Below are 54212 nucleotides of genomic sequence, written 5' to 3' on the forward strand. Positions count from 1 at the left end.
AAAAACAACATCATCTATGAGTCTTCAGAGCCGTTCACACTTACAGCTAAAATGTCATGAAATACCACTACTGTTCAATTTTTTATTTTATTTTTTTTGGAAGAAATTAATATATTTAAACACTAAGAACACATGAAATCGATTAAATTGACAGTGAAGACATGTGGTATAATGTTACAAAAGATTTCGATTTCTAATAACATGCTGTTCTTTTGAACTTTCTATTCATCAATGTAGCCCTAAAAATGACGGCTTCTGCAAAAACTGTGTTCAACATTGATAATAATCAGAAATGTTTCTTGAGCAGCAATCAGCCTATTTGAATGATTTCTGAAGATCATGGTGACACAGAAGACTGGAGTAATGATGCTGAAAAATACAGCTTTGACTATATATTCACATAGAAAACTAAATTAAAAATGATATTTCACAATTTGACTGTTTTTACTGTTTTACCGAAATTTTTGAGCAAACAAATGCAGGCCTGGTGAGCAGACGAGACTTATTTCCAAAAAATTTTAACTTTAAAAACTGTGAGATTATATATTACGTGCAAACAAAAAAAAAAAAAAAAAAAAAAAAAAAAACAAAAAAAAAAAAAGATTTAGAATGCAAAGATATTTCTGAATAGCTGTAAACAGAAAAAAACAATGGTTATGAAAACCAAAAGCTTGGTTTGTTGCTGTAAAACGCTGTCAGTGTGAACGGCCCTTCAGAGCCGCGGTTACGATGGTGTCACGATCTTTGGCTTCCAGATGACACACAAACATGTATCAGGAGTCACCGCAGAAATACAACCACCGTTCACAGGACCCAGGAGGAAAACGTCTCTGAACGTCACAAAACCGGCAGGAATGTCTGGAAACGTAGTTTGAGTCGTGATTTTATCTGCTACTGAAACGCTCTCTTCAACAAACATGAGGGCTGTGTTCAGAACAGAGGCAGAACATACTACTAGTTCTACAGTATCTAGTACTTTTTACATGTCAATTTTCTGTGCATGATCCAATGCATTTGACTTATCTATCTGCAACTGGAGCACACTGTGTGAAATAGACTGTAAGGGCATTATGACAGTGTTTCTTCAACCTTTTTTTGCCTCCAAGGGCCCTCATTGTCCAACTAACCATATTTAAATAACATAAAGCCCTATGTTTTGTTTTACAAAATGCATTTTTACTGTGAAACTCCTGGTTTCTGAAATAAAAAGCAGCTAAATACTCATAATTAAAGTTTTAAATAATTACATTTCAGGATTGTAGATGTTTTAGGAGCAGAAGGTTTCTTGCTCCTTTTAACCCATGAATTTGCATGACTTTTCCAGTCTTTCCTGATTTACTGTGATAAACAATTAAGCATAAGCTTAATTTTTACTTCTACAATTTCTACCCGATAAAATATTTTATAGCTTGGCATAGCTAGTAAAATGTATATTGATTATAAAAGTGCCCAAGGAGGTTTAATTTTTATTAATTTATATGATTTTTTCAAGATACAGATATCACAATTTCTTATCCAGGTTTTTTTAAAAAAACCTTTGTTCAGTGTTAATCTACTGTCATTATATTTATTTAATTGATCATTTATGTTACCATTTTATGGTTATTTAATCAGTGATTTATTTATTTATTTTCTATTTTTCATTTTAGTTTTAAAGGATTACGATGTGTGTCGCTTGCACTAGTTACTGCTTCTTTTTTATGTCTATATAGTTTTGTTTCTTATTTTGCTTCAGTTTTAGTTTTAGTTATTTTAGTACTAGTACTTCAGGTTAAACTAAATGAAAATGAGAAATTCTGTTTTGGCAATAGCTGAAATAAAGATATCTCTCTCTTTTAAAATGTAATTTTATTTTAGTATATTTGATGTTGTTTTTATTATTCCAATTAACAATTTTAGTTACTTTTGGTTTGAGTTTTTACTCAAAATGTTTTTTTTTTTTTTTTTTTTTTTGCTTTGACTTTAGCTTATTTAAATGCTTGTTTTGTCTTTTTTTAATTATATTTTAAATCATTTAAGTAATTTTGAGGCCCGACCCCCTGGTTGAGAACCACTGCACAAAATGCTCAACTTTATTTCCAGTGACAAATGAACTAGAAATGTCAGCCACAATTTTTACTATTATTTTGATTCATTATTTGATCATTTGACTGCCTTAAATTCTCACTTTAGTGCACAAAAATTTTAATAAAAAATTGGCAACAATTGCATTTATTCAACATCATAACTGGACGCCACTCGCCACATGCAATTTTAAAAAGGACAATTATTTAAAAACATTCATCAATGAAATAACGCCTTGCATTTTAAAAAAATAGTACTGTATACTGTGTGCAGTATTCTAGTAAAGTAGTATGCCAGTATTTCAGCAATCCAAACACAGCACAAGATTCAAACCCGCCTATGCTACAGAAAAACCACGCTCTCAGATCAATGACATAAAAGAGAAACAAAGCAAGAAAGATATGAATCATTGCATATTTCAATAGAAGACATCCCATTGTATCTTATTCATTCTAAAAAGCTAAAAGCGCCACACAGAAGGATCCTCAAATCTCAGCGTTCTTCCGTTTGAGCTCCGCTAATTGCTCTGAAGTTCAAAGGAGCACACCAGCCGAGAGCTGAATGTTTTCAAGCGCAGATATTTTATGCATCGCTTGCACAAACATCAAAAAAAACAGCCCAGAAAATCTGCTATATGGATCCATCTACACCGATTTCCCCCTACAAACGCAATAACTACAGGCTTCCTCCTTTAATCGTGTTACATATATTTGAGGCTAAACTGATGCTGTTTTCAAGCAGAAAACATCAGGAAAAACTGGTCTGAAAGTGATGCAGTTTAAAAAAATCAACATGTGAAACAAAAAACTTCCATGTTATTCCAATGGAATGCGGTTAGACATTGGATGCAGTAGACCCATATATCAAGAAACGGAATGAATTTTCATCTGATATTTGGTGATTCTTGAGATCATCTTCATCAGCTAACAACTGGCAGATTAACAGAGGTGTTCATTTAGCTTACAAACCCGGCCAACATTTTTTAGTAAATAATGGGTAAAAAATAGGTAAGCTTTATTTTAATTTTATAAAGACTCTGCTGCATTAAGCAGCAGCAACACTGTGTTTTGTTACTGAATGAATCCATGTTTTTGAACAAAACCGAGTGCGAGCCAATATTCCAGTGACTGATTCATAAAGACAGTCACTTTCTTCTGAGCTTTGAAAAGAATCAGCTGTTTCAATGAATCAAGTGAGCCAATGATTCAGTGGCTCATTCGTGAAAGAAAAGTCACTTTCTTAATTTCTAAAAGAATCAGCCGCTTGAATGAATCCAGTGAGCCAATGATTCAGTGACTCTCGCTCATAAAGATGTCACTTTCGCTTTCTGAAAGAATCTGCTGTTTGAATTAACCAAATGAGCTATCGATTCAGTGATCAATATAAAGACAGTCACTTTCTCATAATTTCTGAAAGAATCAGCCAGCTTGAAATGAATCCAGTGAGCTATCGATTCAGTGACTGCTTCATAAAGACAGTCACTTTCTTCATTTCCCTGAAAGAATCAGCTGTTTCCCATTTAAAGTGAGCCAATGATTCAGTGACTCATTCATAAAGACAGTCACTAGCTTCATACTGAACGAATCAGGTATTTGATTGAATTGAGTGAGCCAATGATTCAGTGACTCATTCAAAAGACAGTCACTAGCTTCATACTGAACGAATCAGGATTTGATTGAATCAAGTGAGCCAATGATTCAGTGACTCATTCATAAAGACAGTCACTAGCTTCATTACTGAACGAATCAGGTATTTGATTGAATTGAGTGAGCCATTTATTCATTGACTCATTCCTTAAAACAGTCACTTGCTTCATTACTGACTGAATCAGACATTTGAACAAATCGAGTGAACCAATGATTTATTAAGACAGTCGCTAGCTATATTTTTCAGTGAATCAGCCATTTGAATGAATCAGTGACTCGTTCATAAAGAGAGTCACCTGCTTCGTTTCTGACTGAATCATCGGCTTGAATAAATCGGTTGGATGAATAATTCAACGACTCACTTATTAAGACTTGCCTTTGCCTACTACAGGTTTTACTTTCAAATTCATTTCATTTTTTAAAAACCATATTCCCAAAAAAAGAATCTTAAAAAAAAACTTTTTTCATAAAACAAAATAAATATCATTTGGGGGGGATTTCTCTGATTAATCTGCGACATGTAATTAAAAATTTAAACATTTGAATACTGACACCCCTAGATAAATATTATCTTTAGAGGCCGCCACTGGAAAACCCTTCGGAAACCACAAATGTGTTGTAACAACTCCACATCCCGGTCAAACCCAATGCATTCTGGGTACCTTTAAAAAAAAGAGCATCGCGGAGTAGAGAGAAGAAAAAAGCTGTGACAGTGAATGAGAAACGTTTAAGTAATTTTACTGATTCATCACTACCATCCACATCTCCTCGTCTCTCCCGGGGTCAGCAAAACCGTCGTTCCCAAGAGGTCAAAGGTCTCTCCCGCGGTCGGGAACTCCTATTTTGAGTGTTTGTTTGGTGCGGACCGCCTCAGTCCTTCTTTGTCCTCTCCTACCCCTGAGGGGCCATTTTCCTCTCACTTGTCCAAATTGGGGTCGGGGAACCCGGGCCCGGATTTTTGGAGCCGAACTCGGTCTTGTTAAACCGTTCCCACCATTTTGGTCCGCTCTCCCTGGTGCTGACGCCCCGTGTGGATAAAAAACGGGGTCCCACCTGATTAGAAACTTAACACCTAAAATAGAAAACAATTAAACCTGCATTCCAGCGCGCTCGATAAGCCTTTTTCCCACCAGGAACTTCCCCAATGGGGACTTTGGGTTGTGTTTGAAAACCCGCGGAACCGGGACTAACAAAATTTCCGGTAAAAAAATGCGAAAGCCCCCTGCTGGAGGTATTTTTTTTCAAAGATCCGAACTTTCGTGGGCGGGTTGGGCACTGAGCGCTGATTTTTTTGAGTTCCGCGTTGGTTTCAACCACCTTTTTTTATTGGAAAATTTTCAAAATTTTACTTTTATCGTGTCGGGAAATGTTTTTAAAAAGTATTTTCGGGCAGAAGTATTTTTTAAACTATTTCTGGGGTTTATTTAAAAAGACAGCGCCTTTTTAAAATCTGTTTCGCCGTTTGGGAGAGGGGAAAAAACTTGAAAACATGTCTTACCCCGAGCACCCAACTCAGCCACTGTTTGATTTCTTTTATGGTTACCATAAATGAAATTTCTTTTGGGAAAATCAACGGTAATTTTTCGTCTTTATTCAATTTATCTATATTTAAAATGAAATAAAAGAAAAATTGATAAAATTTCATTTCATTTTTGGGCTGTATAGGAACACTTTCCCCCGAACAACACTTTTTCTCGCATATTTTCAAATGAAAACGAAGGAGGGAGTGGTTTTCATATCCTATTTCTTTTTTTGTAAATATACTGGGAAAATTGCAGTGCCAAGCGACTGACTGATGTTATCAATTCCTGCTGTTTGCAGAATTCCGGACTGCTCGTCCCGTTCACGGGGGATCAAACCCCCCATCGCCCCCCGAAAAACCAAAAAACCCGGGATGTCCAAATTTTGCGTACTTTTTTGGAGAAAAAGCGGCGACCTACCACCAACCCATTTGCCCCAATCTTTTTGGATTTTTAATATAAATTATATTTTATACAAAAATGTTAAAATAAAGTATTAATATTTGTCAATATCACACACTCTACACCCTTGACTATTAATATTTTTTCAAATAAATTTATTTGCATTAGGTTCTATATAATTTATTAAAAAATTTGTACATTTATGTACTGTTTTATTTTTTTTTTAAAATATATTTTATATTTAAAATTTTTCTTTTATATTTGATTAAAAACTTTTAAAAATTTTTTTTATTTTTTTGTTTTTTGGGGGGGATTTTTAATTTCACTTTTTGTTTCCTTTTTTTAAGTTTTTAAAATCATTTTAACTGTTTTAGAATTTCTTAATTTATTATTTAAATTTTTTATATAAATTGAATTTATTTTTATTTTCCTTTTTATTCATTTTTTATTTGGGATTTTAAATTTTAAAATATTATATAATTTTTAATTTTATTATTTTAATTTTTTAAAAATTTTTTATAAAATATTTAAAATTTTTTTTTGTTTTTTTTTTGATTAAGTTTTTAATTATTATTTGGTTTTTATTTATATATTATATTTGATTTTTTATCTTTATTTTTTTATTTGTTATTCTAAATTGAATTTCAGTTTTTTTTGTAGTTTTATTTTTTTTTTTACTTTTTTTTATTTTTTTTTTTTTTTTTTTTAGTTATATTTTTATTTATTTTTTTTTTATTTTTTATTTTTTTTTTTTATTGTTCTATTTAATTCTTTTCAATTTTTCCGGGATTTTTTGTTACTTTATAAACTTTATAAATTTTTTTTTTTTTTTTGTGGATTTATTTTTTTATGTTTTGATATTTTTCTATTAATTTTTTATTTTTTTTTTTCTTTTTTGTTTTTTTTTTCATTTGTTTCTTTTTTTTTATTTGTCTTTTTAATTTTTGTATTCTTTTTTTTCCCCCACACCCGTCCCACCCCCCCCCCACCCCTCACCCCCCCCCCCCCCCCCCCAAAAACCCCACCGCGTTACGCCCCCCCCCACTTTACCCCCCCACCACCCCGCCCCCACAACCATTACACCCCCCCCCCGGTTTTCACACCGCACCCCAACACCCCCCCCCCCACCCACCCACCCACCCCCCCACCACCCACGAAACCCCCCCCCGCCACAGCTTTTTTCCACCCCCCCCCCCCACCCCCCCAACTTTACGACCCCCCCAGCCACACACCGCACCCCGCCAACCCGAACCCCCCCCCGTTTTTTTTTTTTACCCGCCCCCCCCCCCCACCCCCCCCCACCATTTACTGATTTTTTTAAAGTTTAAGATTTTTTTTTATTTATTTGTTTTTTTTTGCCCACCCCCCCCCCCCACCCCAATTTTTACCCGCCCCCCCCCCCCCCCCCCCACCCCCCAAGTTTATTTTTTTTATGATAAATTTTTATTTTTGTATTTTTTTTTTTGTGTTATTTTTTCTTTTATTGTGTATTTTATTTTTTTTTTTTTGTTATTTTTTTAATTTTTTTTTGCTTTATTATAGTTTTTTATATTTTTTATGGTTTTTTTTTTTTGTTTTTACTTTTATATTTATTATTATTTTTTTTTATTTTTTTTTAGACAACCCCCACACACACCACACACCCACACACACACACACACACACACACCTCTCTCTCTCTCCCCACAACTCACTCAACACACACTCACACACACACACACACAACAAAACAAAAACACACACTCACACACACCTCTCTCTCTCTCTCACACACCCCACACACAAAACCACCACACACACACACACACCACACACACTCACACTCACAGGCTGCGCGGGGAAATATTAAGGGCAGATATCAGGGGAAAAGGATTTCTTACTCCTTTGATATAGTTTGCTGCACTGAGTTACATATTTTAACATTCACAACCTCATATTATTTATTAGCATCATTATAGCTATCAGCAATCATTCACATGTATAAATCTAAAAGTAAAAATAACAAAAACAGGCCTTTTAATTGTCACGTAAGAAGATGTTTTGTGCAGAATCCTTTCCTAATATGGTTTATTGTTAACTAAAACTAAAACATAAAAATTTTTTGTTTCTTTTCAATAACTGACTAAAATAAATGGAAAAAAAACTTTATTTTAGCTAGTTGCATGCAACATTTCTCAATTTCATTTAGTTTAACTTTATGTATAAAAATAAAAAAAAATAAAATAAAAAAATAAAAACTATATAAAACTATTTTGTCAACCAAAATGAAAAGGAAAAAATCTTTTTTATTTACAAAAAAATATTACAAAAAAAATAATAAATAATTTATGATCAAAAATAACATTTTTTAAAAATAATATATTTCAATTCAATAAATCAAACTGACCTAAAATTAAAAAATAATATTCAAACTTATTAAATATTACAATTAAATTTTAAAATATTTATTTAAATATCATATAAAATATTTAGATTTTAAATAATCACTATTAAATATAAAATATTTTTTGTTTTTTTATTGCCCAACTACCCAAAAATTTAAATTTTCCCCTTACAAAAAACTGTAAAAAAATTTAAAACAATATACAAAAAAAAACTATAATCAAAATTTCAAAAACTTTTAAAAAAAATCTCTTATCTACAATAACATTGAACTGTATTTCAAATCAAAAAAATACAAAAAGCTACTCTAAAAGGTGGAAAAAAAATAACTAATTTTAAAAAATACATACAAATGAAAGCTTATAAAATTTGCTATATAAATTAAACAATTGTTCTAAAGTTTAAATTTTTAAAAATGTTTCGATTTTATTTTCCCAATATAAAAAAATATTTGGTTTTTTTTTACTCCCTAACTACTCTCAAATTTAAACTACAATTACTTTTAAAACCCAACCTAACTAGAACTGCAAAAACTCCCTTTCTTGGCATTTTTGAGGGTGTTAGTGATGTTTGGGATATTTTTTATCTTTATTCTTATGATGTTGGAGTGAGTGGTGTTGATTGTGCAAAACTAGGGGCAAGTACATGAGAAAAAATTTACCCAAAAAAGGCCACCGCCCCCTTTCGGGAAATCCCCACGCAGCCGCTTCCTGTCTCATGTATGGTGAAACGGTAAAAAACAGGTGACCAAAAGCCAAACCAGGTCATTCTGCAGCACACCCTGACATATTAAATATAGTGCAGAGCCTTTTCTCTAAAAAACTTTGGGGAACGGACACAAATCTCCAGTTACATGCCTCTTCCTCAAAACCTTTTGAGTCCTCTTTAAACATCTGTGAAAAAAGGATATAATATTCTTTTTAAAAAAAAAATAAAATCCATAACATTCTTTTTTTTTTTTTAGCCTTTTTTGGTTTTGTGTTTCCAACCCCCCAAACTGATTTGCAAAAACTATTTAAAAAAAAAAAAAAAAAAAAAATTATATATATAAAATATAATTATATATACCACATAAAACAAATAACCTTTTTTACCCCTTTTGTCAGTTAAAGTATATTTACTTGGTTAAAAAAACTTTTAAATTTCTGTACAGAAAGCCGTTTACTTTAAATAAAAAAAAATTAAAAAATAAAAATATTTAAAAAAAATGAAAAAAATTTTCTTCAAATTTTAAAAACCATTCTTATATTTAAAAATTTTTGGGGGAAAAAAATTTAAACATTTATTGCAAACACCAATGAAAATAAAAAAAAAAATAATAAAAAATATTTATTTAAAATTTTTATATATTATTAAAATTTTAAAAATATAAAATAACACACCAAAAAAACAAATAAAAATCAAAACCTTTTTACCCCTTTTGACATTTACAAGTATATTTACTGGTTGTAAAAACTATTCATTTCTGTCCAGAATAAGCCTTTATTTTAAAAAAAAATACAAGAAATATAAAATAAAAAAAATAAAAATTTTTTAAATAAAATGAAAAAAAAACATTTGTACAGATTAAACTTTTTAAAATTTAATGTAAATAAAAACAAAATATTAATTCTCTCACAGCTACTACTGCGAAATACAGCTTTAAAATTTATTTTTAAAAAGAAAAAACTTCAAAATTGTCATTTTTCATTGCTTATATATTAAAATTTGTTTTTTAAAAAAAATATTAAAATTTCAGACTTTTGTTTTCTAACAAAGTTTAATTTACTTTTTTTTAGAAAGTATTCTAAATGTTAAAAAGTATTTTTTATTAAGTATTAATAATAACCTTATCCCAGCGGAAAAGATGATGACCGGTAGTCTTGGTCGGACATCCGGGAAGAATGAGGAATCACGTGGGACCCATCTTCCCAGGGCTGTGTGCCGGGTTTTTTCTCCTAAATGGCACGGTGGGACACTGCGACGCCGCCTGAGAACAACATCGACCATTAAACAAAAACAACCCCGGGAAAACCGGGGAGCTCGTGATAGGGCGCTGGACTTCACAGGCATCGGGGGGACACCAAAACTATCCACCAAAATGTGTTATTTTCATGCTTAGATGCATTCACTAAAGTGAGCAAAATAATGAGTACTGACACGCTCTTGGGTGCGCGGGACAAAAAGCAAGGACCCAGCACAAAAGCAGTCTTAAATCTCTGGGTAATTTTAGCAAAACCAAAAAAACTTGTATTTAAAATTATCCATTTTTTCTTTTATGCCAAAAACTTTTGTATATTAAGTAAAAATCTTCCTAAAAAAAAAGTTTGTAAATGCCTACCCTAAATTAAACAAAAAATTAATTTTTATTAGTAAAATGCATTGCAGAACTTCATTTAACAACTTTAAAAATGATTTTCAATATTTTAAAAATTTTTTTCTCCCCCAATTCCAGATTTTCAATAGGGACTCAGACAAATATTGTCCTCCTAACAAACCCCATCAAGGAGATTATTTACGGTTCAGATATTTTAACCCAATTTTGAAAATTGACACTTTAAAACACAATATTTTGTTTAAACACCTTTTTTAATCAAAGAGGGCTTAGAGTAACGGCTTTGTTCTAGAACGTGTTTTTAAAAAGCCAAATTTTAAACGTTCAAAACGCCAAAAATCTTTTTTATAAAAAATAAAATCTTTTTATTAAAACCTATCATATATAACAAATATTCAAATATCCTTTTTTAAACCCAAAATTTAATACCCCAATTTTTTTTTAAAAACCCACCCGTCAGAAAGCTTTTGGGTTCTTCAAAACTCTTTAATTTTTGTCTAAAGATGATCAAAAGGGCGTACAGGTTGGGGAAAGATTAAAGGGGGAGTAAAAAGACAGAATTGTTATTTTTTGGGGAGCTTCCCAAGGAACCGATAATCGGTTTTCTGAACCCCTTGAAATTGAACGATTTGCATCATTATTTCTATGTGGTGTAATGCCCTTTAAATTTTTTTGTTGAGGCATTATTAGAAATCATCAAAAATTAGTAGCGACAAGCCGTTTTTGTTACCCAGTAGAAAAAGAACAAGAGACAAACACAGCAAAAACAACATTCGCTCACACTGACCACGCTTTCATGAGAGGGGTTTTAAAATCACAGCGCTTTTGCTTTAAAAGACATTTTACCATCTAAATCGGAGAAAACACAGAATGCGGACAAAGGAAGCTTTCCCAAGTGTCCTTAGGGCTTGAACCTATTTATCCCCCCCTCATCTTACTGACCTGATGCCAATTAACCTAATCATCTGCAAATTTTCCATCCATTTTTTCTTTTTCGTAACTTACTTTTTCCGCTTTTGTTGCATCATCACAATTTTTTTAAGAAATGTTGCGCCATCAAATTAAACATTTTCTCCTTAAAAAGCACATGTCCTCAGTCTATATATTTGATATTTTTTTTAAGTTCTGCTGTTAATATAATATGGTTTTATGTGTTTTGAAAATCATTGCATTGTGTTTTTATTTACATTTTACGAAAATATTCTGCCGTAGTATTTTATCTTTTTTAGGTTTAGTTAACTATAAAAACCCCCTATAATAGTTGTTTTGTTTTTGCATAAATCTTCAGTGTTTTCCGCAGCGTGATTTCTGACAAACTGCATGGAAACCAATGGGGGTTAATTTGGACTCGCAACACAAAAGTTCTATTATGTCTTCACAGGATGCACATTCGTTAAAAATGCACCAGATTTTTTTGTACTTTCTGGCTGCAAACAAAATGTCATAAAATTGTGATAGATCCTGAAACGGGTTGGTCTGGATAAATACTATGAAGAAATGAGTAAAATCCCCCTAATGTACAACAAAACAGTGAAGGGACCCCTTCGGGGTGACTGGGGTTCTGACCTTATTGCCGTTGTTGACATGGCCACCAGACACAGAAGATGGTCCCGGGGCCGCATTTTCCAGTTTGCCGACCAGCTCGGCTTGAAGCCTTGTAGCTCAGCACTCCGTCGTACCCGGGACGCGGTGGCCAGTCGCTCCATGCAGATGGTGCAGTCCTGACGGATATCAACAGGAGTAACCCTGACACACATCTGCTGCCTCACTCATTAGCTCTGCTAGTAACAACACAACGCTGGGCTGGTCACATGACACTCACAATCACCTCATCGGGACCGTCTTGATCTTCTCTGTGTAGCGCCGACCACGTCCTCTGTTTTACCTGAAAAACAAAACAAACAGATTAGAATCAGACAGTGGAGTTTTTATCTTGTGTTGTGCAGTTTTTAATTTTGATATGTGAACTCTTCCTTAAGTCATTCTCGTTTATGCTTTTAGTTAAAATCAATCATACTAAGCCCATATGCATGCTAAAAATAAATAAAAAAATAAAATAAAACCATTTCTTTTCACATTTGTATAGAGTTATGTACAGAAAAAAATAAAATATACAAAATAAATTTAAATATAAATACAAAAAAATCAAAAAAACCTTCCTATACACTTCTGTACAGAATTAAGCTGTTTACTTCAAGGTTAAAATAAAAAATATATAAAGTAAAATATACAAAAATAAAATAAAATACAAAATAAAAAATACCAAAATATACAAAGAATAAATATATATAAAATATAAAAAAAACCATTACCCTTTGAACAGATTAAGCGGTTTATTTAAATTAAATAAAATCAAATATACAAATTATAAATATAAATAAAATAAAATGAAAAATTTTCTATTCTGCTCTTAAGAATTAGCTGTTACTCAAATTGTAAATAAATAATATACAAAAATAAAAAAAAAATCTATCACATTTATACAGTTAAGTTGCTCAGTCAATAAAACTAAATAAAATAAAATATACAAATTAAAAATACAATAAAAATACAAAAATAAGTAATATATAAAAAATAAAAATAAAACCGTTTCACCTTTGTACAGATAAGTTGTTTATTTGAATCAGAAAAAAAAAATATACAAAAAAATAAAAAAATTTATACAGCCTAATAGAATTAAACTGTTTACTCCAAATGTAAATAAAAAAATACAAAATAAAAAAAAATATAAATTAAAATTAAATAAAATCGAATTAAGCTATTTACTCAAATTGTAAATAAAAAAAATATACAAAAAAAAATAAATCTAAATTAAAAATAATAAATAATTATAAACGTTTTATAGAATTTAAAATTTCTATACAAAAAATAAATTGAAATTTAAAAAAACTAAAATAATAAAATAATTTCTATACACCTTTATAATAAAGCCATTTACTCAAATGTAAGTAAAATAAATAAATAAAAAGGGGCAAGATATAGATGTGTGTCCCTGCTTCACTAAAACTAATAAAAATAAGATTGCAGACAGAATGGATGTTATCACTTCATATGACTAGAAACCATAAAACACAACCCAGATTTTAAAGCTCTTAAATTTACACACCACCATGTTAAAGCTTTATTTAAACTTTATTTTTTCACCAAAAACGCTAAAGAGAGGATCTGTCAAATTCAGCTGACAAAAGTACTCTTCAAAACACAGAGTTCAGTGTTTATTTCTCAAAGCGCTTTTTACTCTGGGACCTTTAGCGCATGAACACACACCTGCTGTCTGGACTTCCAAACACTATTGATTCCTGACAAAAACAAATCTATCAGTACGACTAAGCAATCTATGGTAACACGGTTGAGGTGCTGTAATGTAGAGGAACCATGTCACTTTCCGTTGTTGCCCGATTCACACAAAGTCTGCTCAGATCAGCAAAAAAAGTCAGACAGAGAATCAGTCGCTAGACAAACACACACACACACACACACACACACACACACACACACACCTTGCGGAGGTGCTTTTTCTTGGTCTTCGCCTATGCTGTTGATCCCTGGCACAGGTTTCAGGTCGGTCTTGCTGATGCGGTGAGCAGGATGGGTTTAGGAGCCCGAGTCAAACCACGGGGAGCCCAGCGGCACACATGAGGATACCATCATTCCTGACACAAAGACAGACACTAATATAAGCTTAAGATGCAGATCATGGCACTGTAAGGCCAAGCTCTTGGGTTCGATTCCTGGGAAATGCATGAAGTGATAAACTGTATACCTTGAATGCAAACAAGTCGCTTTGATAAAAGGATTCTACCAAATGTATTAATGAAAATAACATAACTGTTTCTTAATTTATTTCTTTTTGTTCAAATCTTTTGTCGGCACTTGCTTTATACGTAGCGTTAAAAAAATAATTGCTATATCTTTATACACAGTTAAGCTGTTTACTTGCCGTTAAAGTAAAACTAAATAAAACCATTTCTGTACTCCTACTTACAGAGCTACTTGCATGCAAAAATACAACAAAAAATCTATACACTTTTGTGCAGAGTTAAGCTGTTTACCTGCTAAATAAAATACATAAATTTTTCATCCTAAATTCTTAATTTAAGTCTTTTGTTAAAATCATTCATTGGTACATAGTTTACTGGTCTTTTCATGAAAGTAAAAATAAAATAAATAAATAAATCACTGATAGACATCTTTAGACACAGTTAAGCTGCTTACTTGCAAAATAAAAACATTAATTCTTAATTCTAAATTCTTATTTTATGTCTTTTTATTAAAATTATTTGTTGTATTTAGTTTACTTGCATATAAAAATAAAATATAATCATTATAAATAAACAAACAAACAAATAAATAATCACCGACATACATCTTTGGACACAGTTAAGCTGTTTACTTGCAAAATAAAATATATGTTAATTTTTCATCCTAAATTCTTAATTTAAGTCTTTTTGTTAAAATTATTCATTCGTACATAGTTTACTGGTCTTTCATGAAAATAAAAAAATAAAAAAAATAAAATAAAAAAATAAAAAAATAAAATAAAATCACTGATATACATCTTTGGACACAGTTAAGCTGTTTACTTGCATGTTAAAATAAAACAATTAAAAATGATTTCTATACAATTTTGTACAAACTTAAGCTATTAACTTGCAAAATAAAACTTACTTTAATTCTTAATCCTAAATTCTTATTTTATGTCTTTTATTAAAATTATTTGTTGGTATTTAGTTTACTTGCGCATAAAAATAAAATACAAACATTATAAATAAACAAACAAACAAACAAATAATCATAAATAAACAAACAAACAAACAAATAGCTGTTTACTTGCAAAATAAAATTTATGGTAATTCTTAATCCTAAATTCTTAATTGATGTCTTTTTGTAAAAATCATTCATTGGTACATAGTTTACTTGTTTTTTTTGAAAGTAAAATTTATTTTTTTTCTTTATTGTATGTCTTTTTATTAAAATTATTTGTTGGTATTTAGTTTATTTGCATATTAAAATAAAATATAAGCATAATAAATAAACACATAAATAATCACTGACATACATCTTTGTACAGAGTTAAGCTGTTTACTTGCAAAATAAAATATATGTTAATTCTTAATTCTTAATTAACTTGTCTTTTTGTTGAAAAGTTTCATTATTACCTGTAGTTTACTTGTATATTAAAAAAAAAACATTTCTATAAACTTTTGTACAGAATTAAGCTGTAAACACAAAATAAATGTAGTTTCTGTATTGCCAATAAAGTTCTTTACACTGAAGAGAATTTGATTTTGTGGTGTAGTACCTGCTAATGCAGGATGAACCTGTCCAGACCCAGTGAGATTCTTCACAGGAAGTGCAGGAACCCTAAAGATGACAGGAAACAGACCATGATCCATAGTGAACTGAATCATTACAGCTTATAAACTGTAAGAGACCACCCAAACCTCTGATGAGGAGAAACAATCATCCCAAAAACAGTTAATCAAGACTCTAACACACCCTACAACTCACAACCTTCCTCATCTGCTGAAGCCAGCGGAACCGTCCAATCAAAATGAAGCTCTTTATCGGACCACATCAGCATCCAGTGACACAGTACTCAAAGCCCAATCACAGCGTCATTAAAGCTCACAAGATCACATGAGGAACAACTAATTAACAAGACAGAAATGAGGTCCTCCCAGCATGTGAACATGCATTAATCTCACGTCTGGAGAATCACCTTGTTCACTTAAAAGTCCCGCTTAACTCAGACCTGAAAGCTTAGCTCACAGATCCTACAGTATGAACAAGAGAAATGAAAACCAGATGTGGTGATAATAGATGCTTCACTGTAGTACATGAATAGAAAGTGAAACTCTTTTACTATTATTATTATTATTGCCTAAAGAAAATTAGATTCTAGGATGTGGGTTATTTATTAAATACTGTATTATAATTAATGAAAAGAAAACACCTTTTGTTTCTTGAAATATCTTAAATCTTAATTGAAATAAAACATAAAATATAAAAACTAGTTGCCAAGGCAACATTTGTCATTTCATTATTTAACTTGTATAAAATAACTTAAATGAAATAAAAAATAATTAAAATCTGTATAAAAAGACTAAAATATTACATAATTAAAATAAAAACAAAAAATCTAAAAAAAACAAAATATTAATAAAAACTATAATGGTATGTCAAATGATACTAAAATAGCACCACTAAGAGTATGTTGTTGGTTGCCTAGTGTCGTTATGTGGTTGCTAGGGCATTAGTATGCTAATTATTTATGATAAAACTAAAAAAATAAAAAAAAAATAATTAAAAATAATATAAATAATAAAACAAATAATAAAATTAAATAAAATAGAAAAAAACAGGAAAATAAAAATAAAATCATACAAAATAATAAACAAAATTCAAATAAAATAAACAAATAATAAAAAATGAATATAATAATACAATATATTTATATAAAATAAATTTATAATAATGCATAAATGAGACAGAATGCTACAATAAAATGAAAAAAAAATTAATAATAAGAATCAATAATAAAAAAAATAAAAATAATTATTTTAAATTAAAAATAATGTATGAAATAATTTCTATACAACTTTACACAGGTAATCTGTCTAAAATGAAAAAAATAAATAAAGCATTTCCATCCACCTTCACACAGAGTTAAGCAGTTTTTGCATGAAGTGAAACAGAGCGTCTCGCATCGATACGGATCAGGAAACGATTGCACTTGGCTGTATTATGTTTTATCTCATATTTCTTATGCAGCGAGTCAAAGTCCGCTGCTGATGGAGCCACGAAAGCAAGATGAGAGCGAGATCGTACCGATGTCGTCGTCTGAGTCTCCATCCGAATCCATCATCTCTCCTGATCTCAATAACTCCAGACACACATAACACAAACTTCCTCCTTGACTCTCACACACACCACACACACACTCACACCAGCTGCTACAGGAAGTCAAACAGGAAGTCAGAGTCAGTTTTAGAGATGATTTGAACTCTGTTAGGTTCAGTGACTCCAGACTCATGTTTACATGCGTTTACTGAAGGAAACGAGCCAAAACAAGATAATATTGAATCTGCCTCATATACCGTTATAAAAGTGGTAATATACCATGATTCTGGCCAGCATGTTTCTAAAAGATTATCACAGAGATATATCTGAATTACACCATATAACTCATAAACTCATTTGGGGAAGTTGTGGCCTAGTGGTTAGAGAGTTTGACTCCTAACCCTAAGGTTGTGGGTTTGAGTCTCGGGCCGGCAATACCACGACTGAGGTGCCCTTGAGCAAGGCACCGAACCCCCAACTGCTCCCCGGGCGCCGCAGCATAAATGATGCCCACTGCTCCGGTGTGTGTTCACTGCTGTGTGTCACTTTGGATGGGTTAAATGCAAGACACGAATTCTGTGTATGATCACCATACTAGCTGTATGTCACTTTCACTTTTTAAAACATCAAATAAATGCACGATCAGTGACAAAAAATAATTGTAAACAAACCTCAAAATTGTTCAGATGTATAATGTAAGTATGTTCGGATGAAAAGTCAAGATTAATAAGAGCATAACTCTGAATAAATGAGTTGAAGTGAGATTTAACTATGGAGTGAGATTAAAGTATGGGATTACTGCAGATATTGTAGCACAGTAAGTGTGTGTAAGGTCTGTCTTGCTTTTTTGGGGATCAGGATCTGTCAGACTCTGCCCTTATTTTTGGTGCTAAAATCACATGTAATGGGGGTAAGCAAACAAGCCTGTCTTTTTGCACAGAAATGTGTTAAAATATATAAATCCATTGTTAACCAAAATTATCCTTGGATGAAGATATAAATTGTTTTTTTCCCGCTGTAGAAAGCATTGCAATAAAGATTGCTTTTCAATGCATGAGTGAACACCCAAAGGAAAAAAACGAACCCAAAACAAAAAAATAAATAATAATAAAAAAAAAAAAAAAAAAAAAAATAAAAAATTCGAAATTAAAATACCAAATAAAATCAATCTAAAACAAAAAAATTTAAAAATATAAAAAAATTAAAAATTAAATTTAAATTAATTAAAATTTAAATTAGTTAGTAAGAGTTAGTAAAATAGTTTAAAATAAATTTAAAAAAGTAAAAAAATACCCGGGCCCAGTAAAAGGGGTAAAAACTGTTTTATAAGAATTTCGTAAACTTGTTTTTTAGCAAAGCATATATTTAAACATCAATTAAAAATTAAAAACAAAAGTTTTTATATTTTTATGAATATCTTCATGGAACATGATCTTTACTTAATATCCTAATGATTTTTGGCATAAAAGAAAAATTGGTAATTTTGACTCATGCAGTGTTTTTTTGGCTATTGCTACAAATATACCCCAGCGACTTAAGACTGCTTTTGTGCTGCAGGGTCTCAATTGTTACCTGAAACTCACTATATACTGTAAGTGGTAGGAAATAAAAAATGTCATTGCATTAATATAAAAACCACAGATCTTCACTGAAGCTGTTCTCGCTTTCTAGTTTGTTCATGTCATAATTCATGTCATAACTGCTGTTTTGTGCATGTGTGATGCTTGTTTACAGCACGCTATCTGCTGGAGTGTGTTTGTGTTTATGCAATGCACAAGTAGTGTGATACAGTGTATGTGTGTGGTGTTAACCACACTCATCCTGTGTGTGTGAACCGCGCGCCTGGGAACAAAGCAAAGTCATTCTGTCTTCACATTTTCTCTCTTTCTGTGTCTGTTCGTCTCTGCTCTGCTCTCTGTGTTTCTGCTGAAGTGTGTTTGTGGTTTCAGAAAACATCTCCACTTCACATCTACTAGGATTTACACCCCTTCATTTAGTGGTTTACTCTGTGTGTTGTGGTGTTGTGTGTGTTGTGTGGTGTGTGTGTGTGTGTGTGTGTGTGTGTGTGTGTGTGTGTCTGCTGAGGCTCCGTTTTGCCTTGATTCATTATTCATCTTTTCCCCTGTGTATCACAGGCTGGACGGCAAACAATTCACACACACACAGACACACAAACACACACACTCGCATGCGGTTTATCTCGACCAGAGACGCTCTCAATCAATGATTTTCACACGCTCAGAGGAAATGACAAGATTTAGATGCATTACAGCATCACACCAGAACTCGCGTTAGTTTGTGGTGTTTGTGTGGTGTGTGTTTGACTAATTCAGTGCACAGGTCGCAAAAGGACACTATTGACCTATTTCCCTGTTCAAGCTGATTAATCTCTACAAACACTGAAAGCCAAATACCAAAGATGAGAATGATGCAATGAAGTGCAAAGGGGTCAAAATACGAGCAATCCGATTACATTGCATATATAACAATAGACGTACGATAGATAGATAGTATAATTAGATAGACAACGACCAGACAGACGACAGACAGACAACAGATAGATAGATAGATCTATAGATAGTAGAGTAGATAGATAGATAGCAGAGATAGATAGATGTGGCTTTGATATTTGTAACTGGAAAAAAATATTGATGAAGGAACTACAGTATTTTATTTTTATTTTTTTTTGCTGAAATAGAATAATCACAATAATTAAGATTGCCTAACAATTTATTTAACTAATAATACCATTTTAATAAAATTGTATACAAAGGATTTATTTATTGAGTTTAAGAAATTTTCCAGTTTCGTGATACTTTCACTGAAATGACCATTCTAACAAGAACCGATACACTCAAAGGAACTGGTGTCTCAAGAAATGAATCAGAGTTTTCTCAACACTAACGTAAAGGGACCGTTCACCCAGAAATGACTATTCCTGGTCCATCTAATTGACTCTAAAGTTGTTTTACAAAACCTGTAAGTGTTTCTTTAGGCCCTTGCTGGAAATTTTACGGAAGAATGTGGGAAACACAACAGTTTGGTTATGAAAAAAAAAAAAACAGATTGAAGTCAATGGCTACCGGCCAACTGTTTGGATACCCATATCTGGCCAAAAGAGCTCCTTTTGTGTTGAACAGAGAGAGAGAAAATAAAACACACTGATGATATCTACCAAGATACTTAAAGAGTGCTAAAGCAACCATATCTATTTTCTTCCAATCCGTCATCCTTCAGCTGTGGTGTAGCAAAACCACTCAACCTGAATGGCACACACACACACCTGGATCTGGCATGAGGGAACACAGGACTTCACATCAGCTTCTGAGTTGCCATGGGGTTGACATATCCCTCAGCAAGCACTGCGCTCATGGACAACATCCTGGCTGAGTCCTGCCTCCACAGAGCCTCATCACAGACAGACTGTGACGTATCAGAACAGCCCCAAGACTCACACCCCCAAGGATCGACTTTCTGAAAAAAACAGCCAGGGAAGCCCGGACAACATATCACAGTCACCAGAAGCCAGGGAGCCACAGCCCCGTTCACTCAGACACATTATCCATCTCTCCAGCATCTGCACTTCTAGCTTCTCACGAAAATGGATGACTGGTGTATTTATGAGACCAAACTCTCCCTAAGTCGCTGCAAAGCCGCCCAGATATCAACTAAACAAAAAGCGGGCCCCCACACCAACCAAGCCTGTGGGCCAGCTCGTCCCTCCAGCCGCCAGCGTGATATTTGTCCGGGTCCCTGCTATGATAGCAGCAACAGCACAAATATTTACAGAGCAAGTGGGACCCAGTGATGCCCAAAACAGCAGGTGTCCTGGAGCTTTCTCTATTATCCGTTTTATCCGTGATAGCAGTCGAATGCCTTCTCAAGCGCTGTACGGCTAACCTCATCTAATCTGATCACCTCTGTATTTTCTTTGATGTATTATCATCTGCTAACCAACTGAATCTAGATCTGTCTCTGTCAGAAAGAGATGCAGTAAACAAGAACCCTATGTGCTATTTATGGAGGCTAACACCAAGCATTTCTGCAGACACTGTTGATCTTCTCCTTGATGCCTTTAACTCAAAAGTTAAAAATATTTATTGAGGACATTGCTCCTGTGAGAAAGTCAGTCAAGAAGACTGGCAGACAGAAATCAGCTTAGAGAAAATCGTAGCAGTTCGTGTAGAAAAAAGACAATGAGGGAATTAAGCATCTATAAAGACAGCCTTTATGCTTTTCAATGTAAGGCTTAGCCACAGCTAGACAGACTTTTTTTCTCAAACCTTATAAACAGTAACTTAAACAACACTTGCACTTCTTTTTGCTTTACTGTTAAGAGACTGACAGCAAACCTACAGTCAGACTCCCCAGTGAAATGCTCTCCCGACAAACAAATGCAAAGAGTTTGCTTCCTTTCTTATTCTGAGAGAGAATCAATAATATCAGAAAGGCGATAGCGCATAATCCTCAGGTTACACGGGGTCGAAGACAGGAGTCCGACCGCAGTTTCAAGAAGTTACTATGTCGGTTTTGAAGCAGCTTTGACAGCAAAATTTTGGCAAGAAATAGTACTTAGCTTTTGCTTAAATCGTCAACCCTGCTATCCTTGACACACTTCCCATATTTTTTCCAAAAAGTGTGCTGAATTGTTGATAAGCATATCTGCTTAGCAGTGGTTAATGCCTCACTTCTTGTCTGGGACTTTTCAAGGAAATCCCTAAAAAAATACGGTTGTTAATACACTTCTGCAAAAGAGCAATCATGATAACAGCATACTAAGCAATTATAGACCAATATCAAATCTTTTTCTTTTTATAAGCAAGTTTATTAAAGGTAGTTTTAATCGGCTGAACGGCTGATTAGACTCAAATGGATGCTTGGACACTTTTCAGTCTGGTTTCCGCCCGCATCGCAGCACAGAGACGCAGCACATAGACAGAAAATAAATTATGACTTCTCTTTAAATTCTGATTCTGGCAAAAATATAAGTGCTGGTACTAATCAGATCTCAGTGCTGTGTTTGAACACTGTACAATCATAACATACTTCCTAGAGACGGGAAAACTGGGTCGGCCTTGTCTGTGGTGGTTCTCAAATGGTTCAGGTCATACGTTAAAGGGAGAGGTTATTAATGTGGTCTAGGAGAGCATAAGTCAAAGTGGACATCCTATGAAATGTGGAAGTCCCGAAGGCCCAGTTCTTGCAACCGCTCTTGTTTAGCCTGTATATGCTCCCATGAAGTCAAATAATGAGAAAAACCAATTTCCTATCAACTATATGCTGATGATACCCAGATTATAGCCTTATATATCGCCAAATGAACTAACAGCCCCATTGACTCCCTCTCAATGTATTGATGAAATAACAGTTGTATATATCAAGGAACTTTCTTTCTCATTTTTAAACAGGAGAAAACGAAGTCATTGCATTTTGGAAACAAAGATGAAGTTTTCTCGCGAGGTGACTGCATACCTTGACTCTAGGGGACAAACAACTAAAATTCAGTCGGATCTGGTGGATTTGGTAGACGAAACTTAGTTTCCTAGTCCATGTCAAAGCAGTCCAACTAAATCATATACTATCATCCTAACAGACTTGCTAGAATTCGAGTTTTGTTTCCGTAGACTTGCTTGTTTATGGCATTTATTCACTAGCAGGGTGGACCTGTTGCACTGGTCTCCTATCGGCCTTTCACGAGAAGACCATTAGACATCTGCGCTCATCAACACTGCTCCCAGGATTCTGACTAGATCCAGATCTGCATATCACACCATCCTCAGGTTCCTTACACTGGCTTCCATTTATATTTTGGATTGATTTTAAAAGTACTTTTACTTATTTTGCATAAATCACTCAAATGCCTAATACCTAACTACATTGCAGATATGCTCACTACAACCACTGCGTTTCCAAATTATAATACTAGTGATATCTCAATAGTATAAAAATAATTTTGGTACAATAAAGAGTCATGATTTTTGCCAGGTCTTCTGAGGTAAATGGAAACCCTACTTAAAGAGGTTGTTCCAAATTAGTAGCAAGTCACAGTTCTCATGAAATATGGTGGATGAATAAAGATCTTTCTTGAAGATGAAAAAGTGATGAAAAAATGCAACAAGTCTTGCAAAAGCAGCATCAAAACACAATTATTTTTTCACGAAAAGCTAATAGAAATTATTGAACTGGCTGTCAAAAATATGTTGTGAGTATTATTAGAGCACCAGACAAAGATCTTGGTCAGATTAAGATTTATTAAGGAAAATTTTCTCTCAAACTAAGTGAACTGTATTGTAATGCCAGCTGTAAAAAAGCCACTGCTGAGCAGCAGACAGGTGTTTGAGGCTACTGGAGTCTCAAGATCCTCTCCCTGCAGACTGACAGTTGGGTGTAAAGCTGCGTTATCCGTCACTGCCAACCAAACCGTCACACAAAGAAAAAACCTGCACAGTGGCAATAGAAAGACATTTTCAAATTGTTTAGCACAATGGTATTTATGCAGCCATCGAAAACCCCAAAACTGCTTCTTGGTGCCCACTGACTGCCATAGTTTTTTAAAAATTATTACTTTAAAACCCTTAAATGCACCGTGGTCTCATAAAAATATGTACTTCCGGGTATTTTTTCTGCAACACTGTGTTTATTGATAGTCTGTGGATTATTTACATCAACATCATCCTGCAACATCTGGACAAAACAGGGGACTTATGTGAGGATCCTGTTTTGTGGACTTGTAGTCTCGGCTTTCACCACCATCATCCCAACAGCCCTCCAGACCAAATTGAAAACCCACTCATCTGTTCCTAGCTCTATCTGTCAGTGGATCACCACCATCTTTCCGACAGATAGGCAACAGCTAGTGAGACTGGGGAAATTCATGTCCACAGCTGCTCCCCAACATGGTGCCCTCAGGGATGTGTTCCTCTCACCCCGTGCTCTCTCGCCTCTAACACCAACGACGTGCTGCTCTTATAGATCTTTACTAATGTCTCATCTGTAAGGTGGTTTCGTGATTTGTGGTAAGTATAGGTGGTTTCGTGATTAGCGGTAAATATCCGTCACCTGTTTTCAAATGCACACTGACAAGCTACGCAATATCGTGTTCATAATCGAATCGATTAATCTCAATTATGAACAGAATATTGCGTAGCTTGTCAGTGAACTACGGCTCTGTGTATTAACTGCCGCTCCCGTTTGAAAACAGGTGACAGACATTTACCGCTAATCACCGAACCGGCTTTACTGATGAGACACGCATGACAATCTGCGATTAATCGTGCAGCCCTAATTGACTCCACTGTGAAAAAGGCCCAACAAGGTTGTACTTCCTTCGCCAGCTGAGGAAGTTTAACCTGCCACAGGAGCTGCTGAAACAGTTCTACACAGCGTCATTGAGTCTGTCCTGTGCACTTCAATAACTGTCTGGTTTGGTTCAGCTACAAAATCAGACATCAGAAGGACTACAGAGAACAGTTCGGACTGCTGAAAGGATTATTGGTGCTCCCCTGCCCACACTTCCAAGAACTGTATACATCCAGATTGAGGAAAAGGACTCAGAAAATCACTCTGGATCCCTCACATCCAAGTTACCCCATCTTTGAACTTTTGCCATCTGGCCGGCGCTTCAGAGCTGCGAATACCAGGACAGTCAGGCACAAGAACAGTTTCTTCCCCCAGGCAATCTACCTCATGAACAGTTAAATGTTCCCCACTTATGCAATAAAAATGTGCAATTCCTTATATTTATTTGTTACTCCTCCATCCTAGTACATCCCTGCATCTTACTCAATCCTATTCCATTATCATTTATAGCACAATTGTTTATACACTTTATACATTTATTTGCAAGGTTTTTTTTTTTGACTGTGTGTTGTTGTTCTCTGTGTACTGGAAGCTTATGTCACTAAAACAAATTCCTTGTATGCGCAAGCATACTTGGCAATAAAGCTCTTTTATGATTCTGATTCTGATTCTGACATACTTTACTGCACGTTTCACCGCATAATCCAAGGATTGCAAGTTCGAGTCTCGGGCCGGCAGGAATTGTAGTTGGGGAGTGAATGTACACGCTTCTCCCCTTCATACCATCTAGGTGCCTTGGCAAGGCACCGAAACCCCCAACTGCCTCGCCCGCAGCGTAAATGATGCCCACTGCGGCCCGCCCGGGAACAGTTGGGGTTCGTGCTTGCTCAAGGGCCCTCATCGTGGTATTGAAGGTGGAGAGAGCGCTGTACATTCACTCCCCCCACCTACAATTCCTGCCGGCCCGAGACTTCAGGAAGAGACAGCAGCAGCCCTATACTCCTCTTATGATCAGCGGGACCCCTGTGGAGAGGGTGAGCAGCTTCAAGTACCTGGGTATAAACATCTACAGAGGCCCTGACTTGGACTACACACATTCAAAACTCAGTGTAATAATCCAGCAAAGACTGTAACCATCTGAAGCAGCTGAAAAATTCAGGTTTCAGCTGCAATCCTGAAAACTTTCTATTCAGACATGCCATAGAAATCGTATTGCTCATTGTATCTCAGTGTGGTAGGGACAGCTCCAGTCAAAGACCTGCAAACCCTCGCACAGATTTGTGCGCTTAGCTAGCTGCACTCCAGGGTCTGCTCTCCCCTCTCTGCAGGACTCTACCTCAACGCTGCAAAAGCAGAGCTGTTCAATAATCCAATGACTCCATTCACGCCCAGTACCATCTTTTCACTTTGCTGCATCTGTTAAGCGTTTCCGTAGCCTATGTCAAAACTGAGAGACTTAGGAGGAGTTTCTTCCCCCAGGCCATCAGGCTCCTAAACTCAAAACCAGCCTCCGTAACATCTTTCATGTCTCCACTTAATATTCACTTTATCTGTAAGATATTCATCATTCACTACCTCACATTGACATACTGAAAGTGTCAACCTGTTTGCACATTTGCCTTCTTGTACATTCCTGTGTATCTTAACATTTAAGACTACAGCTTCTACTTTCTCATGCACATTATTTTCCACTATATATTTAATTTCTACAGTATACCATCTCTTAAAATATTTTATATATTTATTCTTTATATTTTTTATTGTTTACTTTTATTTCATTCTTTTCATAGCTATATTTTTATGTATTTCTATCTGTGTTGTTGCTTTAATAATTTTTTGCACTGTCCATGGAGGCGGAACCTGACTCACAGTTCAACTGCTGGTTATACTATGCTCTATATAATTTGTGTATGTGACAAATTAAAAAATCATTGATCTTGAAATCTTGAATCTGAAGCTTGAATCTATGAATCTTGCTCTGGGTGTGTGTTCACGGGGTGTTTGGTTCACTGCTGGTTGTGTAACACACTTTGGAAATGGGTTCAAAGGAATCCCGAATTTCCGAGTATGGTCACCCTACTTGGCTGTCAGGGTCACGTCCACTTTTTCACTTTCACTTTTTCACTTTTGTATTTGGCATCTGGCGAAAAGTGCCCCCAAGGTACGTTTGGCCAGAGCCCGTGAGCTTTAAAAAATATTTACCATTATTACATATTTAAGGGCTTTTGGGGCCCAACCTCTATAAACCTGCACGGGGGTCTCTAACTGCTGCAAGGAAAAAAAAATTAAAAGAAAATAAAATTAAAACATTTCTTTCCTTTTCCCCCCCTTAGAAAAGTTCAATTTGATCGAAATTTTCCCATCGCTGTCCCCTTTTTCAGAGCCGGGACTTCCACAATTTCATTCGCATCTTGCTTTAAATTTTTGGGGAAAAAATTTTTTTTCCCCTATTCCAAAAAATATTTTTTTCAAAAAACTTTTAAAAAAATATTTTATCACCCGGGAGCTTATCCCCTCAAATGGCAGTGACTTTATATTCATTGCATACAGTATTGCTCTGGCAGTAAATTCAAATCCTTCAACCAGTTAATTTTGCTGATGATATTCTTTTGATTTATGTCTGTGGTACTGCATGCGTGAAACATCTAACCTCAAGGAATAAGAGTCATTGCACGTTACTGAAAGTCATTAGTCTGTAATATAGTTGCGCAGGAAAAATTACTTTCCACATTATATACCTTGGGTCTTTAGTGACGCTACACAAAGTTTTTACAACAAAGTAATCAGAAACTTCTTCTTCATATTTTATATATTTTTTTTTCTTGTTAGATGTTTATAATGAATACTTGTAGGATACTAAGAAGCTGATGCCTAACTTTAAAATGAAAGAGGGCAGAGAGTAGGGTTAGTGAAAAAAAAATGGTAGCCTGAATGCACTGTAAGTCGCACCTGATAAAAAGCACGTCTTGCTAAATGCATAAATGTTAAATGTTGAGTGAATGATACTCCGCAGGTAAGCACAGAAGACCAGAGGTATGCTGCATTTAAGAGTTAAGAGAAAAGAAAAAAAGATGTCACATGGAACACATGTGGAAAACAGCAGAAGTAGTGTCACATGATCTCAAATCATCTCTTACCACAGGAGGGACAGTTCCACCGGCTGCTTGCGTCACCGTGATCCTCTGTGTTCCCGGCCGGTTCCGAAAGATTATGCTGTCCGTTAATAGTAAGCGAGTATTTGGACGGCAGCGTCACGATCGCAGGACCGCATGGAAATTCACCCATTCATCTCCACCTTCCCCGCCTCCTCCCCGCCTCCCACTGATATGTTGTTATGGTGTCCCCTGGCAACAGATGTCGCGGGGGACCAGAGGGAGACCCAGTAGAAGTGTTCTACTGCTTGTGACGACGCGGTGGCTCCGCCCTCCTTCCCGTACAGCTTCCTCTCTTGCTGCAGCAGCGCCCGAATGCGTTGGGACGCGGCCCGCGTAGCTGTTACCAGCAGGCACTGCTGCAGGTGCACGGCATTCCCTAGACTGGTTGCCCAACGGCCAGGACTGGATTTGGGGGATGTGATCCCGCGATTAGAGGGTACGCCAGGTCGCCATCCGTCGGCGGGATGCGCCGCATACCTCCTCCTGGCTTTGCGGTTTGGTTTGGACATCCCGTCGAAGTCCACCACCTAGCAAGCCCAGCCCGAGTCTCAGTCCAGCCATGGGTGCTGCTTCTCGTAGGCGTTCTGGATGCTGACGCACAGCTCCATATCGTAGGGCGTCCAGGAGCCCAGTCATTCTCCCATTCCCACCCCATGGCCCTTGCCTGGAGCCGGGGACGGTCGTAGAAGTTCGCTGAACGGACGCATTGTGCCTGTAGCAAAGAGAGAGGGGAGGGTTTTTTTTTTTTTGTTCCTTTTCATTTCTTAAATTGTGCATGGGGGCAAAACTAAGTAACTTCATTTACATTTTTTTTGCATTTGGTGCATCGTGCTTTTATCCAAAGTGACTTACGTCGCATTAAATTTATCTTCTGACCCCGTTTTTTCTGTCTTGTTTCCAAAACAAATACAAAAACATTCTCAAATCAAAATGCATTTTCTTGATATGCAAAAAGATTTAAGATATTAAATCTCGCTTTTTGAAAAAATCATAAAAGCAACCAAAGCAATATTTCACATTTTCATTTAGTTTAACTTGCACTAAAATAACTAAAACTGTAATAATAATAAAACACTAATATAAATTCCAAAAATGCAACAAATAACTAAACTTTTAAAAATTTTAATTTTCATTTCTCCAAAAACACTAACTCATCAATCCATTCCCATTAATTTACCTGAGAAATAGGGAACATTAGAAATATATTATTACAATTATACAATTTCCAAGAAAATGGATTCCATTTTAACATTTTATTTAGAGAGAAAATATATATTAATAAACTTGAGGGAACCAAGACTTTTTTTCTGACTCCATTGGCGATATTTTGTTTTAAAACAAAAACTTACTTCTTTTGATCTTTTTTTTTTATTCTTTTTTTCAGAGGAAAAAAACATATCTTGATTCATTTTTTATTTTCAGTAAATGTGTATTATTTTATTAACTTGTTTGGGAAAAAAGACAAAATACTGAGTAAGATGCATAACTTTAATGCAAAATAAGTCACTTTGGATAAAGTTTTAACGCGCCAAATGCATAAACTGTAAAGATCTTGTTCATGCACCATGACACACTGCAGATTTAAAGCGGATCACCCAAAGGTTTGTGCATTAAAAACTGAATTAATAGTTCCCACTGAATCCTAGATCATAGACGGTCACTTTCTCAGATGAGCATTCAATGTGAAGCTCCAATGAAGGAAGATGGATGGGGGAAAAGGAAGAGGAGAGGTGAAGGAGAGCAGCACTGCTCTGTTTTACGGCTCATTAAAGAGCATTTACAGTCACACACATGACCACCACACACCACACACACCACACCACACACTGACCCCTTTAGTTTCCACAGCCCACCCTGACTTCCCCAGCCGAGGCGGATCCTAACTTCATTATCCCCCAGTTCAGACCACAAAGTGTCACAAACCTTAAAACTCAATCTAACGTTTCGTTAAAGCAACCAATCTTTAAAACCAACAAACCCTTCCATATTTTCCCAGTCCCAAGTATTGCTGCTGGGTTTGGTTACAGGTGAAGTTTTCATATGCTTGTTTTCTACTGCATGAACTTTTATTTCAAAACAATGTGTTTTTATGACTAAAGATCAATTACTCCTGCATTACAAGCTCTTAATGCAGTTTTCCATCTGAGATTAAAAAAACTTCTATAAAGCATAATTATGCTGATCAAAATCTAAACATTAACTCTGATTATTTACACAGTGACACATGAACAGGATGGAAATAAAAGAGTTAAATTGTTGTGATCACTTGCGAATATATGATTATACTGAGTTCTAATTGTATTAAATAGTAGGAAAAGGCTCCTGAATTTATCAATGTATGCGAACAATATACTGTGAGATACAAGCCTGTTGTCCTAAATCTACTTTGATTACCCAAAAAAAAAAAAAAAAAAAAAAATCTCAATACATGTTTCTTCTGTCACAAAATAATAAAAGAAATAGAAAAATCTTAAAAATGTGATTTTATTATTTTAATTGTATAAATTAATCCAGAATTATATTTCGTTTAAAGAGTTTTCAATTCACATGAGAAAAAGTAAATTCAGAATTTTTTTTTTAAAAAAAATATATATAAAACAAACTGAGAAATTAAAAAAAAAGTAAAAAACAAACAAATTCACATCCTAGTCATCAAAGCTAGGTAAAATATTTTAAATCATCAATTTTTTTTGGATAGCATTGTGATAAGACCAACCACTAAAGTGCTTACACCTTTTATTTTTTATTTTTTTAAAAGGGAGTTATATATTAGATTTTATAATTGTCCCCCTTATTAGATCCCAAAGACCAGATTTATTAATCAAATCCTCTCAAAAAAGAAAGAAGAAAAGAGAGAAAAAGGTAGTAACACTATTTAAACAACCCATCATTGTGACACCTAATGTTTAAAGTTTATGTTATCTTACAATTGACCCCATAAATGGAGATGAAATGTGCTTTATAACACGAATTACAGCTCTGGAGTTTGGGTCTTTGCTCATTGCTGGATCTGCATGATATCTGAGCATTAGCCTACCCAAGCAAGTACATGTCATGTAAAACATTTTAAAAGGTGTGCATCCACACCCTATACCCCAAACATATGCAATGAGGTTTAAATTCTGACGAGGTTTTTACACTATTAAAATATAAGTGATACACACTATATACACCACCGTTCAAAAGTTTGAGCTCAGTAAGGCTGCATTTATTTATCAAAAATACAGAAAAAACTGTATTCTTGCAAAACGTTATTACAATCAAACCTAAGGTTTTCTATATTTACTATCCTGTAAAATATAATTTAACACAAACCTCCTTGCTGAATAAAATTTTAATTTCTTTCAAAAAAAAAGAAGGTTAAAAATTTACTGACCCCCAAACTTTGAACTGTAGTTATTTTGTTAGAAAAGGATTACATTTAAAGAAATGCTCCTTCTTTTACACTTTGTATCATCAAAGAATCATGGAAAAAAAGTATCACAGGTTCCAAAAAATATAGCAGCTTTCACAACACTGATAATAAATCATCATAATTAGAATGATTTCGATCGAGCATGGGACACTGAAGACGGGCTGAATGATTGCTGAAAATACAGCTGTGCATCACAGAATACTTACATTTTTTATGTATATTAAAACAGAATTACATTATTTAACATTTATAGTTCCAATATTGCCTTTTCCTGTATTTACTGATTGTAAATGCCGCTTAAGAGCATAAGAAACTCCTGTAAAACATTAAAATCTTCTGTCCCAAACAGTAATTCTGTTCTCATATTCCACTGAGATCAACACTTGAACACAGAGTTAATGAAAACCACACACCCAGGTTTCTCCAAGTCCTTCCTGTATGCGCTGGTCACATCCTGCTGATCCTCCGATGATTTTCTCCCTCATCTGCCTCCTGACACCTCCCACCCCCCCCCTCCCCTCCCACACTGTTTTGTTCTCTCTGCCTGTCCATCTGTCTGACCGCGGCTCTTTTCTCTCAAAGCATCAGACTTCTTGACAAACAACATGAAGTCTGGACTCGTTATAGCAGCTTTTTCTGGTCATTTAACACGAAAGAGACTGTCTGAACTGCTTATATTATATTATATTATAGTATATTATTATATTATATGATATTATATTCTATTATTCTATATTATATGATATATTCTATATTATATATATTAGTTATATTGAAACAAACAAGCAGTAGGAAGAGTGTTTTATTACAAACAAGCAGTAGGAAGAGTGTTTTATTTTTATATTATATTTATATATCTATTATATTATCTACTTATATTTATATTCTCTTATTATATAATTCTATTATCTATATTATCTTTATATTAGATTATAGTCTATTATATTATATAATATTATATTATCTATATTATATTATCTGATTCGATATAATTATATTATATTATATTAGATTATTCGATATTATATTATATTATATTAGATGATTTATACTATATTATTATATTTTTATAATTAGATAATATATTAACACTATCTCTATTTTTAATTCAACCACATCAACAAACTATAAAACCTGGATAGATGAGGTATCTATTGTGTGTGATGTTCAGATCTGGAAAATCGTTTAATTAATAAATCATAAAGCAACCCATGGATATTTGTTAATATTTTTTCTATATTTTATACAGTCCTATATATTGCTACATATGCTATCTACAGAATTTTAAAGTGATTTGTTTAAAGCTGGAAAGGTCATGTAAATAAACAAAATCATAAAGCACCCCATGGGCTTTTTACACATTTTTGTACCAGTTATCTTTATACGTTTGTCTAGATATGCCCATTTTAATAGTCTTATAGTAAATATAAATTGAGAGTAAATCATATTTGTTTACAAATAAATCACATATGACTGAACAAGGGGCACTTTGAATATGGTTTGTATTTTAATGGAAAATTAATATTGTTTATATCAGTTCATGTTGATTTTATTATAACATATATAATACTAAAATAATACTAAAATACTATTAATCACATATATCATATATTTTACTTTAATTTTCACCTGCTTATCACTGAAACCTTGATATATGACTCGCCTGGTTGATTTTAAGGGATTTTTTTTGGAAAACCTGGCCTGTATTCAGCAAAACATTTTTCTTACCACTAAGAGTTCTCCTACAGAGACAGTACAAGAGTTTCCTCTTAAAAACCTATTCACAAAGCTGCTGAGACAACTTTTACTAAGGAATAGAGAGAAGTATTGAGCTCAGAGTAGGGGCGGGGTGTGACCTCGTTGCTATGGATGAATGTCATCATGCTTCCTAACTACACACACAGTGATGGCTGATAGTCTTCTGTCTGAGATTTATTCATAGGAAAGTGGAGAGCGCAATATTATGCTGCCATATTCAAATAAAGATTTTAAAATAAAATGTTCATTGCCACATTCAAATAAGATTTAAAAATCAGGCTAAGTGTCACTAATTAAACAAGTAGGCTATATATTCATCGAATTGTCAGCCTCTATGTATGCTTCTCTAACAATTAGTCCAATATGCATTGAGCTGCCCTCTGGCTAAAGATTTTTCTGGTCAGTAGAAGTCGTTGCTATTTTAAGCATTATCAACTATTAGTTCCACACTTTTATTATAAACCATAATCAATCATAATAGTCGACCTTTATTGCCTACATAGTCTATAAGCACTCAAGCCGATGCAAAAAAGGCTTTGCCACAGCTGCACGCGGAAATATAATCTTATTATGTTTCGGGAACAACAGCACGTACACTGCATTAACATTTAATTTATGTACACATCGTAATTGATTGTTACAGTAGTTCTTTTCTGTTTTCGGTTTAAGAGATAAAGTCGGCACACTGACTCATCGCGTGCGCCCTGTATGCATGTTTCTATGGATTCACATACTGTGGTGTATTTGTTTTTTATTTGAATTGTTCATTTAAAGTTTCACTCTCTATAGGATATATTTCTCTGTCTGTAATAAGACAATCATCACTGTTTCGAAGTAAAGCGCTCAAGTTTCCACAGAGTCTGAGACGGCAGAAAGCGCAGCATGTTTGCTTTCATTATTTTTACAAAAGCGCCACACTTAGTTCTATTCTGAGTGCACCCGATAACACGTAGAGTCTTCACAGATACAATTGCATTTACTCTTCTTCTGTAGACAAAAATAACGAAGTATTTAAAAGCAAATGACTTCACACTCCGCACAAACAATACACTTTTTTTTTCTAGGCTAACTTAGATTAGAGCTGCAGTAAAGTTTGCTACATACATACGATCTCAAGATTATAATCCATATTTGAGGTTGATCTGTAAGGTGACATGTGGATGTCCTGCCCTATGTCCAATACTACATACAGCCCAGCCGTTACTGAGTTGTCAGTCACAAACTCGTGATTCTGCACTCTCATGGGGCAAATTTTTTTTTTTTTGGGAATAAAGCGACTAATAAAATTTTGGTAACTGCATATAACAGCCCTTTCCTTCGCAAAATAGGATCCATGGCTGATGTAAGACATGCAAACATAAATAAAACCAAACGGAAACGCGAGAACAGCTATCTATTAAGGATATAATCAAAGCATTTGAAGTTGGGAAACCTCCAAACAAAGCTTTTTTAAAAGCTTATTATCGTCAAAAATGTTTCTAAATTTTTATATCCGAGTTAGATTGCTGACCACGCCATTTTAAGGATAGTTAAGATTTGGTCTTAGTGACCTTATTATCCCCCCCCCTCTTCATATTCCTAATGTTTCACAGATGTAGAGCTACAGTTTGCGATACATACCTTTTGTGAAATATTCTAGAACAAATGCAGGATTCCCTAAATTTAGGACTGACACGCCCACATACTTTTTTTAGATTATTTTAATCATGAATGAGTACTTTTTCCTAGATGTTTGTGAATATCGGACCTGGAAAATAATAAAATTATAATCAATAAATCATTAATGAATAAAATCCTAAAGGCACAAATGGCTTTTTATAAATGTGAGCAGCGTTCTAGTTATATGCCAATACTACAATATGTTATTGGGTAAAATTACGAGTAAAAAAACACCCATTTACAATCTTAATAACAAAGGGACTTCAAATATTGTTGTATTCTAATAGTTTTCTTCAAAATATTTTATATCATCCTATAAAATATTTTAAAAACTTTTTATACTTTAAAAAAAATAAAATTCCCCCCTCCTTCTGAGAAATAGAAGGTCGCGATTCAGTATCGATTATAAAAGTCACATGGCCGTGCTGTAAACAAGTTTAGATGAGCTTTTGAATGTTACTTTTGCCTAGCGCGATCTCAGATCTCTGTGTGCCATGGTTGTGTGTGTGCGCGCGCGTAGAACAGTGATTAAACTGAATGGTTTTTAAGCATTGGCCTTGTCCCACACACACACACCTCAGTGAGGTCGTACGGTCAACTGTAATATCTTTTATTCACGTAAACTTTTGAAAAGTTTAAAAAAATTTATGAAAAATCCTCCGAAACTATTGTGCAGGAAATCAATAGGCCTATTGTTGTTTTTATCCATATCATTTCAAAACATGTGTATGTACTGTACAAAGAGTTAATGCCTTCTGTAAAAAATGCCATTAAGGTGGGGGGGGGTGTGTGGGGGAGGGGGGTGTGCACAGGGTAACCAAAAACAATTAAATACGGCACGTCATGCCAAAAAAGGTTGCCTGACCCCTGGTTTAGGAACAACTGCTGGTTCATCCTAATACAGACACAGATACTATGTCATTTTGCCATTGCAACAGATCCAAACATTGGCTTCACTGTACTAGTGTGAATCTTGTGAGCTGCTATTTAGCAGGAGTTAACTGGCGTTCTTGCAGTTTTAGCTTGCAACACAAAAAAGGAATTGTACTGTACTGTAAGCCATAACAGCAGAACCCCTACCACGCACACATAACACACACACACCACAGGCCGCATCACGACCGTCTGTGACAAGGAGTTGGTACACAAGTTTCCACTGCCCCTGTGAATGCCAGCATGTGGAGCTTCAGCGCCGTTTATGCCCACATCACTACACACACACACACACACACACACACCACAGCATAAACTGAATGATGTACGACTGTAACTCGGAGGTAAGTTAGATGCGTTGCAGTGTTTCAGATAAGAACCACTGTATTTCCTGTAAAGAAAACCAAAACGTATTATCTCACCACGCTCAGCACGTATTCTGGAAACCCCGTCATAAACCAGAGCGCTTTAACACCTCACTTTTCTCACACGCCTATCTGTGGGCGAGCCTCCATCAAACTATTCTGGGCGGAGCTTTTTCACATCTAGCTGCCTTAAAACATGCCATAAGGTTTTTTTATTTAGGATGAATTATTTATCCACATTGTATGAGAATTGTCTCAGCTTCACAATACATCACCAACCATCTACATATCTACACAAATACACACCACACACACACACTACACACACACACCAACACATGCATAAAATACTCAGTCTCTTGCTTTTAAATTTTGACAGCACTGGCACAAAAGATCACGGTCAACTGTCCTTGTCGCTCGTGGCCATGCCTAAGCATGTCAAATATTATGTGAAAGGCGTAAAATAGTCAAAAGAACTAAACCTAAACTTAAAACTAAAAAAACAACATATTTTATAGTACAATGAATCATTTCTCATTTGCATTTAGTTTTACTTGTACAAAATCGTAAACTGAAATGCCAATTAAAACACGAGGGACGATTAAAAACCAACTGTTCAAAATTACAAATTACTAAACTTGAACTAAATTCAAAATAAAAAAAACTCTTTCAACTACTTAAAAAAAGAAGAGTTTCTCGATGATACTACACTCCATATTAACCATAGAGAATTGCATTTTCTTAAAAAAATTTAACCAATATAGATATTTTTTCTGGTTGTTTTCGAGTGCGGGAAGAAGAACAAGCAACAAACCAGTTTTATTTTATCATCAAGTAAATTAATAAGTCAAATATATAATAAAATGCTATCATAAATGTCATAAAATATAATAAAATATAATAAAGGTTTTTTTTTTTTTCCTTGATTTTTTCATCAATATATAATAAAATCTCATACACTCATGTTCAATATTTAATTCTTGTTTCTTTATATATGTTTTTTTTTTTTTTCATTTTTTTAATAGTCAGTTCCGCTAACATTTATTTTAAGTAAACAAAAGACTTTTTAAATTACTATCCATAGCCCCTGTTTAAAACTTGAGTTGCAGAAAGTAAAATAACAGTAAGCGCAGAAACTAAAGACTGGCATGTTCTGTCTGTAAAATTCACCTGAGACTGCAGTTCTTCTAAGAGCCCTTTGGCTGTCATTCCTAAGACAAAGTTGCAACTGTGGCTGACTGCTTACTTCCACTTCTGGATCAGCCGCCGGGATCTGCTGCAAAAGCATCTGCTGATTATTATTCATCTCACCATCCAGACAAGACAAGTGCTGACCAGACGAGCAGAGAGAGAGAGAGAGAGAGAGAGACTAGAGAGGTGACCTGGATCTCCTGCCCACCTTTACAGGTGTAATTGTTTTAAAAATCTTCAGTGTGCAAACGTTAATCGGGATATTATACAGAAGGCTGCATAATGAACTTCCCTGCAAGTTCAACAACTCATCTGGCAGACGGCCAGTACACTACACACATGACACCTAAAGCTGCTGTTTGCGATGTTTAGATAGTTTCTTGTGTGGTTCTGACTCACACAATGATGTGAGTTTGGATGCGGGTCTATCTGTGTGCCTGACAATAGAAGATGAGGGTAGGAGCACACGAACCTGTTTTGGAAACAATCCAACAAAAATTACAATAGGGTTTGTTTAATTAATGGTGCATACATTAACTATCGCTTCCAACCTAAACTATAATTCAAAAGTTTAGGGTTTTTTAAAATGTTTTTTGGAAGCAAGTTTCTGCTCATCGAGTCAGCATTTGTTTGATCAGAAATTCTGTAAAAAGGAACTATTATTAGAATCTAAAATAGCCGTTTCTATGTGAATATCTGTAACGTGTAATTTATTTCGTGATCGCACTGGATTTTCAGCATCTTTACTCCTCAAGACAGTTCTGATTATTATCAATGTTGAAAACAGTTGTGCTGCACAATCTTTATGTTGAACCATAATAATTTGCATTTTCTGTAAAAAATTAAATATTTTTTCCAAACAAGCAACAAACCAGTTTATTTATTTTATCATCATATATCATGTACAAATATATAATAAAATGGCCATATAATCAATGTAATAAAATATAATAAAATATAATCCATTTTTTTATTGGATATTTGATTCATTTAATTACATTTAGAATTAAATTATTATCAATGTGAAACAGTTGTGCTGCCAATATTGATGGGAAACCATATTATTTTTTTGTTTTTCAAAAAAAAAAAAACAGATTTTTTTGATAAATATAAAGCTGAAAAAGAACAAATTTTTTGAAATACAAATCTTTGCGACATTATAAATGTCTTACTGTCACTTTCATCAGTTTAATTGCATCCTTGATGAATAAAAGTATTAATTTCTATAAAAAGACCACAACCCACCTTGTTTTCGGGACTGCTCTCTTCACTTTACCTGTTTCACACAGTCACTCGTAGTTGTCAATAATCGTAAAGAAGACGGAGGTATGAGACTCTGCAAGTAGTGTCTTAACCCAAAACCTATACAACACAAACCTGTATTCAAAGAAGACACTCACACATCGCTGACCGACCCCCACACACATAAGTTTCTCACAGCCAAAGCAGGATCCTGTGAAATCTTAACATGTCAACTATCGTCTCGAGTCACTGACATCACAGCAATCACACTCATCGGACACAACACAATCATCATGACCGACAACCTCGACAGACACCTTTGCATATATATATACTGTATATATACAGTATATATATTATATATATATATATATATATAGATATATATAACACACATATATAATATGTTTGTAAAATGACACAGCTTTTTAAAAGGTTGCTAAAAAAAGAACATTATTTTTGTTATTTGGGTGGTAATGAATGTTTTATTTATTCAGTTTAAGGTTCAAAAACACATTATTTTTCCACATAATGTACATTATTGTTTCTCCTCTATGCCCCACCTTCTGAAGCGTGATCGATTTTTACAGCTCATCGCTCCTGAAGCGAGGTGTGCTCTGATTGGCCAGCTATCCAGTGCATTGTGATTGGCTGAATACCTCAAGCGTGTGACGGAAATGTTATGACCTTTACCATACTGTGATGCCGAGTGTCCTGGTGCGATGAGACAAAAACCAATCAAACCCATTACAAACGAGGCATTTGTTGCATCCAGTGGAGACATAATTACTGATTATAATGATTTATACTGTGTTTTTACGCGTTGTGTTGTGTATCACGCTGCGTAAATATAAAACCATGTCTGCATTTGTGATTGGAGAAAGGACAAACAACAAGCGCTACTCTACACTGCTCAAAACTGGCGTTTGAATGACAAATTCTTTAAATATGAAAACGTACTTACAGGCTGTGAGTCAGAAGCACCAGACTGTGCTTGCAAAGTTGGAATTGCTTACTTTACAGAAACAGACACACCGGCATTGTAGGCTACTTTCCCAGGAAACAGTCCTTGTCCTCCATAAAATGCGCTGCACACATCTGAATATTTGGGTTGAACTGTTCTCGAACAGTGTTGTAATACAACTTAACACTGATGATTTCTGTTCTAGTCATGTCCTCTTTTGGAAGGTCAAACAAAGTAGTTTCGCTTTAACAGTGAAACACACAGCATCTATACGACATGGCGCCGCGACTACAGCGAGAATCAAAGTTACGCCTTCTTTCTTTGCATGAACATTTGGGCAGCGTTATGCAAATCTTCCCACACAGTGGCGTGAGAGAGATGTGAAGTGATGTTTAAAAACGAGGCATTTTAGGAGGGCGTGGACGAGTCTTAACTTTTATAAAGAATATCTCTTTGGGTTTAAGACTTTAGTCTTGGCAACTTTACAGATCTTATCTATTCACAAACAGCATGTAACACTCCAAAGAGAAAGGAACATTTGAAGTTGCATCAAATGACCCCTTTAAATATCTGAAAGTACACTCTTAACATCAGTCAGTCAGTCAAGCATTATAATATGCCAACCAGCTGCTTTGGCACTGGACTGAAATAAAGCTCTATGCTCTTGGCCAGACCTCACAGCCAATCAGACATGACATAGCCTAATTAATATTCATGACCCAAGAATGGCTGGCAAACCAGGGACCACAGGCAATTATGACTGAATTAGAGTCACAAAAAATTAGTCACACTCTATTAGTCACACTAATTTTCAATATGTTTGCGATGGAATATTATTTTATTGCATTTGCTCTGAAATATAAGTAAATTACTGAATTTATCAGTGCCACAGCTGATTGACAATCATAAAAGTCATGACATCATGGTTTGTCAGGTCAGTTTATAACGATTTTCAGTGATTTGAGTGACAGCGATTATCCTGATATTAAAAATAATTATGTAAATTAGCAGCTATGTAACACCTACTGCAGTTATGAACTCGTTATCAAGCTAAAAAAAGTGCCTTTTTTTAGCAACAAGAAAACTGATTCCTTTTCAAAACAGATTCTTAAATTATAAAAATTTTTTTTTTTTTTTTTTTTTATATTATTTTTGATCTTAATCTTTTTTTTTTTTTTTTTTTTTTTTTGGGTGTGTTGTGTGAGAGAAGATTATTGATTTTAATAAAAAAATATATAAATAAACAAATAAATGATTCAATTAAAATGAATTAATAAAAAATAAATACAAATAAATAATCTTAATAATAACATAAATAACCTGGTTTATAATCAATGATATTAAAATGATGATGAAAATGTTGATGATGAAGATGTTAATTTAGAGTGAAAATTTTTAAATTAATATTTTAATAAATATATATTTATATAATAAAATTAATTAATAAATGCGAGATATAATAATAATAATAATCAGATTTTCTACGCGTTATTGCACCAGCTCGCAGCCTATACGTTAATGTTTACACGTTGTAAGGTATGCAACATACTGTTTTTTTTTTTTTTTGTTTTTTTTTTATTGATTGGCTGATTTTAACATTGATATTAATATTGATTTAATATTGTGCTGGTGGATCCTGCAGCCTTGCTTTTTCAATGCTGCATATTCTGGCCTGCTGTAAAGTACACACTTCACACCAGTCACTTGAACAAAACAAATGATTGCAGAGGGTCACTTTTTCAAATCTGTGCTAGGCGTGTAAGAGAAGGCGTCTACAGATCTGCAGAAAACCACAGGCTCTCTCCAGAGACAAACGAGATCAATTCAGTCTGGCCAGAGAACAAACCCCTTCTAACACACACACACACACACACACACAGTCACTTCACTCACCAGAGCAGTCATTCCCCTTATCAGAGATTTGAATGGAAACCTCTAACAGTGATGAATAAAGTTGAGTGTGGTTCATCATCCAGCACCAACAAATGCGGGCCGATTCTCAAATCAAGAGAGCTGGTGCTGTTGCTTTACTCATTTCCAGATGCTGGACCAGAAAACAGCTGAAAAAACCCCAAGTAACCACAGAGGAGTAAACATGCAAAAACAACAACAAACTATCTGCAACCATAGCCAATGCCCTGGCAACCACACACAGCACCATAGCAACTGCATAGCAACACCCTGGCAACAATCTACAGCACCATAGCAACACCCTGGTAAAACAATAAGAACAACCTTGCTACTGCATAGTAACATGCTAAAAATGCATGCTAAAAAATGAGAAATCCCAAGCAACTACATAAAAACATGTTAAAAGACATCTTAGAAAACACATATCAATGCCCTGGCAGCCATCCACAGCACCATAGCAACTGCATAGCAACACCCTGGCAACCACTAAGGACACATTTGCTACTAAATAGCATCATGCTAAAAAAAAATTAGAAACCCTAGCAACTGCATAAATACATGGTTAAAAACACATTAGAAACAACACAGCAATGCCCTAGCAACGATCCACAGCACTACAGCAACTGCATAGCAACATCCCAACTACCAGAATACACTACATACTGTTCTACATAGTAACATGTTAAAAAAATTAAAACCATAGCAACAGCATTAAAAATGACAAAAACATCCTTAGCAACCACATAGCAACGCCCTGGCAACCAATCACACCACCATAGCAAAACCCTGGTAAACAATAAAAATGCCCTTATGCGCTACTGCATAGTAATATGCTAAAACTAAAAATACATGCTAAGAAAATCACAAATCCCTAGCAACTACATTAAAACATGGGTAAAAATGTAGAAAACCCTAGCAACTACATAAAAACATGATTAAAAAACACCTTAGAAACTACATAGCAACACCCCTTGAAACAATCCACAGCACAATAGCAACTGCATAGGCGACCTCTGGTAACCAATTTAACAACTATAGGACTACATACAAAATGCTAAAAAAAAAAAAAAAAGAGGAACCCTAGCAACTGCATAAATACATGGTTAAAACACCTTAGAATCAACATAGCAACGCCCTGGAAACAATTAACAGAACCATAGCAACTGCATAGCAACACCCGGACAATCAGTCATACTGTTCTACACAGCAACAATGTCTAAAATAATGCTTAAAAAACCATAGCAACAGCATTAAAAATGAACAAAAACATCCTTAGCACACCCTGCATAGCAACACCCTGGCAACCAGTCACAACACTCAGTAGAGACGAGCAGCATCTCACATCAAACTCTTTCCACATGTACTGCAATCCCACATGAAATAAGGCTGAGCAAACGAGGACTTCTTGGTGGCTTGTTATTTTCTCTGCAGGGCTGAGTGATGTCGGTATGACCTTAGCGACCAGCTGCTGTTTACTAGACTCAGTCCCATACTCCATACTTACTGCTTTTTTGAGGAAGACCTCAAAAGTAAAATCACTCATATCCAAGCAGTAAGGGAGAGGGACAACCAGCACTACACACACACACACACACACTGACAGATAAATCTCCAGAACTCTAACAGTCTATTAAGAGGCTCCATCTGGAAGAACCAGGACATCCCTAAAATAAGCATGCATACATACATATATAATCCAGGAAGATATTACACAAAAGCGCTCCCAAACCTTTCCACCACACAAACACATGTGGGGCCTATAAAGGCTATATGCAGTACACTCTCAGAAAAAAAAGGTACAAAAGATGTCAATGGGGCAGTATCTTTTCAAAAAGTACTATTATGCACCATTTTAAGTACTAAAATATGCATGCTTTCGGTATGCATGCTTTATAAGCACCCTTTACGGTTGAAAAAAGGTCCAAAGGGGTTTCTTTTGAAAGGGTCCCGTCCCAGTGACAACTTTTGTACCTTTTTTCTGAGAGTGTGGCTACAATTAGTCTAAGAGAACTTGATTTTATCATAGTACGGCTGCAACTAATGATTGTTTTATAATCAATTAGTTGGCTGGTTATTTATTCGATTAATCAGATAAAGAGCCTTACAAATACCACGTGTTGCCCAATGCTGTCCTTCAAACAGACTTGCCAAGTAAATGCTATAAGCATTACTGTATGGTGAATATATATATATAGCTTTGCTATACATTATGTGCAAAAGGAGTTATAAAGCACAGTTTAAATGGAGAGTTTAACGGACAAAGCCAGTTTAAATCCCTACACTAAAAAGGTAGATAATAATGAAAACGATAAACAAAAAACACAAACTCAGTGTTAACAGATTCAGTTAACACATTCAAAAATGCTTGAATTACATGTTGACTTTTAACCCTAAATTTAACATCCAATATCAGCAAATGAATATTTCTGCGCTGCATTTTAAATTTTTCCCCCCTCTGTACTGTGTTCAGTCTGTTTGAAGCCCCTGTTATTTTGGTAAATTCATTTAACGCAGACTTTCAGCATAGGCCTTCATGCAAAATAGAAACACATGCATGCAACACATCTGTCAAAGTGCTTGACAGGATGAGCCATGTTAAACATTTTGCTAATGCATTAGTTTGAAGTTTAAAATAAAGCATTCGCATGTTTTGGTCAGCTTGGATCACGACCCTTTCCTGAAGCAGTTCACTCACTCACTGTTTCTTCCACTATTAGATTCATTAAGATTAATTTTGTCCATAGAAATGCATTATTCAGTGGTATAATTTGACGCAACTGGTGGAAGTGTTCCTTGCACGGTGGGGGGACGCGACTAATCACTAATGAACCCGGTGAGATTTTCATTATCGAATTTTTCCATTAGTTGTTGCAGCCCTACTCATAACTCAGTTTTGACAAAAAGTACTTATTGCTTTTCAGATATTGATTTTAGATTTGCGTCTCTATATTTATAAGGTTACTGAAAAATTCCAAGTACAACCAAAATCTATTCTACACACACCCCTAAATAGTCTGAATCGGCCATTTTTTACACTTCTAGGAAAAAATGTTCTGTGCAGAAGAATATTTACTTTCAGAGTGGACTCTGAGCTTTGTAACCTTGCAGATCTTTTTATGCTAAAACAGCAACATTTCCCCACACTCAACTAAAGTTGAAAAAAAAAGAGAAAAGGCATAATAGGTTTGCCATAGTGTTGTATTGTTTTTAGATGATGTCTCATTAAAATGACTTCTATTAACTACCATAAAAGAAAACCTTCTTGCATGGTTAGAATTTTTTTAAAAACTCCCAAAGGGAGGTTCTGGCTGATTTAGTTTCATGTCTGGGGACATCAATTTATGTCCCACAAGTATTACTGCAGTACAGTGAGAGTAAACCCACACACACACACACACACACATTTAATACACAGACAGAGTCATCTGGTAGCTGGTGGAGCCATAAAAACCACAGAGAGTCATGGGCCAATGGCAACAAATGAGAGTAATATTTTTGATTTCCCACTTTAGGTTTAGCCTGGTTTTCTGGATTTCACCCAGAAGGCCAAAAAATCCAGAAGAGCCTGGAAAGAGTTTCTCTTTTAAATTCACAGAGGAAGTACACATCCATTAAAAACAACCTTCCTGCTGAAAAGTGTAGTTTGGAACAGGCTTTTGAACCTACATGCTGGTCCAAGCCGTTTTTTTTTTACTTAGTTCTAGCATCTATGTTGTCGTAAAATGTAAATGTAACGAAACTAGTCTCAACAAGTCTTGCTGGTTAAAATGAACTGATCAAATGAACATCTCAATGGGATAAAAAGTACCAAGCCAAAGGCTTAAAATGCAAATGAAATTAGCTCCAATAATATATTCCATTAAAAATTCAATCTTAAACTAGTTTAAAAGCCTACGCCACGCACAAAAAAAAAAAAAAAAAAAAAAAAAAAAAAAGATTTCAAAAATTAGTATTTTTTTTTTTTCTCTGTTTAGAGTACAAGACAAAAAAACGCAAAAAGTGAAAAAAATACAAAATGCAAAAAAAACACAAAAATAACAAAAACCTCTATAAAATTACTAAAACCTTAACTAAAATGTAACATGAAAGCAGAAATATATAAAAGCCCTTACTCAAAAAATATTAACAAAACTACAATAGCATCTCGGAACATTTTTAAATCAAGAAAACATTTATTTGAAGAAATATGTCTCTTTTTTTTTTTTAGAAAAGATTCGCCAATGCTGTCAAAAAACTAAACTTAATTCAAAGGGAAAACTAGTTTTGTTTTTCTATATTTGTTTTTGATTGTTTTAAGAATGAGGTCACTTACACTCAATCTTTTTCATTCTTTTTAAAAAAAAATAAATTAATCATGTGATTTTTGCTTCTAATTTCCTCAAGCATCTCATTTCTAAGGTTTGTTGGGATACAATTTATTGAAAATAAGACTAAAAATACACTTTTTGTTGTGTGTAATATTGTGGTTTCAAAGCAACCAGCATCCAGGGATCACATGGCAGCAAAACATCAAAGCTAATGCGTGCATTCTTTATATAGTACCTTCTTTGATCTAGCGTTCGATACAGGAACGTATCAACCCATGAAAGTTTGAGGTCGGGACTATCTGTTTGTCTGACTCAAACTCTGAAGGAAAAACATGCATTTTTAAATCACTTTTTAGTGATGTTATTAAGCTATAGAAATGGAAATTTTCTAGTACCTCAAAGTGAACAAAATGAAATAAAAAACATGCACCAAAAATAATTTCCACGGAGTATCTCATGTGTCCTGGCTTAACCCCTTGAAACCATTTACTTTAGGCCATTTGTTCTCTCTGCGAGGGAAAAACAGTGGCTCAAGCGGCAATGGCATCATACAGCAAGAGAGAGCCCTGGGGATTACACCGATCTGTGTGTGTGTGTGTGTGTGTGTGTGGAGAGAGTCTTCAGAAAGTATCCGCTTTTGCAGGAATCCGCACATTTTTCCAAACAGTCCAAAACCTCAAGCTATCTTCTTTGTTCATCTTAGTGGACTTCAAATGCAACATAGCGCCAAAACACACATGCATTCATGCACTATCCTGCGAGTGCCCTTCCCCTCAAGCGATCCATTCAGTCTCTCTGCTGCTCCTCTGATGCACTTTTGCTGAACGTTTAACCTTGAAAGGTGTGCTTTTGATATGCAGGAACTGTATTAAGTTGTTATATAGAAGTCTACACATTAACTGTGCTCAAGTCCTCTTGGGAAGTTCATATTTGGGATATCATAATTGACATCAGATGCGAGTCACTTTAATCAGAACAAGATGGCAATGTAACATTTCTACAAAAATTCAAAAAAAAGACTACTTCTTCAAAATGATTAATAAATGAAGGCACACATCTAAGTGTTTTTTGCCTTTTTAAACGCTTTTTTCTAGTACTGAAGGTGTGCTGTAAATTTAATATTATATATAAGCTGATAAAGCTAGCTAAGTTGCATGTATAAAATACATGCACAATAATTACAATAAAATATGCATAATGATTCAATTTTAACAATAAACGACAAACCTTCAAAGACAGGTTAATCGATTGTCCAAGCTTTTGTTGAACTCATCTGTTCACATTGATTCAACTTTTTAAAATAATCGTGGTAAACAGCAAAACTTTTTGTTGAAAAACCACATTACCCATGATGCTGTGCAAAAACTTCCACCAATCAGACAGCCGCATAAAGCAAAGCGCAAGAGAGATCTTTAGCTCCGCCCACTCCCACTGTGTAACGCTGTGTAATTGAGTCAATCTGTGCTCTCAAAATAACTAAATATTTGTAAAGCTATTTTGTAGGAAAACTTACAACCAAAAAGCTTTAAATTAATAGTTTTATTTTTCTCGTCATATTAAATTCAATTATATCATTTGCAATGCTTCATGGACTGTAGTTCTTTCCCTCATTTAATGGTTAAGTTCACAGACTTGTATCTTTGCCCTTTTGTCTGTTTTCAAAATTTATTGCTTCACATCAAATTTTATAATGTTGTGACTCTCCTCGTAGCTGGTTGGTTTGGTTCATAGAGTATAATGCTTTAAGAAGACTTTTAGAAACCCAAAATAACTAAAAAAAAGTGGGCAGGCACTAATGCAGTCTATTGGCGATTGGTTCTTTATTTAGAAGGCGGGGCTTATTCTGTGTTGCAGTTTCTCCTCATAGTAAAAGCACACTGTCTTAGTATTTCTTAAGACTTTGCTTGAATGCACCTGACATGCTTAATTACGAACTTCCCAAGAAGGCCTGAATGCACCGAATTTGTGGAGGCTTTCATTCAACATTTGCAACATGACTTGAATGCACTGATTCACATTTCCAATTTTCACATTTCACAATTCAAATCCACTTCACATTAGTAAACACATGTCTCTGTGACTCACCTGTGTCTTGTCTGAACTGATGCATGGACTGCAGGTCTATGACGAGGGTGCGAGCTGCGGATCCACCTGCCCCAGTATGACTGTTCCTCGTGCGTCTCCCTTCAGGACGTTTTCGATGTGATGGCAAACAGCAGCGCTGTACGGCCTCCAGCGGCCGTGTTCATTTAGCCATTCCCAAACCACCACCCTAGCCATGCTCTGAGACGAGTATCCGCCTCCCAGCGACACCAAAGCCCCAGCGCCGGGTCGAGCCATTCGATTCAACTCCACACCAACAGCAAACAGAATGGACTTCGTCCCAGTATACGCAGGGAAAAACGTTCTAAGAGAATGTTCCTATTGACACATTAACACATTGTGAAGATTCAAAACTCTTGATTTTGCTTAAGAACGAGGTAAAAAAACTGCAAAAGTCGATGCCCTCCTGCAGCAAAACGATTAGACGCTGCTCTGTTCACATGAGGATCCGCTGCTGTAACTGAGTTTGCCCACATAAACCAGATTAGTCTCTAGTATTCCAGCTCTGGAAGTAGCTGATCATGCCTCTGCGAATACTACCATCCGCCTCACAGAATAATCCAAATAGATGATCAAGATGGAGTCGGTCACTGCTATGATGCTCAGCATAATCTACAGGTCCTGAAGTCCAGTTATCTGGTCTAGATTCAGTTGAAGGAGAGACACGCTGCTCTTGGACAGGACTGCCAGATTTGCATCCACGAGGGTCTGCAATACTATTCATATATATGACGACAGAAAAAGAGAGGAAAAGCAGCCCAAAAAACTAATCATAATCAAACTTCATTTTTTGTGTGGTTCCCACTATATGATTGTAGAATTTTCCATTAAAAAATAATATAATTCTATCATGGCTGCTGTGTCTTATCACTTTGGAATTGGTTGTTGTGTTGTTTGTTTTTTGAGATTATTGCATGTTGCAGTAACACCTCTTGCATTGAGAATCTGTGATGCTTTGATGCGAAAATATTTAACTGTGGAATACACGTATTTGAAAATCTGGAATCTAATTCATGCAGTGTTAAAATCAAGAGTAGTTTTTTTAAACATCGCTTGAAGTTATCTCATATATGAAACTCCTGTGCCCTGGCATGATCCAAGCTTGTTTTATAAGTTTTCTAAAATGTATGGTACATATTCAATTATAAATATCATCATATTAATTTCAAGTGTCTTAGCAAAAAAACAACAATAGTGATTACAAGGAATTGTTTTCATTGACAAAGTTTGAGATTCTTTGCCTAGTCATAGTAGTAATACTGTGAACATTCAATGACAAAACTGCCGACAAATCAATAGTCAGACATTGCATGTTAACATAGACTCGTCCCCGGGCATCTCAAGGCACACATTACAATCCACAGCACCAGGACAGCGAGATCCCAATTGGGATTTGATCCCCGCCTCCTGACACATGATTGCCCTTTAACAACCCTAAGGAGAGAAGCTGTATCCAGTTGTCAAAAACTGCAAAGACCTCTGTTTGGAGTGACATGAAGTACTCATCATACATCAAAGAACACCGCTGTTAAGTTCTCATATTACCAGACAATCATTCCAGAACAGTTCACCGAATGAATCAGATGTGGCCTCGAATCTGGTCATAATTATACGCCAGTTACTAGGCAAAGAATGCTGTCTGAGGTCCGGGTGTCTGACTAACAGGCATGCGTACGTGAAGAAGTAAAGGATTCTACTCATAAATCCGATCTCTAATTCAGTCTTGAACAGTTTACGACAAATGCATCTTGTTCGTTTCTCATATTGGTCTCCATCTCCGCGTCTTGCCCTCCGGAATTTGATCATCAGAAGCCTCACGGCGCAGGACACGCACACCATATAAGCAAACGGTAACGATGTCTTTGATCCACTAACGATGAATTCATTACTCGTTCTGAAACTCATGGGTTTAATGACGCGATTACGACTCGATGGGTGTTCTAAACGGACATGCACTTGAGCCATGGCCAGGGGAATTAACATTTGTGCCAGACCATTCTGAATACTCACAACGCACTCCCTATTGGCCACATAGAGCATTATTCGCTTGTCAGATTATCTGTATTATGTTGAGCGATTGTTTAATTCACACAGACGCAGAAATAGAGGAAACAAGGAATATGTACCGATCTGTGTGTGATATTGAATGTTCGTGAATACCTTACTCTGCACCGAGACCGGAGGTCAGAACAACGGAAAACAGAGCGAGAAAATAAAATACACTGAGTATAGCGAAGTGTTTCTAGATCATAATTTGCCCTAGACGCTAAACGAGACACAGCACACAAGTAGAGTCGGCACATTGGACACCGTCGTTCGTTGCTGTCAATATGACTGCTCTGTGGGCTGGTTGCTCTATGGTGTGATAGGCAGACATTCCTTCCGCCGCCTACCTGTTGCGCGCGGCGCGTGCTGTGATGCTGTGTGGGTTGCACTTGCCGTATCAGTCTATTATACCGCAAGCTGTAGTGAAAGAAGCAGCATTTTCAGTTCATGGAGAGCTTAATTACAGTATTCTTCCATGACAATGACCCTCGATTTAGCTCGCTGACCCTCAGTGGCCAGGAAATCCAATTGGATCAGGAACTTAATATTCTAATACTAAAGTATTCACGCTGTATAGAATATTATCCAATGGCGATGGATAATTAATCATGTTCCTGTACTTTCTCCATCTCAATGGCGGCGTAAAGCTTAAACATGAAACAACATGAAGATTTATCTGTTGCACTCAATGACTTCTTGTTCCACAACCGTATTAATGCAGTTTTTGATTAGGGTAATTTACTACCCCACAATAAATGCAGGGATTAACAAATGGATCCCCAGATGGGCGACGGAATCCTCTTTTCTCTGTTAATTTGGGTGGGGAGGGATATGGGAAGTGGATTTTTGTAAAGGATTAGATAACAACCGATTTTTCATTAACCACCAGGGAGGTCTTGTTATGGTGACAGTACATTATATTAGAAGTTTGTAATTGGTCGAGACTGGTTTAAAATTAATGTAGTCCTTTCATGTCAAAAATGGCTGGTAAAGCATGGCTCGGGGAGACAATACCACCAATGTGACTGCACCGAGCATTTGAGCTTTGTAGCGGTAAAAAACGCAATGTGGCGTTGTCATGTCCCTGGTAAGCGAACACTGACGTCTCTCCTTCCTTCTTTTATCTCCCCAATCATTACATCAATGAGAAATAAAATGCCACTGAAAACCAGCCTAGAGTGATGGAGGAAAAAGGCAAGCTTTAAAGCCATTCTCTTTCTTTTTAAAATGCAACGTCCATTCTTTTGCTTAATAATTCTTTCTATACTCCCTAAATTCGAGTATACCAACAGGTCTCTCTAGTCTTCTCAATCTCATTCCAATTTGTTGAAGATGCATCATGCTAATGGTCCCCCCCCTTTTAAAGAAGGGGGAGAAGGCCCCCCCCCCAATGCTATCATTAGATATTCAGTAATACTGTAAATGTTAGTCTTAACAAAAACAAAAAACTCTAAATCCCTAATATTTTTTTTTTTAATTGTTCATTGACTTACTCATAGTCAATATGATGCAAGCGTCTCATTTGTTATGTTAGGAAACCTCAGATGAAAATCAGATGTTTTTGTTCATAACCTACTTATCTGGGACCCGATAAAACGTAAGCATTAGTACAATAGCAGGCTGTACATGAAGGCTTAAACTGTACCTCTGGTTCCCTTTGAGCTCTCAGCATAAGAGCAGTGTGCTGGCATGACAGATTCCGATATAGATGTATTAAGTGATCAGATACGTAATAGGTGATCCTGTCCGATTTCAACTATGAAGTCACTACATCAGAGCATGTAAGTGATGTTTAAATAGGCTGAGTTTCCCACAGGGTTACCGTTGCACTGACTTCATACACCATCTAAAACAATTAGAATCTAGTGTGCAAGTTTAGTCTACTATGTTGGACATATGACCTTGAGAATTTGCACAGCTGTGATCAAGGCAATGCCTCCGGCCATATCATTATTAAAAACATTCCCAGACAGGGTGAACTTAAAGGAGCGAGACCAACAAAAATGCATGTTGGTCTTGTATAAATCTTGAATAAAAGGTGAATTTTCAGCACACTGGTATCAGTATCAACATGGGATATAGTTGGCTACACCAATCACTACTAATATAAGTGTTTTTTTTAGCCCATCAGCTATCCGTTTAGGGTTAAAGATAAAAGGCGTCCACTAGCTGAGTGTTTATAGGGCTCTTTTTTATGGCTATGAAAAATTACTCTTTTGCTCATAGTAATATTATTAGGAATGTTAAAAGTTCTTGCTAACAGTGGCGCTTACAATGTTATTTTTCATTTGATGGCAAATCTCTGAAGTCAGTGTAACATCGTCCTTGGCACTGACTCCAATATAAATTCATGTTGAAAAGAACAGCATTTATTGACAGTATGAACATTTTTTACTAAACACTGATATTCTGACAAGTTACTTCCTTACTGTGCAATATGATTACTTCTTGCAAAGGCTGCTTTCAATATTTTGTATTATGCAATGTCAAATATTTGTCCTCAATAAATACATATATTAGGGCGTCCTCGACTTAGGACTAAATTCTGCTAGGTGATAGTAGCCGTTCATTCAAATGATTAGTCTCGACTAATCGATATGTTTTAATAAACAATTTGAATGCATTATAGGAGCACGGTTCTGAAATTACATAGCCTAATAAGTGGTCAGTAGGTACACGGATAACCGCTTTGCTAACAGGCTATTCTCTAGAGAAGTATGCATGGACGTGTGTCAATAAGCATACCAGTAAGGAAAATGACTGCAGTAAAATGTTTTAAATAATGGCAAACGGCCGATCGAAGTCGGCTTGGTGTCGTCCTGCTGCTTTAGGTACATATCATTACAATAAGACCTCATTCGTTAAACTTTAGTTAATGCATTTAACTCACACAAATGAGCAATAGATACATTTGCTACAGAAGTGTGGACTTCATCTTTTGTTAAACAAATATACAAGGCTTAGCGCTGTTAGCTCATTAAACAACACAGTTGCCACTTTCGGATTTTCAACAATTTGTTATAAATATTGGCATACCTAAGATTAAGGAATAATCAGAAGAAATATTTCATGGCAAGTATGTGATCTAAGAATTTAAAAGTAACTAATGAAGCCCTAAATGTAAAGTGTGAATGACAATAAAGAATCAAAACCACTAATTCAACATAATATCTAGGAGCATGTAGTAGTCCAGATTTAAAAAAAAAAAAAAAAAAAAAAAAAAAGTTTTTAAAAAAGTAAATAGCTATTAGTTAAAAAAAATATTTAGTATGGCACTGTGATGAACACATAGCAAATACACATCGGAATGGCTATTTAAAATAATTAAAATATGTTTCTTCTTCTTTTAGAAAGTACAGCTGCTTTAGTTATGGGGTTTCCAGGGCTAAGGCTGCATTTTCTGCAGTTTAGAGACATCTGCTGTCAACGAGTGAATGTGCTTTCATTCAGCGCGTCTCTCACGTGTTCCTCCATTGTGCTTCTCTTGCTCGTTTACATCAGAGCTCACACACGTCTTTAAAGCAACATACAGCGGTGTTGTGCATTTTGACCAGTTGATGGGAAAAGTGTTCTTAAAATAAATTCCAAATTCTGAATAATTTGTAATATATAATTATTCTCGGTATTAAGAAGTGCCCACGATAACAATATCGTGCATATTCATTACCGTGATATATCCATTACCGAATATCGGCACATGTCTACTTTCAGCAATATACAGTATACTGGTCAGACTCAGACACTTGTGTGTTGGTGCTGTTGTTTTCTTTTGTAAGAAACAAATCCATCATTTTTAACTTCAAAGCACTGCTTCCAGCTACATGTTTGTGTGTGTGTGTGTGTGTGTGTGTGTGTGTGCCAAGTATTGGCCTAATTAAACATGCAGGACTCTATACTTTTTATTTTTATTTGTTTAGCACTTGTACATGCATATAGCCTACACTGCATTTAAAAACTGCATGAATAATGTTATGAGATTAATATATTTATGTATAATAGATATAAATATAAAAACTGGAATAAATAAACAGAATGATACTTTTGAATGTGAAAAAAAAATTCAATCCATTCTTTCAAAACGAATGATTCAGGAAGGAAGGAAGAAAATGTGTTTTTATGAATGGATCAGTGAATCATTGACTCACAAGATTTGTTTAAAAACACAAATTCATTCAGAAAGGAAACAGAGATTTATGTTGCTGCAGAGACACACATCATGGATTTATTTGGAACAATTTTCTTTGGTGAAATATAAAGGTGGAAAGTAACTACATTACAAATACACAAACTGATCACCTCCATGCCATGCCGAATTGAGGCAGTAATTAAAGCAAAAGGAGCCCTACCAAGTATTGAGTACATACAGTAAATGAACATACTTTCCAGAAGGCCAACAATTCACTAAAAATGTTTTTTTTTTTTTTTTTTGTATTTTTGGTCTTATGAAGTATTCTAATTTGTTGAGATAGTGAATTGGTGGGTTTTTGTTAAATGTGGCCAAAAATCATCACATTAAAAGAACCAAAGACTTAAACTACTCAGACTTGTTGGCATGATTTTATTTAATAGACGAGTTTCACAAATTTTAGTTGAATTACTGAAAAAGCTTTTTCAAACATTCTAATAATTTGTGCGCTGTAATTTTTACTATTTACCCTTCTGAGTGAGTGGGGGAACCAATGCATTTGGAGAG

The 54212-nt window shown here is 35.0% G+C and overlaps 1 pseudogene; it reads right to left on the reverse strand.

The window, feature by feature from the left end:
- Positions 1-724: 724 nt before the first annotated feature.
- Positions 725-47844, reverse strand: LOC122134543 (annotated as a pseudogene).
- Between the last annotated feature and the right edge of the window lie 6368 nt (positions 47845-54212).

This window comes from Cyprinus carpio, chromosome B8 (assembly GCF_018340385.1).
Source record: "Cyprinus carpio isolate SPL01 chromosome B8, ASM1834038v1, whole genome shotgun sequence".
Lineage (NCBI taxonomy): Eukaryota > Metazoa > Chordata > Actinopteri > Cypriniformes > Cyprinidae > Cyprinus > Cyprinus carpio.